This window comes from Martes martes, assembly GCF_963455335.1.
Source record: "Martes martes genome assembly, chromosome: 5".
Lineage (NCBI taxonomy): Eukaryota > Metazoa > Chordata > Mammalia > Carnivora > Mustelidae > Martes > Martes martes.
This window is the reverse complement of record NC_137892.1, coordinates 20,599,595-20,660,542: the sequence shown is the minus strand read 5'-3', so window position 1 is coordinate 20,660,542 and position 60,948 is coordinate 20,599,595. Positions and strand designations below refer to the sequence as shown.

Here is a 60,948-nt window from a genome sequence, read left to right as displayed (position 1 = left end):
TACAATGCTAAGACATGGAATCAACCTATGTCCATCGATAGACAATGGATTAAGAAGGCTCAGTCTCAGACCTCTGAGATCATGACCTGAACTGAAATCAAGAGTCAGACATTTAATGGACTGAGCCCCCCAGGAATCCCCCAGCAGGTTTTTTTTTTAATTAACAAGTTGATGCTTCATACTGAAATGCACTAGAATGGCCAAAAGAACATGGAAACAGAAAAAAAGTTTGAGGACCAACACTACCTGATTTAAAGACTTATTACAGGGGCACCTGGGTGACTCAATCAATCAAGCGTCTCTAAGTCTTGATTTCGGCTCAGGTCATGATCTCAGCATTGTGAGATCAAGCCCTGAGTCAGACTCCATGTTGGGCATAGAGCGTCCTTGGGATTCTCACTCTCCCTCTCCCTCTGCCCCTCCCCCCACTCATGCACAAGATCTCTCTCTCTCTCCCTCTCTCTCTGATAAGTAAAATCTTTAAGGGACACCTGAATGGCTCAGTTGGTGGATCGTCTGCCTTTGGCTCAGGTCATGATCTCAGGGTCCTGGGATGGAGCCCCACATCGGGCTCCCTGCTCAGCAAGGAGTCTGCTTTTCCCTCTCCCTCTGCCCTTCCCCCCACTCATGCTCTCTCTCTCTCTCTCTATCTCTCTCTCAAATAAATACATAAATAAAATCTTTTTTTAACAAAAGATTCCACATATAAGTGAAATCATATGGTATCTTTCTCTGTCTGACTTACCTCACTTAGCATAATATCCTCTAGGTCCATCTATGTTTTCACAGATTGCATTCTTTTCTTAAGGCTGAGTGATATTCACATATATATGAATATATATGAAGATAGATAGATAGATAGGTACCATTTCTTCTTTATCCATTGTCTATTGATGAACACAGGTTTCTTCCACGTCTTGGCATTGTACATAACAGTTCGATGAGTACAGAGGTACGTATATCTTTTCAAAAAAGTGTTTTCATTTTCTTTGGGCACCCAGCAATGGAATTACTGGACTGCACGGTAAGTTCTTTTTTTTTTTTTTCTTTTTGAGATTTTATTTATTTGAGAGAGAGAAAGAGAGAACATGTATGTACAAACAAAGAGAGGGGCAGAGGGAAAGGAAGAGGGACAAGGAGATTCCTGGCTGAGCAGGAAACCCAGCGCAGGCTCAATCCCAGGACCCTGGGACCATGACCTGAGCCAAATTCAGATGCTTAACCAACTGAGCCATCCAGATACCCCTGGCCTGTATGGCAGTGCTATTTTTAATTTTTTGAGGAAACTCCATACTGTTTTCCACAGTGGTGCATCAATTTACATTCCCTCCAACAGTGCACAAGAGTTCCTTTTTCTCCACATCCTCACCAACATTTGTTTTTTCTTGTCTTTTTGAATCTAGCCATTCTGACTGCTGTGAGGTGATATGTCATTGTGATTTTGTTTTGCATTTCCTAGATCTTGAGTAACGTTGAACATCTTTTCATGAGTCTGTTGCCCATCTGTATGCCTTCTTTGGAAAAATGTCTATTCAGGTTCTCTATTTTTTAATCACATTGTTTGGGGGGGTGGTTTGTTTTGTGTGGGTTTTTTGCTGTTGAATTGTATGAGTTATTCATGTATTTTGGAAATTAACCCCTTATGAGATATATCATTTGTAAATGTTTCCTCCCATTCAGTAGGTTGCCTGTGCATTTTGTTGATGGTTTCCTCTGGTGTGCAAAAAACTTTTTAGTTTGACATGGTCCCAGCAGTTGATTATTGCTTTTGTTTCCTTTACCTTCCATTCCCTTCCATAAATATGTTTCCAAGGCCAATGCCCAAGAGATTACTGCCTATATTATCCTTTAGAAATTTTATGATTTTAGGTCTTATATTTAGGTCTTTAATCCAATTTGAGTTTATTTTGTGTGTGGTGTAAGAAAATGATCCAGTTTCTTTTTTTGCCTATAGCTACCAATTATCCCAATACCATTTATTGAAAAGACTGTCTTTTCCCCATTATATATTCTTGCTCCTTTGTTGTAGATTAAATGACCATATAAGTGGGGTTTATTTCTGGGCTCTCTATCCTGTCCCATAGATTTATGTGTCTCTCTTTGTGCCATTATCATATCTTGTAACCTTTTCTGATTTAAAGTCTATTTTGTCTATTTTGTCTCTCTTCTGGTTACTGTTTGTGTGGAATAGCCTTTTCCATTCTTTCATTTGTATGTCTGGATCTAAAGCAAGTCTCCCGTATGTAGACAACATATACTTGGGTCACGGCTTTTACCAATTTTGCCAATCTTTACCTTTTCACTGGAGAGTTTAATCCATTTACATTTAATGTAATTACTGAAAAGGAGGGACTTACTTCTGTCATTTTGCTATTAGTTTTCTGTTTGCTTTATAGCTTTTTTTGTCCCTCATGTCTTGCCTTTACTGTCTTCTTGCATTTAGTTAATTTTTAGTAGTGAAACATTTAAATTCCTTTCTCCTTTCCTTTAGAATATATTTTGTGACTATTTTCTTTTTTTTAAGATTTTATTTATTCATTTGGCAGACAGGCAGGCAAAGAGAGAGGGGGAAGCAGGCTCCCTGCTGAGCAGAGAGCCCAACATGGGGCTTGATCCCAGAACCCTGAGATCATGACCTGAAGACAGACTCTTAACCCACTGAGCCACCCAGGTGCCCCCTATGGTTATTTTCTATGTGGTTACTATAGGAATGGTATCTACCATCTTACAGTTATATCACACTAATCTGAATTTATACCAGTTTACCTTCAGTAAAACCCAAAATCTCTATTCCTTTAACAGCTCAGTTGTTACCCTTTCAGTTGTGGGTATCTCAGAATTATATCTCTATATATTGTATGCAATAGTTACTCCTTACTATAAAAAGAAGCTGTGGAAACACTAAATAAATTGCATAAATATCCAGAGAATTATACTGAATGGAAAAAGCGAATCTCAAAAGGTTGCTTACTGAGTGATTACACTTATATAACATTCTTGAAATGACAAAGTTATAGAAATGGAGAGCACAGATTACTTGCTGTCTAGGGTGAAAGATGGAGTGAAGGAATGGGGAGGTAAAGTGTGGGTATAATAAGTCCACATGAGGGATCCCTGTGGTGATGGAATGTCCTGTGTCTTGACTGTATCAATGTCAATAGTTTGGTTGTGATATTGTATTATACATGGGCAAGATGTTACCATAGGGGAAACGTAATGGGTACACTGAGTCTCTCTGCATTGTTTCTTACAACTGCATGTGAATCTATAATTATCTCAACATAAAAAGTTCAATTTTAAAAATACTAGAAACTTCTATTATAAAATGTTATCATTTATTAATTCTGGAACCATTTGTTAATTCTGAATAGTGGTGACATCAGCATGTAGTTATAATAGCACTAAGAAAAACACAACCAGGGACTCCTGGGTGGCTCAGTTGGTTAAGAGTCTGCCTTCAACTTAGATCATGATCCCAGGGTCCTGGGATGGAGCCCCACATCGGGCTCGCTGCTCAGCGGGAAGCCTGCTTCTCCCTCTCCCACTCCCTCTGCTTGTATTTCCTCTCTCACTGTCTCTCTCTGTCAAATAAATAAGACCTTAAAAAAAAAAAGAAAAGAAGAGAAAAGAAAAACACAACCAGGGGTGCCTGGGTGGCTCAGTCAGTTAAGTGTCTGCCTTAGCCTCAGGTCATGATCTCAGGGTCCTGAGATGGGGTCAGGCTCTCTACATAGCAGAGTCTGCTTCTCCCTCTCACTCTCCCTCTCTCAAATAAATAAATAAAAATCTTAAAAAAAAAAAAAAAGAACAACACAACCAACAATTCACAGAAGAAATCAAATGACCAAGAAGAAACCCTCAACATCTGAGGAGATAAAAATGAAAAGGATAGGAAGGAAAGGAAATAAATGGAAAATAAAGGGAAATACAACTTTTCATCCATTTTTTAATCTTTGCAAAAGATAAACTCTTTTAAAGATTCTGTTAAAAGGTTAAATCTTTTGAAGATTTGCAAAAGACTTAATCTTTTGCAAAGATTAAAAAGGTGGAGAATATTTGACCAGAGTGTGGAAATTAAGCACTATAGTACACTGCTGGTGAAACTGTAATTCATACAAATTGTGAAAGGGGAACTTTGTGTTCTCTTATCAAAGAGTCCTACGTGTCCTACAGTAATGCGTTTTTAGAAAATGAACACAAATTGTTATTGCAGTAATATACGTAAGAGCAAATAATGAGGTGTGGGGTGCCTAGGTGGCACAGTTAAGCCACTGACTCTTGGTTTCAGCCCAGGTTGTGACGTCAGGGTATCGAGATGGAGCTCCACATTGGGCTCTGTGCTCAGCAGGGAGTCTGCTTAACCTTCTCTTCTTCCTCAGCCCCTCACCTGCCTGTGCGCACCCACGCACGCGTCTTCTCTCCCTCTCTCTCTCTTTCTCTCTCTCTCTTTCCAAAATAAACAGAAGGATCACTGAAAAAAATAATTGAGGGAAAGAAATCTTAACCATTTTCATTACAGGAATGGTTAAAAATAAGGTGCTGTGTGAACCAAGATGATGTTTTATTGTTACTGTTAGGAAAAATGAGGTAAGGACTTCCAGTGAGGGGGAGATGTCAACACATTATCATTAAACTTCACTCCCTAAGACCAAACGAAACAACAGAGAGAACCCATATTATAGAGAAAACCTCCAATTTTTTTTAACTGTGCAACTTATTTTTTCTATTTTTTATTTATTTTTTAATTTATTTATTTTAATAAACATATAATGTATTTTTATCCCCAGGGGTGCAGGTCTGTGAATCGCCAGGTTTACACATTTCACAGCACTCATCATAGCACATACCCTCCCCAATGTCCATATCCCCATCACCCTCTCCCGTCCCCCCTCCCCCCAGCAACCCTCAGTCTGTTTTTTGAGATTGAGTCTTTTATGGTTTGTCTCCCTCCCAATCCCATCTTCTTTCATTTTTTCTTTTCCTCCCCCCCCCAATCCCCGCCCCCCCCCCGACATTGCATCTCCACTTCCTCATATCAGGGAGATCATATGATAGTTGTCTTTCTCTGACTGATTTATTTCGCTAAGTATAATACCCTCTAGTTCCATCCACATCGTCACAAATGGCAAGATTTCATTTCCTTTGATGGCTGCATAGTATTCCATTGTGTATATATATACCACATCTTCTTTATCCATTCATCTGTTGATGGACAAAACCTCCAATTTTTATGAAGCCTTTAGGTGGCACATGCTAAGTTCCAAGAGCTGCCAAATACACTGGAATTTGGATAAAATCCTGGAAGGGCAGACACAGACCCTCTGTTGATCTCACACTGAGCACAGAGCCCTCCAAAACAGGCGACTGTCCCCAAGACCCCCACCAATACTCCTTTACCTGCGGACACTAGGGCACCAAACCCAGCCTGGAGAGGAGCCACCACCGCCCAGCGTCTGCAGCAAAGCCCACGTGGATGATGTCGGTGCTGATGCTGTGCGGGGATGCCTGGGACCTGATAAGACCAGATCTAGGAGTGGATGGGTTTTGGAGAGCAAAAAAAGGTAAAGGGAGTCTCCTTGGCTTTTTTTTTTCCTCCCGCCAAAGTAAGTTGGTGCACCATTTGTGTCACTTTTTCAAAGTTCAGAGGGTTTTTTGTTTTGTTTTGTTTTTTGTTTTTTCTTTTCTTTTCTTTCTTTCTTTCTTTTTTTTTTTTTTTTTAAGATTGATTTGTTTATCCTAGAAAGAGAAAGCTGGCGCGAACTTGGCGCCGGGCGGCGGGGGGCGGGCAGAGTGAGATAGAAAGGGAATCTCAAGCCGACTCCGCCTGGAACCCCTGTGGGACGGGTGCTCAATCCTATGACCCTGAGATCATGACCTCAGCAGAAATCGAGAGGGGGATGCTTAACTGAGGAAGCCATCTAGGCGCCCCTGCGTTTTGCTTTTCCAAACTCAGGACCTGGGAGATCAAAACCTGAGCTGAAATCAAGAGCCTGACGCTTAACCCACTGAGCCACTCAGACCCCTCAAAGTTCAGTTTTTTAAAATGGAAGCAAGCCCAAAGTGTAAATGCAGACACGTGGAGGAAAGTCTGGGATCCTCGGTTTCAAGCCTGTATCTGCCCATAATTCACTCTGCCACCACAAGCATACGGCATAACGTACGATACAAACATACTTCCAGCATCCGTAAAAAGCTAATCATCACTACCATTCGCCGGCCACCACGACAATCCACGGAAAGCTTTCAATTCTGGGGCCCCAACTCTATTGCGAGCGAAATCCGCCCCCTAATCAGGTACTGTTTCGCTGGAGCCCAGGGCATCTCGGGACTTGTAGTCCAGCCAGTGGAACTCGTCATCCCGGCAGGCCCTGCGGCTGCATCAAGGTCACGTGCTGCCGCCGCCTTCGGCTGTGGGGACAAATGCAGGGCGGCCGCAGAGCTGGGCTGGGAGGGGTGTTTTGCCGCCCGCGGAGGCGCGCTTTACTTCCACATCGGGGAGACCGAAAAGAAGTGCTTTATTGAGGAGATTCCGGACGAGACCATGGTTGTAGGTGCGGGTGAAAGGGGAGAGTTTGGAACAAGACCTTGGTCTTGGGGCGGGGGGCGCGGGAGCAGCGGGTCTCGCCGCGTCCTGGCGGGGCCCGACTCCACACCACCTCGCGCTCCTCTGACCTGGGTTCGCCCCACTTCCTCCAGGAAACTACCGGACGCAGCTGTATGACAAGCAGCGGGAGGAGTACCGGCCGGCCACCCCCGGCCTCGGCATGTTCGTGGAGGTGAAGGACCCAGAGGACAAGGTGAGCCGGCCCCTGAGCCCCGCCGAGCCCTCCGCTCTGCCCTTCCCCGCCAGACCCGGCAGGTGCTGGTTCTTCCCCTCCTGCTCGCCGCAGCCGCTCCACTGCTGAGCATAGCTGGGTGCTGGTGAGAAGATCCCGGATTTGCGCTCGAGGCCACAGTTGGGCTGCTGCGGGGCTGGCTAGCGGCTCCTCTCAGCTTCTTGCCGACTGCTGCCTGACTCGGCCGAGCCCCTTCCCCGCCCCGAGCCGCCGCCGCCGTTTTCCTGGCCTGCGAGATGGAAACCCCTGTCTGGTAGGCGTGGTTGGTGGATTAATTGTGGTGCTGGCCGTCAAAGAATTTCGGTCACTCTGATGCTGTGACAGCTAGACTTGAGGATTTCCCAGAACGGGCTGCTTCCCAAAACGAGTGAGCAGCTTTTAATTTCGACAAGTAAGGATATTAAAGCCAAAGGAAAACAAAAATCCTTAGTTGTCACCTTTCGTTTCAAAAAAGAACCAGACCAAAAGAGCGGAAATGGCAGGAGCTCTGGATAAAGGGCCCTTCCCAAGAGCAGTCACATGTCAGCTCCGTCTCAGACCCTTCAGCCCTGCCCGAGAAAGTTCTCAGACAGGCTTTTGGCAACTGCTGCAGAGCAGCTCTCTGGACCTTGTCATGTTGTGAGGTGCTTAGGACTCTGTTTGCCAACTTTCAGGCACTGAGAGCGTGAAGCCCTGTTTCCTTCCAGCCTCATCCCCCCTGTAACACTTGCTGAAGCCCCTTCTCCCTAGGTCATGCTGGGTGGGCAGTATGGCTCTGAAGGCAGGTTCATTTTCACCTCCTATACCCCTGGCAAATACCAGATCTGTCCTGTGGTCTCTCTTAGAGTCCAGTTTATGATAGAGTTACTTTTTTTTCGTTTCTCAAATTGCCATATTTTTTTTTTGCCTCAGGGCTTCCATATGTGCCATTCCTTCTGGCCAGAACACACTTCCCCAGCTGACTCCTCATCACAAATGCAATTCTAAAAAGCACGCTTCTCTGACCACCTAGACTAAGCCAGCGCTATATCATGTCATTTTTGGCACATAACCTTCTCATAAGCACACACCACCTTTACCTGTTGTTTGAGCCGTGCCTCATTTGGTATCAGACCATAGGCACTATGTGCGAGAATGTGCCTTTCTGGATCATTTTGCTTCTTCTATGAAAGAGAGCAGAGCACCCCCCTCCCCGACACACACACACCCCCCTTCAGATAAGGGTAATGGGCCCTAAGATCACATACTTTGGTCTGAGGTTACTCTCCAGTGGTTTCCCCCCACCCCCAGCCTTCAGTTCAGTCCACTCATACTTTTCAGAAGCCAGTCAGGACCACATCCACAGATGAGCAAATACCCGAGGCTTGCAGCATCCCTCAAGCGTATCCTAGGGGAGGATGTGTCTGTCTCAGGGGCCAAGTGCTTGGGCTTTCGCCATATCCCCCTCCTCATGGGGAGTCTCCCTTTATTGACGTCCTTAACCTTGAGGAGTTGGACTTCATTTTGTTGAGGGTCCAGCCAGTGAATTTCCTTATCACAGAAAATGTCAGATTCATATGTGAGATGACTCTCCCAACAGGGCAACCAGCAGAGTTCAGATGAGCCAGAAGCACTGGGTACCTAGATGCCTGGTTATCTACACCCGTGTGCACCTGTTGACAGTTGAGTTAACGAGATGCTGACTCTAATGTAAACAGTTACTTGAAATCCTTTTTTTTTTTTTAAAGGGAAAGAAAAGAAAGCATGTCCTGAAAAAAAATCAACCTGGGACATCATAAAGAGAGGCACAGGTTGGTTGAAGAGTAGTATGAAAACAGAGGTGCTCGTCCGACTGCCTGGAAAAAACCAGCAGAAGAGCACATGTGGGGACCAGAGCCCCACAAAGAGGCACAGGATCAGCACAAGCACTCAGGTTACCCATAAGATGGGCCCAAACTGGACTTTTCTCGAAAGGCCTCCACAGGTTGCTAAGGCTTTTGGAGAACAAGCTTTCTTCACCCCATCCATTTTGGGATCAGTCCCCACAAAATGCATGCAGAACCTTAATGTTAATGTCTGGTTAGAAACAAAACACCAGAATGAATCGCAGAGCGGGAGGCAATAAATGTTCAGGTCAGAAAGTTGGCAGTTTATAGACATTCTTAATTCTCTCCATCTTGGGACAGTACATCCGGGTTAGCCATGGGGGGTGGGGGCACCCTCCCAGTCCTCCTCAGCAGCCCAGAGCCCCAGAGAATCCTGCAGCTCCCCAGCCAAGTGGCTGGTGGGAAACCCATCCTCTCCCAAGTGCCGGCTGAGAAACCAGTTCAAAGAGGTCCTCTGTCCCCCACCCCTACCCCAACCCCCATGGGGTTGGGGGACTCAGAAGCCAGGAAGTACACCAAGCCAGGCCACTTGCCATCAGTTAAGAGAAAGGGAATGAGTTGGGGCTAGGTTTCTGGGGCCCACCTATACCAGCTTCTTGGCTTTAAAGAAACTCTTGAGGTGCCGCATCTGCCAGACACCGGTGGCAACCAGGATGAGGGTCTGCAGAATGGACCACCACAGCACCTGCTGGTTGGTGCTCTCGCTCGTCTGCCGGAAGCGCTCCTCTCGCCACTGTGGGAGGAGAGAAGGGAAAAGATGACTGTCTAGAGCACCCTCTGGGGGCAGAGCTGGAAGAGCCACTTCCCAGGAGGTCACACATCGTCCCCTATCCCAGCTGGGCCAACCCAGCCCCTCACCCTCTGGTACTCCTGCTCCTTCTGGATCAACTCCACCTGCTCCACAAGCTGCTGTAGACGCAGATGCAGTTGGGTCAGCTTGTCCTTGGCCGCAAATTCTGCGTAATCATTGGTGTGTTCGCCCAACTGCATGTCCAAGTGAATGGCCTGGAATGGGGAACCCAGGAGGGGGGAGTCAGGGAGCTCAGCTCCATGAACCTGCCGGGAATTTAGCTTCTACATCCCCGGCTGGGCCTGACACTGGGGGTTCCATTCCTTACACACTGACTTGGTGACTGGCCCTGCTCTGGGGGTCCAGACACCAGATCAGGACCTGGCTTGTGTGGAGTTCTATATTCAGAACACAAACGATGGGACAACATGTGCAGAGAAATAGAGCTGTGACTCTGAGCCAGGCAGTTTACTAGAAGTTCTGAATTGGGAGGTGACATTGGAGAGCCCGGAAGTGCTCAGATGCAGAATAGCTCTAAACCTCCTGTTACGAAGCCTGGTCTTTATCCTAGGGATGGCCTGGAGCCAAGGGAGCATTTTAAATCTTGAGTGACTCCCTCCTCAGGTCCCCTTTCATCCTCAGGACCATTTCTTGGGATGCGTACTTGAGGTAAAGTCCCAGACCTACTCAATAGGCACCACCCACCACACCCTTCTCACTCTATAGAGGCTGAGAAAGGGAACGCCTGGGGACGGTGGACCTCCTGCCGGCCACACTCACCAGCTTGCCATCATAGAAGAGGGCGAACCGGATGGACTCGAGGTGGAGGCAGATCTGGTGCTCTCCTGGAGACTGCGAGGTGAAGGTGAAGCTTCCCTGAGGGCCGTACTGCCGGGCCAGGAGGTTCTAGAGGAAGCAGCCTTCAGTGAGCACAAGTTAGCGGTGTACCTGCTTCCAGGAGATTTCAGGAGAATCCCAGGTGCAGACCCCCGCAGGCCAGGGGGGTGGGTGTAAGGGAAATGGGATCGGTTTGGCTGGAAATTCCCATATGCCAACGTCGTTAATACAGAATACAAGATCGCAAAGACCATGGCCCTCCTTGAGCTAGCCTGCCTGTTAGGAAACAGATCCTTCTGTGAGAAATGAGGGACCAGAGAAGGCCACACATTGATGCTGGGACCTTGGGGGGTGCTGCAAGGAGTAAAGGCCTGCCTCACCTTGTTCTCGGGGTCCTTCACAAACACGAACAAATTGATCCACTGTGGGGAGGGCTGGTACTTTTCCATAGCAGGGTCGTATAGCTCCGTCTTGTAGTTACCTAATGTAGAGGTAACAGAGGTGCATTCCCGACCATCGCCCTGACTCAGACATGGTGGTCCGGGGTTGGGGGTGGGGGGACAGGAAGATCTAACCCTGACCACGGCCCTCTGCCTCTCCTCCCTTCTCCAACACCACTTCTCTGCCCTCGTTAGAGTCTGCATTAGACTCGGCGCCCCCCGGCCCCCGCACAGGCAAGAGAGAGGATGCCTCGGCCAGACTGCTGTCCACCCATTACCCCCGAGCCCACGCCGGCCCCCGGCAGGGGAGGGGAGGTAGGGTCTGCGCTGGTGCCAGGGCGCCCTATTCCCCTCCCCTCTCAGGACTCTGGGTGCAGGAAGGGCAAGGCCGGAAAGGCCGGCGCGCGCACCTATGACCACGGTACCATCGGGGATCTCCTGGATGAAGCACTTCTCTTCCAGCTCGCGGACCTCGAGGTAGAAGGCGCCCCCGTGGCCCATAAGCGCCAGCAGCTGCCCTAGCAGCAGCGGCAGGCCATACCGGTTGCTCGCGCTCTGCTCCATCCCTGCCCGGGGCCAGCCCCGGGCCCAGCTCCTCGAGCCCCGCAGGCCCCCGCCACCTTCGCAGGCGAGTCCACGGGTCTCCGCGCGGAGGCTGCGGAGACTGCGAACGCGCTCGCGGACTACAACTCCCGGGAGCCGCCGCGCGGCCCCGCCCCCGGGGCGTTCCCGCCGCCCCACGCAGCGAAGGGGCCCCGCGAGCCCCCACCCAACCCAGGCCCCGCTTCACTTGCTCCGCGCAGAAACTCGGGAAGGCATAGGTGCTGTTAGCCCTTCTTCCGGTTTGAGATAACAGCCTCAGAGAGGGGAGGGGGCTTGCCCTCTACAACTTACAGGGCAGCCACCCCAGATGTGTGCGGAAAGAATGGGGATAATGGGAAGTTTATTACTTGGACTTGAACCTTGAAGAGCTTAGGATTGATTGCGGAAAGGAGGTGACATGGTGAGACGGAATGAGAAGCCCCGTGGGGTTGAGAGTCTGAAGCAGTAATTCAAGAAGGGGAGGAGGAGACGTCGCTGTTTTCATGGAAGGGGTTAGATTTGACTCAAGCCTTGAAGGTTGGTTAAAATCTCCCTGAGCAGCGGGGAACAAGAGCAATTTAGGCAGGAGGACCTAGGATTGCCTAGCAGCCAGACCAGTTAAGGGACTGGGGGAAGAAAAGTTATAGGAACGTGGAGGGAGGAGGCAATTGGACTGAATCTGAGGGCGCAGAAGGTGCCAAGCCTGCTTGAACAGGGGAGCCCTTCATCCAGCGTACTTTTCTCTGCACTGGTGAGCCTGGAGGGAAGAGAAAATGGCAAGCAAGCCACTGGAAAAGGGTAGGGGTACACAACTGAAAGGGGTGGGAGGATGAAGCCAACATTACAAAATGGGGACCCAGAAAAAGCAAATCTCGAGAAATCAAAAGTTCACAGTGCCCTGGGTAGAACAGTGTGGACCCAAACTTGTCAACAGAAAGCTGTAGCCCAACCCAGGTAATGGGATGAAGTCTTCAACCACCTAGTGCCTGGTAGTAAGAGGTGCTCATCAGTTTATTCAGCAAATATGTTATGATTATGATGATATATGTATGTGTGTGTGTGTGTGTGTGTGTGTGTGTGTGTATAATCAATACAAGGTGTTAAGATTGACAATATGGGGGTACTGGGTGTCTCAGTCAGTTAAGCGTCTGCCTTCAGCTCAGGTCATGATCCCAGGGTCCTCAGATTGAGGCCCGCATGCTCACTGGGGAACATGCTTCTCCCTCTTCCTCTGCCTTCCACTCCCCCTGCTTGTGCTCACTCTCACTCTCTCTCTGTCAAATAAATAAATAAAATCTAAAAAAAAAAAAAAAAAAGATTGACAATATGTTTTTTAGTTACCAGGAATGGTCCCCTCATTTTTTTTTTTTTAAAGATTTTATTTATTTATTTGTCAGAGAGAGAGAGAGCGCGAGCGAGCATAGGCAGACAGAGTGGCAGAGGGAGAAGCAGGCTCCCTGCGGGGCAAGGAGCCCGATGTGGGACTCGATCCCAGGACGCTGGGATCATGACCTGAGCCGAAGGCAGCTGCTTAACCAACTGAGCCACCCAGGTGTCCCTGGTCCCCTCATTTTAGTGGTGTAGTTCATTGGCAATCCTAGGGGAGCGTTTTTTATTTCTTCACTGGGAATGATCATTAAACAAAAATGACAGATTCGGATGTTAACAAAAGTCATACTTTAGAAAGGTCAAATAAAACAAGAGCTGGAAAGCATCTGTTGGATCTGAGAGCTAGTTATTCACCAGGGGAGTTAGCCAGAGCTGGGAGCAGAGGTAGAAATCAGGCTCGGGAGACGGAGGTGCTGTCCGTGGTCCTGAACCGTCATTCCTCTCCAGACCAGTACCACCACTTGTAGTAAAGCATAGGCTCTGCTTTGTTTTTAATAAAATTTGCAAACCCTCACAAGCCAATACTCCTATAAAATACAATTTTAAAAAAAAATGAAACTAATCATGTGTTTGGATATCACATCAATATTAAATTTCTGTAAGAATTCCTAAACACTTACTCAATATCTGCTCTTACCTCGTTGCAGACCTATAACAAACATGAACCAGTACCAGCACCCACACCACACTGTGAATACCACTCTTGCATGGCAGTGGTCCATTGGCCAGACTACCCACAGGAACCTCCCAAAGGGTCAAAAGTGGAAAATGCTTGCAGCTACGTGTATGTAAGGATATAGGGCACCAGTGAGATTTCAAGGCGCAGAACCCAGACATTAGGAAGGAGTTGGACATGACTGTCCAAGTAGCACAAGTGTTTCGTTAAAATAGAACAACCGGGGGTGGGGATGGGGGTGGGGCTTGGTGGCTTAGTCAGTTAAGCATCTGACTTTGGCTGGGGTCCTGGGCTCAGAGTCCTGGTATAGGGCCTCATGGAGGTGGGTGGGGAAGGGGGCTCTGCACTCAGTGGGGAGTCTGCTTTTCCCATTCCCTCTGTCCCTCCCCCACCCTCATGTTCTCAGGCATGCACACACTCTCTCTGTCTCCCCCTGAAAGGAAGGAAGGAGGGAAGGAAGGAAGGACGAACGAACGAACAACTGTTTCTGACCAATAACAAGACTAGGAACATAAGAGAAGTGAACCCACCCTTCTGGGATCCTCTCACTTGGCAAAAATCTCATTCCACAATGACTGCCAAGATCACTGAACCTGGGTGCCATTTGTGACATTCAAAGAAGACACTGGGGTGGTACATCTACTTGCTTCATCTGTGGTTCACCAAAGACCTCAGACTTAGGGTTTTTTTTAAGAAGAGATTTATTTGAAGAAATATTACAGCATATAAAATTGCATAAAGACTTAATTTCCACTCATACAGTGGTAGGTTTGATATAATTTATAATTTTAAAACTTTTTTAAGAAGTCCAGAATCAGGGACACCTGGGTGGCTCAGTCAGTTAAGTGTCTGCCTTTGGCTCAGGTCATGATCTCAGGGTCCTGGAATTGAGCACTGAATCAGGTTCCTTGCTGAGCTGGGAGCTTGCTTTTTCTTCTCCTTCTCTCTTGCCCTCTGCAGCTCCTCCTGCTGGTGTCTCTCTCTCTCTCTCTCTGTGAAATACATGAAGATTGGGGTGCCTGGGTGGCTCAGTGGGTTAAAGCCTCTGCCTTCGGCTCAGGTCACGGTCTCAGGGTCCTGGGATCGAGCCCTGCGTTGAGCTCTCTGCTTGGCAGGGAGCCTGCTTCCTTTCCTCTCTCTCTGCCTGCCTCTCCGCCTACTTGTGATCTCTGTCTGTCAAATAAATAAATAAAATATTAAAAAAAAAACCTACATTTGAGTACAGGGAAATCAGAGACATGGAAGGGGCTATGGGATGATGGGGCAGAGGGAGGGAAGGGGAAGTAAGTAGGCCGCAACTGTGTCACTGTCTGCTTTTGCCATCCTGCCCCTCTTCACTCCATGTTGGTCTCCACGTTTTGTCCCTTCCCTCCCTTTTCTCTGTTGTGGGTTTTTTTTTTTTTTTTTTCATCAGAGACAATGGATCACCTTTGAACTTTGAACCTGAAGAATGAGGCCTCCCCCATGCAGGAATGATGAAAAGGCTTCCTTCCAGGGCAGGAGCTGTTACTGGTTAGGGAACTTGACAAAGGATGGCAATAGAAGATGCTCTGAGAAATCAGGTTCATCTGTGCAACCTCAGACATGAGGAGAAAGGATCTGCCCTTGGGGGAAGCTGAACCCAGAGAAGTGTCCTGGTGCCTCAGTCAAGTCTGCATTTCTTTAACTGTCCAGAAGAGATGTTTAGAAGACAGATAACTTTGTGGAGACTGCAAACATTTTACTATGGGAAAATGTCATGGTATTTTGGCCATAGTAGAGCTGAGACTTAGGTGGGCAGGTGTTATAGCGTTTGGCCACATTTCCCCTAGAAGTCCTCTGAGTCTTGGGGTCAATTATTTCCTGACTCTCAGGGACTGAGGCACAGCCTGGCTACTCTCCTGATTTGCCCTATCCACAGGTACCCCCAAAGTATTGGGGAGCAGGAGGACACAAGCCCTCAGTTAGGGTTCAGTCAGGCACAGACCTGTAGGACGGACTGCCCAAAACCTCAGGAACAATGGATGGGACACCCAATGAGACTCCTGAGAAAACTCACCAGGAGTGGAAGGATCCTGTTAAAGGGACCACTGGAAGCCTGAGGAGGGTGGCGAAGGTCGTTCAGCAGAACATTGTGATATCCTGGAATCCAGCACCAGCGCCCTCATGTCTAGGTGTTCTAAGATAGAGAGCAAAAGGAAAAGAACTTCCTTAGGAATTTTCTTTGTAGAGATGGTCACAAGGAATGGAAGTTGTTTTTCCACAGTCCAGGGGGGGAAGATGAGTGTAGAAGGCAGTGGTTCAGAGGAAGGGGTGGCTTGGTGGTGTTCTGGGGATGGTGTGAAAATCAGCACCAAACCAAAAGAATCCACCCAACGCCAGAGCAGAAGAATTGCACAGGGCAGCTCTGATTTTATGTACAGAACCTTCCACCCTTACTATGCCCAGGTCAGGATGCCTATGGAAATAATCAGGAGGAGACATCACAAAAAAAAAAGACATAGAGTATGACCTATGTGTCATCATTACCCTTCTTCCCTCTTTCCCTCCCCTCTCCTTCCTGGCTTGCTTCCCTCTGCCTTCCTCCTTCCCTCTTCTCTCTGTCCTTCACTATTTCTTTCTTCTTCCATCTTCTCTTTCATTTTCACGTCTCTCCCTCCTTTTCCCTCCATACTCTTTCTCTCTTTTTCCTCTCTCTTCCCTTTCTCCAAGCAAACATCAACTGCATACTGAGGCTGTTGCTAGTTCTTTGCTAGGCTGTGGGGAGCACCAGAGATAAATCTGAAGCAGAAGGCCATATCTTTATCTCTTCAGGCTATCAGCCCGGGAGCACCTCGCTTGTGAATGACTATTGCAATTCAATGTAGTTAACACTGCAATGGAGGCATTGTCAAAGCACCCAGAAGAAGGAAACAAGTAAGACAATGTTGCTGAACTTGTCTTAATAGGATAAAAAGGAATTAGGCAAATGAAGAAGGAGGTAGGGATGGAGGCTCAGAGCTGAGCTCCCCCTCCCCAACTTTTGTGTGTGTTCCCTCTAAAAAATACTAATTAAGGGGGCGCCTGGGTGGCTCAGAGGGTTAAGCCTCTGCCTTCAGCTCAGGTCATGATCCCAGAGTCCTGGGATTGAGTCCCGCATCGGGATCTCTGTTCAGCAGGAAGCCTGCTTCCCCCTCTCTCTCTGCCTGCCTCTCTGCCTACTTGTGATCTCTGTCTGTCAAATAAATAAATAAAATCTTTAAAAAATGTATTAATTAAGTAATTACCAATAAGGAGGGACTTAACTTCTGTCATTTTGCTATTTCTTTTCTATTTTCTTATAGCTTTTATTTTGGTCCCTCTACTCCCTGCTACCTTCTTTTGCATTTAGTTAATTTTTTACTCTTCTTTTACTATTTACCTTTACTATCTTCTTTTGCATTTAGTTAATTTTTTAGTTGTGAAACATTTAAATTCCTTTCCCATTTCCTTTTCTGTATATTTTACAGCTATTTTCTTTGTGGTTACCATGTGAATGGCATTTAATGTTCTAAAGCTAAACATTCTAATTTGAATTTTTACCAGTTTACCTTCAATAACAGAAAAAACATCTCTGCTCCTTTAATAGCTCTATTCTCACCCCTTTCTTGTGGTTGATATTGATGAAGTTCTAGAACCTGGGTGAGGTTCGGTGGGCTGAGGTCCGGAGCCGATGACCAAGAAAGAATTCTTGAGACATCTTTGGTGCAAAATGGTGGTTTATTAAAGCACGGGGACAGGACCCGTGGGCAGGAAGAGCTGCAGCTGCCCCGGGTTGTGAGGGATGGCAGGTTATGTACCCTGCGGTTGGGGGAAGGTGAGGGAAATGGAGGTTTGAACGGAGCTTTCATATGCTAAAGGAGGCCTCCAAGGTGCAGGGAGGCTTGATCAATGTTGTCTTTTGGCAAGCCATTAACATCAAGATGGTTGGGAGATTCCTGGTGGGATGTCACAATCCTGCTATCAAGCGTCTTTGTTAGTGAGATTTAGGTATAGAAGAAACTTAACTTCCTTCTACCCCAGCCTCCTTCAGTTTTGTTTATGGAGGGGAGGGTGACATTAAGGCTTGAGGAACTGAGTCATTTGCCTCTGGAAATTGTGCTATTGGTAATGTAACTCCTGTCTTGCGGGATTGTGATCTCAACAAGTTAACTATTTGTTTTGGCAGTCAGGGGTACCTGAGGAATGCCACATACATCACCGAGGGGAGCGGATGCCAGCTTTTGCTTTGTCCTCAGCCAGCCTCCCGCTCCCTCATCAATATCAAACAAATTATGGCTGTACACATTATATGTTATGGCTACTTTTTTGCTATAATTATTGATGTAAGCAATAAGCTGATTAAATCTCCAGATAATTAACCGAGTGAAAAAAGCCAATCTCAAAAGTTCACATATTGTATGGTTTCATTTATTTAACATTCTTGAAATGACAAAATTATAGAAATGGAGAACATAGATTACTTGTCTGAGGTTAAGGAGACGGTGAAGGAATAGGGAAGTGGGTATGGCTTGAATACACAACATGAGGGATCCATGTGGTGAAGGAAATGTTCTGTGTCTTGACTGTATCAATGTCAATATCCTGGTTGTAACATTGCATTATACTTGGGCAAAATGTTACCATGGAAGAAACTGGGTAAAGGGTTCACTAAATCACTCTGCATTGTTTTTACAACTGCATGTGAATCTATAATTATCTCAATGTAAAACGTTTAATTTTAAAAAATACTAAAGGGGTGCCAGGGTGGCTCAGTGCGTTAAGCCTCTGCCTTCTGCTCAGATCGTGATTTCAGGGTCCTGGGATCGAGCCCCGCATCGGGCTCTCTGCTCAGTGGAGAGCCTGCTTACCCCCTCTCTCTGTGTCCGCCTCTCTGCCTACTTGTGATCTCTGTCTGTCAAATAAAAAAAAAAATCTTTTAAAAAAATAAAAATACTAAAAATGTCTATTATAGAATGTTATCATATGTTAATTCTGTAATCATTTGTGAATCCCGAATGGTGGTGACATCAGCACTAGTAGCATGTAGTTATAATAGCACTAAGAAATGGGTATCTGGGTGAGGCTCAGTTGTCAGGTGCTTCCTTCGGCTCAGGTCATGATCCCAGGGTCCTGGCATCAAGGCCCACATCAGGCTCCCTGCTCTGCGGGAAGCCTGTTTCTCCCTCTCTCACTCCCCCTGCTTGTATTCCCACTCTTTGTCAAATAAATAAAATATTTTTTTTAAAGAGACAGAGATTTTAAAAAATAGCACTAAGAAAAACACAAGCTGTAATTCACAGAAGAAAACAAACGACCAACAAAAAAACGCTCCATAGCCAAGGAAATAAAAATTAAGAGAATAGTGAAATACAACTTTTCATTCAATTATTTTGCAAGATTAAAAAGGTTGAGAACCTTTGTCCAGGGTGTGGGGAAGTAAGCCCCAAAACACTCTGCCTGTGAGACTGTAAATTGGTATGAAGATGGAAAGGGCAATTTATAAGAAACACACACACACACACACACACACACACACACACACAATGTCCTACAGTAATGCTTTTTAAAAAAAAACAAATGAACACAAATTTTTATTGCAGCAATATATATGACAGCAAATGATTAGGGGAAAGAAATCTTAACCACTTTCATCACAGGAATGGTTAAAAAAATAAGGTATGAAACAAGATGATGTTATATTGTTGCTTTTAAGAAAAATAAGGTAAAGAGTCCAATGAGGGGGAAATGTCAACACATCCTCATTAAATTTCCCTCCCCAAGACCAAACGAAACAACAAAGAGAACCCAAATTAGAGAGAAAACCTCCAACTTCTATGAAACCCTGAAGTAGCACAATCAGAAACTGCCAAGTCCGAAGAGCTTCCAAAATACACCGGGATATGGATAAAATACAGGAAGGACACGAAGGTCCCACCCAGACCTCTGCTGATCTCACACTGAGCGCAGAGACCTCCAAAACGCGGCGGCTCTGCCCTCAAGCCCCCCACTGATACTCCTTCACCTGCGGAACAACTGAGGCACCGAACCACGTTCCAGAGAGGAGCCATCTCGGGCGAGCTCTGCAGAAAGGCCCTGGTGGATTATGTCTGGGCTGATGCGGGGACGGAGGCGGGGCGGGGGATGGGGGGAAGGATGCCTGGGACCATACAGACCAGATCAGACCAGATCTAGGAGTGGATGAATTTGGAGGTGGCAAAGAAGTGGTAAAGGATGTCTCCCAGGTTTCTTTTATTTTTTCCCCAAAGGTAAGTTGGTGCACTTCTGGTGTCATTTTTTCAGAGTTCAGTTTTTAAAAATAGCAGTCCAGAGTGTCGCACGCAGAAATATCAAGTCAGGGATCCTCGGTTTCAATCCTGTATCTGGCCATAATTCATTCTGCGACCACAAATTGCGTTACTGGGAGCATCTGTAAACAGTTGATACACACCAGTAGCCGCCGGAGCCACCGCGATCAGCGCAAAGGAGGTTTCAATTCTGAGGGCGCAATTAGGTTGCGGGCAGAAGCGGCTCTCCAATCAGATACTGCCTCGCCGTGGCCGCGGGGCATCTCGGGACTTGTAGTCCAGCCGGTCGAACTCGCTGTCCCGGCAGGCCCCGGGGCGGCGGCGGCAGGGCTACGTGGCGCCGCCGGCTGCGCTTGCGCCGGCAGGTGGGGCAAGATGGCTGCGGAGCAGGGCGTGAGGGTCGTCGGGCCCCGGACCGGAGCGGGACTGGGCACGGTGATTCGGGCCTTCGTGTTGCTGCTGTGTTTTGCGGCCCGCGGAGGCGCGCTTTACTTCCACATCGGGGAGACTGAAAAGAAGTGCTTTATTGAGGAGATTCCGGATGAGACCATGGTTATAGGTGCGGGTGAAAGGGGAGAGTTTGGAACAAGACCTTGGTCTTGGGGCGGGGGGCGCGGGAGAGTCCACTCTGCCAGAGCGGGGAGCAGCGGGTCTCGCCGCGTCCTGGCGGGGCCCGACTCCACACCACCTCGCGCTCCTCTGACCTGGGTTCGCCCCACTTCCTCCAGGAAACTACCGGACGCAGCTGTATGACAAGCAGCGGGAGGAGTACCAGCCGGCCACCCCCGGCCTCGGCATGTTCGTGGAGGTGAAGGACCCAGAGGACAAGGTGAGCCGGCCCCTGAGCCCCGCCGAGCCCTCTGCTCTGCCCTTCCCCGCCAGACCCCGCAGGTGCTGGTTCTTCCCCTCCTGCTCGCCGCAGCCGCTCCACTGCTGAGCATAGCTGGGTGCTGGTGAGAAGATCCCGGATTTGCGCTCGAGGCCACAGTTGGGCTGCTGCGGGGCTGGCTAGCGGCTCCTCTCAGCTTCTTGCCGACTGCTGCCTGACTCGGCCGAGCCCCTTCCCCGCCCCGAGCCGCCGCCGCCGCCGTTTTCCTGGCCTGCGAGATGGAAACCCCTGTCTGGTAGGCGTGGTTGGTGGATTAATTGTGGTGCTGGCCGTCAAAGAATTTCGGTCACTCTGATGCTGTGACAGCTAGACTTGAGGATTTCCCAGAACGGGCTGCTTCCCAAAACGAGTGAGCAGCTTTTAATTTCGACAAGTAAGGATTCTTTTTTTAAGATTTTATTTATTTGACAGAGAGATCACAAGTAGGCAGAGAGGCAGGCAGAGAGGGAGGAAGGGAAGCAGGCTCCCCGCTGAGCAGAGAGCCCGATGCGGGGCTCGATCCCAGGACCCTGGGATCATGACCTGAGCCGAAGGCAGAGGCTTCAACCCACCGAGCCACCCAGGCGCCCCGACAAGTAAGGATATTAAAGCAAAAGAAAAACAAAAATCCTTAGTTGTCACCTTTCGTTTCAAAAAAGAACCAGACCAAAAGAGCGGAAATGGCAGGAGCTCTGGATAAAGGGCCCTTCCCAAGAGCAATCACATGTCAGCTCCATCTCAGACCCTTCAGCCCTGCCCGAGAAAGTTCTCAGACAGGCTTTTGGCAACTGCTGCAGAGCAGCTCTCTGGACCTTGTCATGTTGTGAGGTGCTTAGGACTCTGTTTGCCAACTTTCAGGCACTGAGAGCATGAAGCCCTGTTTCCTTCCGGCCCTATCCCGCTATAACACTCACTGAAGGCTTTTCTCTCCAGGTCATCCTGGCCAGACAGTATGGCTCTGAAGGCAGGTTCACTTTCACCTCCCATACCCCTGGCGAACACCAGATCTGTCTTCACTCCAATTCCACCAAGTTCTCTCTTTTTGCTGGAGGCATGTTGGTGAGTGGAACCACGTGGGATTTGTAGCTTTCAAGTTTTAGACCCTGCTCAGGCCTGGAGACTTGGAGGTGCTTTGGGTGTGAGATGAGTATGTCGGATTTGTGCTTCATAAAAATTCTGGGTTTCCAGTGAACATCCAGGCACAGTTGCTGAACTCCTTGTGTGTGCCTTGGTCCAAGCCTCAGCCAAGCTGATTCTTTCCTGTTTTCCCAGAGCTACATAGGGCCAGACACTGTGGAGGACCAGCTGCTCATCCCTGGCAGGACAATGGAGCAGGGCTGCCTCATTTTTTCTTTTCCTTTTCTGTCCCCAGAGAGTTCACCTGGACATCCAGGTAGGGGAACACGCCAACGACTATGCAGAAATTGCGGCCAAAGACAAGCTGAGTGAGTTGCAGCTCCGAGTGAGACAGCTGGTGGAGCAGGTAGAGCAGATCCAGAAAGAGCAGAACTACCAACGGGTATGTTGGGCAGGACCTTCTGGGTGGGCTTCATCCCAGGTGCCTTCCCCTGGCTCGTGCAGAAGTTGCATGCAGGTCAAACTTGGGTTTCATTATGAAACCCAAGGGATTCACATGTCTATGCTGCTCTGCCAAGTCTAAAAGGCAGGGTGGGTACCACTAACTCCTGTTTGTAACCAAGGAGACAGGTTCTTAAGAAGCTGTCACTGCTCTAAATCACAATGACACATGCACAGTGACAAGAGGAGGAATTGATGCTAATACCTTGGGTGTTAATTCCATGGCTCCAGGTGCTTCCAGGAGCAGCTATTTCAAACTCCATTGTGTAGGGGAGCCAGGGTGGGACCATGAGTGGCTCTGTGACCATAAGGACTGTTAACGTGTTTAAGCCTCAGGGACCTCAGTTAATTGTCAGCTGAGGGCAGCCTTGCAGATATTCTAGACCTGGGTTTCAAGAGAAGCTATGTTGATTTTTCCTGGGTTTTAAATATTTGCAAAACACACATGCGTGCCAGATGTCCTCACTGGGCCACCAGTTTGCAGCTTGTGCCCACAGTCCTCAAGGAGCAGCTGGGGAGACCCGGGCAGAGAGGTGAGAGCATGTCCACTGCTGAGTGCTAGAAGACGGCTCTCTTTGATGGGGTGATACTGCAGCTACTTTACCTCTGCCCGAGGCTCCATGAGGGGACCAGGGGAGGGCTGTTCCTGACAGAGGAGCAGACAGGCTTAAATGAGTGGGTTCCCTGAGGTCCTCTGGCAGGGGAGGAGGAACGCAGTCCCCATGTGGGGGAGGGGGTTCTCTTCAGGTGTTTGCAGGTACTTGACGGGAAGCTGAGTGGAGCTGCCTGGCCCTGGGTTCCCCTCCCAGTTACAATGGTGCCAGCTGGGGCCCAGCAACCTTAAGCCCCTCTTCCCTTCTCTCCTCCCACAGTGGCGAGAGGAGCGCTTCCGGCAAACGAGTGAGAGCACCAACCAGAGGGTGCTGTGGTGGTCCATTCTGCAGACCCTCATCCTCGTAGCCATCGGTGTCTGGCAGATGCGGCACCTCAAAAGCTTCTTTGAAGCGAAGAAGCTGGTGTAGCCATCCCTGGCCTCACAGGCCATCCTTCCTCCCAGGCTGGGGGAGAAAGGGCCTCCTGGAACTGATTTTTCTCTGGCAGGAGGACTGGTTCCGAGCCGTGGCTATCTGGAGGGGAGAGGGGCTACAGGCACCCCCCAGCATAAGCTTAGGGCAGCGGTTTGGCTGGCTGATACTGAGCAGATGGTAGGGCAGTGCCTGCCCCCTCCCCTGGGCTCTGAGCCCTTTGCAGTAATCACCCAGGGGCTGGTGAAGCCACTGGGAGCCCCACTGGCACCTCAATCACAGTGTTACTGATCAGGGACGTGAGGCTGTTGTCTGGGGTGGCTGGGGGGAGGGGAGCGGGTGGGCCAGCCAGTCTTTTCTCTGTCTTCCTTTGCTAACGTGGGATTTTTGAGCAGGTGGGGGTGTGGCTGTGATTCCCTGCCACCCTTGGGAACCTCACTGTACCCTCCTTGGGCCCAGACTGCTGATCCAGGATGTTTGTGTCAATGGAGGGCGGGGGTGAAGGGAGTTGCAGTGTGGGGAGAGTAGCCTGGAGCTTGACCTCATCTTCTCAAATTGGTTGTCCTTTTTGGGAGCTTGAGGAACTGGGGTCAGGCCAAGCAGAGGCCTTGGTGCTGGTTGGGGATGGGGCCTGCAGAGTCTTAGTTACTGATTTCATTTTCAATAAGTCTAGGTTTGTTACATTGGTTTCCCAATAAAAAAAAAAAAATTGACTTCTTGTCCAGTGTAGTTACTGCAGTGGCCATAACACGGAGGTGCTTGGGGAATGTCATTTGTTCCACTGTGCAAAGCACTTCATGTTCCAAGATGAAAATCCACCTGGGAACTTTAGTCCTTCTGTCCTCTCTCCAACTTCCTGCAGCAGGCGATAGGTAGTGGGTTTGCCCAAGACCATAAAACAAGAAACTTGGGGGCTTGGTGCTCAGATTTGCACCATTTTCCTCTGTGCCCTCTCCCTTGTAACAAAGTGCCCTCCCTGCTTTTCCAGAGCAGGTGGAAGTCACTGTCATGGTGCTGCGAGGAAGGGCCTCGTTCAGGAAGGGAATGTACATTGAACAGAAGTGCTGCAGGTTTGGGAAGGACAGAAATCCCTGGGCTGGTGGGGATGAGGATGTCGATGGTTTTAGCCAAAAGCTTGAGATTTCAGTAAGGACCTTGAAGGAGACGAAGGATTCTGATACAAGGCAAAGCTGGGGGTGTTGGACAAACTGGCGAATGGAGGTCAATGGACATGGTTCCCACTGGAGTTGAGGTAATTTGAGGAAGCTGTTTAAGGTTGGTTATAGAGTTAGAAGACATTTGTACGTTACCCAGTGTTCAACGCAGTTTTGAGTAGAAGAACCCCGTGGAGGGGCACCTGGGTGGCTCAGTGGGTTAAGCCTCTGCGTTCGGCTCAGGTCATGATCTCAGGGTCCTGGGATCGAGCCCCGCATCGGGCTCTCTGCTTGGCAGGGAGCCTGTTTCCCCCTCTCTCTCTGCCTGCCTCTCTGCCTACTTGTGATCTCTCTCTCTCTGTTAAATAAAATACAATAAAATCTTAAAAAAAAAAAAAAGAGGAAGAAGAAGAAGAAGAACCCCATGGAGATAAATAAAGCTTTTGAGAGAGAGCACAAGCAGGGAAAGTGGCAGGGAGAGGGACAAGCAGACTATGCTGAGCAGGGAGCCAGGTGCGGGCTCGATCACTCAAGACCTGAGCCGAAGGCAGACACTTAACCGATAGATCCACCCAAGGTGTTCCCCATGGAGATAAATTTGAGGAAGGTTAATCCAGAAGCGTGTGAGAAAAAGACAGGGTGGGGAGACCAGTTTGCAGACTACTTGAACTGCCAGGAGGATGTGATCTGACCTCAGATTGCCACCTAGACCTCCTCCACATTAAAAACAAAACCCTTTTTTAGAACAGCTTTGGAATTACAGAAAGATTGTGATAATAGTTCCTCCATTATTAATGTCATGCATCAGTATGGTACATTTGTTAATGAAACAGTATCAATACATTATTTCTCACTGAAGTCCATACCATATGTAGATTTTCTTAACCATTGCCTAATGCCCCCCTTTTTTTGGTTCCAGGATCCCATCCAGGGTACCACATTACATTTAGCCCCTTCTTGGCTGTGACCGTTTCTCAGACTTTCCTTGCTTTTTAGTACCTTGACGGTTTTTTTTTTTTTAATGTTTTTTTTTTTATTGAGGTTTTTTTGTTTGTTTTTTAGATTTTATTTATTTATTTGACAGAAGTAGGCAGAGAGACAAGGCAGAGAGAGAGGAGGAAGCAGGCTCCCCGCTGAGCAGAGAGCCCGATGTGGGGCTTGATCCCAGGACCTGGGATCATGACCTGAGCCGAAGGCAGAGGCTTTAACCCACTGAGCCACCCAGGCGCCCCGACGGTTTTTTTTTTTAATAGAATTTTCCTCAATTGGGATTTGTCTGCTGGTTTTATCATGATTAGACTAGAGTTCTGAGGTTTTGAAAGACCAAAAAATGGGCCATTCTCATCCATCTTATCTATGGTGCTGATTATCACCACGACTGTGGGTGTCGCTGTTTGAAATTAGTTAATTGGGATTTTTTTTTTTTTAGACTTTATTTTTATTTATTTGACAGACAGAGATCACAAGTAGGCAGAGAGGCAGGCAGAGAGAGAGGGAGGGAGGAAGCAGGCTCCCTGCTGAGCAGAGAGCCCGATGTGGGGCTTGATCCCAGGACCCCGGGATCATGACCTGAGCCGAAAGCAGAGGCTTTAACCCACTGAGCCACCCAGGTGCCCCAGTTAATTGGGATTTTTATGTGAAAACGATTTCTTGAGACAGATCAGGTCTGACGCTAGTGGGGCTTCATTCCAGTGTGACAATTAGCTGGACTGAATCACAGCTGTCCCCTTGAGCTGGGCTTGTGTTTTCAGATCACAGTCCCACCTCCCTGTTTCCGTCACTGGCCTTACCTGGACTGGTCTCTGCAGGGGATCAGCCTTGCCTGTGTCATCAGCAAACCCAGGCTGCATTTGCCAACGTTCTGTTCTAAAGTGCAGTGCAAGGCAGAGTTTAGCAGTAAGGTCACTGGTGGGTGTATGCTGGGTTTAACGGAGAAACGGGGAGGTGGTGGTGGTGGTGGTGCTTAAATTCCTCACCTACAGTAAAGTCCTTTGGAAGGAGCAACTGTGCAACCAAAGTACCATGGTTTACACCCTGAATTGCCTCTCTGTGCACCAGTTTTTCAAGTGGGCATACATGTACTTCTTGAAAGGACTGAATGAGAGAACAGGAGCAACTTAGAACCATGCCTGGCACCTACTAAGCACTCAGTAGATATTAGCTGTTTATTAGGGAACTTCACATTTGTGTGGAGATAGGGGAGATCAAGCCCCACGACTCTGCTGTCTTTTCCCAGATGGGAGGCTGGCCCAGCCAGGTAAGTTCCCACTGTGCCAGGGCAGATAGAAGAACTCCCATCTTACTCCCCCTTCAGTGCTCACCTCAACTCCACCTAGGTGCCCCCTCCTGCATAATGGCCGTCACTAACACCGCTTTGACTATGTGCCCGGCACCTACCAAGTATGTTTGCCTTTTCTCTTTTAACCCAAGCAACCATGCCAGTCGGGCTATTCATGCACGCAAGTAGGAAACAGATGCAAACAGATGGTGCCCTGTCCCTAGTGCCTGGCTCCTCGCTAGCGCTTGGGGTCTCTGCTAAGCCCGAGGCTGAGCCGCGACCCTGGCTTTGCCCCCGCCCCCGCCCCCCGGCTTGTTTGCGGAGGAACCCTGCACCCACCACCTGGGGCGGGAAGAGGACGACGGTGCGGATCATCATCCCAGAGCGCCGGTTTGGAGGTCTGGAGGCTAACTAAATCCAGCCCCGGCTCAGTGACCTGAGCCCCCTCCGGGCTCTCGGCTTCTCGGGAGAACAAGCGGCTCCCCCGCAAGGCAGTTGAACCGCCCGGTGGCGGCAGCGCTCAACCGTTCCTCACACGCGGAACCTTTCACGCGGCGGCGCGGCGAAGCCGACGGCGCGGCAGGAGCGGCGGACCCGGCGGACCCGGCGGACCGAGGGGCGGGGCGGACGCGCCGGGGCGGGGCGGGAGGCGGAGGCGCCGCGTAGGCCCGGGAGGCCGGGCCGGCCCGGCTGGGAACTCGAGTCCCATGCGCCGCCACCTCCCCCAACGATGTTCCCCTCCCGGAGGAAAGCGGCGCAGCTGCCCTGGGAGGACGGCAGGTGAGCGGCGGCGGCCGGCCCGGGCCCCGTCCTCCCGGGTGCCGATCCTTTCCGGGCCGCCCCGCGGAATCTAGGAGCCCGAGGCCGTCGCGTCCCCGTCTGCGGGGCTTCCCGAGGGTCTGTGGTTCTCCTTGTGGGTCCCTGTCTCTCTCTGGGTACGGGTCGCCCTCTCTCCGTGTGGGTCTCTGTGTCTCGCAGTCTCCGTCGCCCCGCAGGTCTCCGTCCCCCCGCGGGTCTGTATTTCTCCCATGACTTCCCCTTGTGAGTTTCAGTCCCTCTCTCGGCGGGTCTCTGTCCCTCGGTGTGGGTCTCTTTGTGTCTGTTTCTCCACTGGCGTCTGTCTGCGTGCGGGGCTCTGACTCCATGGACCTCTCCCCTCGGATCGCTGTCTGCCCCTGGCCCCTGAGGGTCTTTCTCCCTTTTCTCTGGTCTCCCGCTTCCCGCCTCACATCCCTGTAGCCTCAGACCCTACCCTCCCTCAGGCTTCCCCAGCCTTTGCTGACCGCCCAGAAGCTGTTCCGACCAGACAGAAGCTCTGTGTGCGGTGCCTGGCAGGGCCCTGCCTGGCACGTACTAGGCACTCGGCACACGTAATGCTGGTTCATTTCCGGTGCAGCTGTACGGGTCCAGACCTTAGCTAGTGATGTTTTCCACTAAAGCAAAATTGGGGTAGGGGAACCATCCAGACCCGTCTAGATTTGGGAGGACACCCACACTTCGTTGTGAAGATGTGCCCACAAAACTCTTCCCACCCAGGACCAGAACGGGGAATGACACCCCATTCCCTGTGTGTCTCTTGAGTTTGCCAGGTGCCAAAAGATTCTGGAATACAGTGGACACAACTTTTTCGTGGGGGGTATTCTGATGTGGTGTTGAAGTCGGAAGACGGATATAAGAGAAGGAAAGCCTGGACTGTGGAGTCCGCCCTGAGCCATGTGACCCAGAACAGATCCCTTCATCTTTCCAACCTCAACTTTCCCATCTCTGCAGCAGGGATCATAACATCTACTCTGCAGGGCTGTCTGAGACAGCATCTGTAAAGCTCTTGACACTGCACCTGGCACAGAGGAGGTGTCTAACGGTTCCCTTTGTAGTTGGGTGGTCCTGTAACCAGAGCAGCTGATACTCAAACCTGTATCACTAAGGTTTGTGTAAGGAAAGAGAGGAAAGGTAATGGAAGAGAAGTTCCGTTTCTTGATCCCTTTCCATAAACCTTTGGAACATACCTGTGTTCCCAGAAAAAGTTACCGATGTCAATTCCTGCTTTGGACCCAGGGGTACAAAGGTCCATGCAACAGATGCAGGCTAGTGTAGCAGTTGAGAGTGCTGGCTCTGGAGCCAGCCTGCCTGGGTTTGAATCTGCCTTTTCTAGCCTTGGGCACAGACTGATAGAGACAGCAGGGTGTGCCCCTCAGAGCAGTGTGCCCTAGGGCGGGGAGCCGCTGGTCCTGCAGACCTGGAGATCGCCACCAGGTGGCGCCAGGAGCCCTCAGTGTCCACTTGTCTTGATGATTGGAGATTTGGCTCTGAATTCAGTTGATTTGGGGTTTAGAGCCCCAAGGATAAGCTTGCCTAAGAGAACGTGGTCCTGAAAGAGAAGCTGGGCTGAAGGAACAGCCTGTGAAATTGCACAGAGTGCCCAATCCATGCCACACCCCTGGATAACAGTCACTGCTTCTTTTCCCAAAGGTGGGATGTTTCCTCATGTCCACATCCCCGGTCTCCATCCCACCTCCAGAAAGAGCCCCAAGGGCGAGAGAGAATCAGTAGAGGTTCCGGCCTTCCCAAGCCACTGGCAGGATTGAGCTCCGCTGCTCCGCAGCGGAGGAGAGTCCTTCCACAGGACAATGGGGGGTAAGTCAGAAGCCCAGGCAGAGTGTCCTACCTGGCCACCTCTCTGCCATGTGTGGGACCTGGCTAGGGCTGCTGGCTTCCAGGTTGGCGGTTGTGCTTTACGGACAGTTTGGCTCTAGTGTGTGACTTAAAGCATGCTGCGACTGCTTGAACCTTTCCTGTGACTCGCCTAGCAAGCCCTCTGCTGCCTAAACTGGGGCCGCTGGCAGGAACTGATGACCTGTGGGGAAGACGGCGAACAGAGACACCAGTGATTCCAGACCTCTCAGTGCTTCGAGGAGGGAAGGCCCAGAGGCCATGGAGGGAGCTTGGAGATCAGTTTGAGGGCACACTGAGGGGTGGGCCCTGCGGGCCCCGGCATTAGAGTTGAAGGGGAGGGACCGTGCTGGCTGTGACAGTGGAGGTTGACCCTGGAGGATGAGCAGGGGGCTTCCAGGCCGATAAAGTAAGGAAGGGCACGGCAGGCTGTGTGAGCGCTGGAGCAGGAAGGAATATGTTGAGTTGAAGCTCTGGGTTACCCCGCACGCGCCCTGCGGAGTGGTAGGGAGCAACTCGGGTCCAGTCTGTGCTGCCTGCCAGCTAACTGGTGACTCTTTAAGGCTATAAAACTGGGTGTTTTGCAGGTGGTTGCAGGGGCAGTAGATCGAGGAAGCTTTACTTTTCTTAGATTGTCCAGCTCCTTCCCATGCTCAGCAAGAAGGATCCCAGTACTCCTCAGTGTCCAGGCCATTCAGTGGCACTGGCAGCTTCTAAACCCAGCTTGGGTTCCATCTTCCTCTCCTGCCAGCATCTTCCTCTTCCTCTTCCATCTCTCATCTCTTGTGACATAGGCTGCCCCTTGGACTGAAGCTTTGAGACCTGTTCAGTGAACTGCCATTGTCTGTTTGGGCCTTGTACTGTTCTGCGGCAGATCCAATCTTCCCAGAATCAACTTAGGGCTCTTCCCTGGGACCGATGCTGGCACCGGCCCCTGCCTTGGGGGCCTTTCTGGTGTGAGAAGCAGGATGAAGTCAAGGTTTTAGCTGGGGGTGAACCGACAGGGGAGCAGGGTTTGGAAGGCAATGGGTGGGATCTCTAAGGCAGTGCTCCTGCCTGGACCTCGGGCTGTATGTCCTGGGGAGGGGGTACAAGGGACAAGGAGTCTCATCCCCGTCCAGCAGCAGCTCTTGATCTGACCTGGACTCACTCACAGAAAGTAAGGGGGTATGAAAGAGCCGGGGAAGCTCTGCCCCAGGGTCGGAGGGCTTTCTGGAGGCAGGGTGACAGAGGCTGGGCCCAGAGCAGCGAGCAGGATTCTGATGCAAGGTAGCAGCACAAACCAAAGCATTCAAGGGGCTTCTGCACTAATTCCCAGGTGCTTGGGGCAGACCGGTCCTGTGTGCCCGACTTGTGGGGGAGCCAGAGGAGGGGCCTGTCAGAGGGTCCCACCCCTGGCGCCACCGGCACTCCTGACCTTGTCTCTGCTCTTATCCCAGGTCCAGGTTGCTCCCCGGCGGCCTCCCTCGGAAGTGCTCCGTCTTCCACCTCTTCGTCGCCTGTCTCTTACTGGGCTTCCTCTCCCTGCTCTGGCTGCAGCTCAGCTGCTCCGGGGACGTGGCCCGGGCAGCCAAGGGACAAGGGCAGGAGACCCCGGGCCCACCCCGCTCCTGCCCCCCCGAGCCACCACCTGAGCACTGGGAAGAAGACGCCTCCTGGGGCCCCCACCGCCTGGCCGTGCTGGTGCCCTTCCGCGAGCGCTTTGAGGAGCTCCTGGTCTTTGTGCCCCACATGCATCGCTTCCTGAGCCGGAAAAAGATCCAGCACCATATCTATGTGCTCAACCAGGTGGACCACTTCAGGTAGGGACGGTCTCCTGAAGCGGCGGCCCCTCTCCAGGCCCTCACCCTGCCTTGACCCCTCGGACACCTCCCTTCCCCACAGGAGTCCCATGCCAGGGGGGCCTCTGGCCTGTGAAAGCACCCTCCCCTTCCCCAACACCGGGGCAGTGGCAGGAAGTGGGGGAGCAGTGGTTCCTTCTCAGTGGTGTGCTGGGAATTTGAGAGGCAGATTCGGGGTTAAAGAGTGTCCTGATCTGATAGCCGTTTTTTGTTTGTTTAAGATTTATTTATTTGAGGGACGCCTGGGTGGCTCAGTTGGTTAAGCGGCTGCCTTTGGCTCGGGTCATGATCCCAGCGTCCTGGGATCGAGCCCCACATCGGGCTCCTTGCTCCTCGGGGAGCCTGCTTCTCCCTCTGCCACTCTGTCTGCCCATGCTCTCTCTCTCTCTCTCTCTCTCTCTGACAAGTAAATAAATAAAATCTTTAAAAAAAAAAAAAAAGATTTATTTATTTGAGAGGGAGAAAGAACAAGCAGGTGGGAGGGGCAGAGGGAGAGAAAGAACCTCAAGCAGACTCCATGCTGGGCACCGAGCCGGTCGTGGTGCTTGATCTCACCACTCTGAGATCATGCCCTGAGCCAAAACCAAGAGTCAGACACTTAGCTGCCTGAGCCCCCCCCCCCGCCGGCACCCCAATATCCATTTTGAAAAGACAGCCATGGCTACTGTATGGGGAATAGGCTTTTACCTGCACAGGAGAAGGGTGCTGGGTGGTGGGAGGTGAGGGCGTCTGGGCTCTGGGGGAGCAGATGGGGAGATGGGATGGGGAGGAAGCCCACGCAGAGCTTTCTAGTAAACTGGCTGTGGGTATTTGGGGAAGGGAGGGTCAACACCACAGCTTCGAAGCTGCTCACCGTCAGGTGTTAACCCTGAGATCCTCGCCCTTTACCACACACTGCTCACCTCCATGAGCTAGTCCACACGTCTTCTCTACCTCCTCTCCCTGCGCTTCTATCCTCTGGGACCGGGTCCAAAGGCTCAGGGGCCCCACCAGGCCCTTTAGGCCCAGTTCCCCCAGTTTTCACAGCCCACCCTTTTGTCCTCACTGTCTCCTCCTAACCCCAGCTTGGAATCCAGGGTCCATCGTTAGCAGCAGTCCCTCGCCTACTTCTTGGCTCCCTGACCCACCACCACTGACGATGCCTGTCCCGCACCTGGGCAGCTGGATGTGGCTGGAGAGGGCGCTCCGCTCATCTTCCTGGCAATGGAAGGCCTGCCTGGAAGCCTTGTGCTCCTCTGGCCTGCTGCCCCGTCGCTGTCTGATGCAGCTTTGCACCCTTTCTCTGCTCCTCCCTGCTCCTCAGCCTCAGCTGATGACTTGGCTTCCTGTTTGAGAACACAGAACTGTTTGAGAAGACGCTGGAAGAGGGCATGCCCAAGTGCCCACCAGCTTCTGTGCAGGCGTGCTGGGGATGCCCTGTCCCAGCCCCTCCAGGGCCAGCTCTGCCACTCGGGCCCTGGACGGACGTAGCTCCAGCCATCAGCCCCTCTCTCCCCTGCATGAATTCCTCCCTCTGGGAGCATTTGCATCAGCACGCACACTGAAATAGCTCCCATCTAAAAAAAGAAGACAAGACCCTGTGACCTCCCATCACTCACATTTCTCTGCTTCCCTGTATAGCAGAACTCCCCTCTCTCCCATCTCGCTCTTTGGAACCTGCTCCCCTCCCAACATTTACCCCCACATCTGTGACAGGGAGGCAGCTCTCACTGATACCAGCAATGAGCCCGCCGCGGTGACCCGAAGCCCTGTTCTTAACCCGCATTGGCCAACTGGCTTACTACTTCCTTCTTAAAACACTTCCGTTTGGCTTTTGAGACAGCCTTTTGCTTCTCCTCCTTCCTTACTGCCCGCCCCCACCCGGCCGCGTCCTTCACTGGCTCTGCCTCACCTTCCTGACCTTGCGACCTTGATGCTCTTGGGGCTCAGTGCCTCTGAGTCCTCTTTGCTGTCTATAGCCACTCCCTGGGGATTTCATCCAGTCTCAGCATTAAACCCCATGCAGACCCTGCTGACCCTGAGTCTGTTCCAGCCCAGGAGCTCTCCTGACCTCCAGACCCGCACGCGCAGCCACCCGCATCACCCTCCTTCTCGGGGTCTTGGGCATCCCAAGCTTAGTGTGATCAAAACCACATTTCTGATTCCCCACCCTCCCCCCTCCCCATCTCAGGAGCTGGCTGCTCCTCGCTTCCGGTAGCTCCGGCCAAAAAGCCTCAGAGTCCTTAGCTCCTCTCTTTCTCTCACGTGGTGCATTCTGTCCCTCAGAATACATCTAGAATCTGCCCACTTCTCACCTCCCCCCTGGGCTAAATCACTGCTGTGTCCTGCCGGAATGAGTGTAGGAGCCTCCCAGCCCGACTCCCACTCCCCCCCGACCCTCCCGTCTCTTCCCCACACGCCAGCCACAGCCATCCCTACACCCGAAGTCACAGCACGGCCTGCCTCTGCTCCTGCCCCAGGCCTTGACAGTGGCTTTCCTCTCTGCTCCCTTCCAGCTCATTCCCTCAGCCCTTCACCTGCCACCCCATTACCATGGCTCCCCCTGCTACCCTCCCGTCTGAAAGAACACTGACTTGCCCCCCAGCAGCCCCCCCGCCTCCTTGCCCTGCTCTGCCTTCCTCCACTGCGCCTGCCAGGGTCTCGCTAGATACAGTTACTTACCTTCCTCTCCTCTTATCAGCATGTCCTTTCCCTGATGGCAGTGCTTTGACTTCTCCATGTGGGTACTGCGGGGATCCCGCTGGTTTCTGGCGCAGGGTGGGGGGCTCGCTTGGCATGTGTGAGCTGAGCTGGGGGCAGGCGTGCAGCCAGGCAGCCCCCCAACCCTGGGAAGACAGCATCGGGCAGGAGGGTGGCCCGGGCTGGGTGCTGTGGAGGACAGGCTCCCACTCACGGTAGGGGGGAGAGCAAGCCCACCTGCCCACCCCCCCAGCTCAGCCAGCTTGCTGCCTCCCTGTGCAGGTTCAATCGCGCAGCCCTCATCAACGTGGGCTTCCTGGAGAGCAGCAACAGCACGGACTATATCGCCATGCACGACGTGGACCTGTTGCCCCTCAACGAGGAGCTGGACTATGGCTTCCCTGAGGCCGGGCCCTTCCACGTGGCCTCCCCGGAGCTCCACCCGCTCTACCACTACAAGACCTACGTGGGCGGCATCCTGCTGCTCTCCAAGCAGCACTACCAGCTGGTGAGGCCTGGCCCGTGTGGCCCAGGGCCAGGGGGTGCTCGCCTGGGTGGGAGCGCCAGCTGGGGGTGCAGCGGTTCCGGGGGCCCAGCAGATGGAGGTGTCCTGCCCCGGGCCCGTCCTGGGAGCGCGGGAGCGGCCAGCAACACGGGACAGGAATGGAACCCAGTGGGGTCAGTTAGGGAGGATGCGGCCGCGGCAGCAGGAACCGCCGGACCCGCTGGCTTCAGAAGACTCGGGGTTCCTTGGCTGGGAAAGTGGACCCGGCTGGGTGGGGCCTGGGGAGGGTCTGGCTTCCAGGGCAGCTGGCCCGGCCTCTCAGACAGGGTCCCCGGGACACCATTTCCCCCGCCATCTCTCAGCTCGGCTTTGTCCTCGGAGTGGATTGATTTTCAGACACTGGAGGTGCGAGGTGGTTGTCGTAGGTGCGCCCGCTGCCCTGGTCCACCCAGGCTTAGGGTCAGCAGAAGCTGGAGTGCCTTCCCCAGCAGCCCAGACGGGAGTTCCAGAACTGCACCGTGCTGCCTCCTGATTGGCCTGACTTAAGTCGGGGGCCCGGCCCGAGTCAGGGGCTATGGCTGGAGGTGGAGGTGGGCAGGGGGCAAGTGTGGTGAGGGGTAGGGTGGGAAGGACCAAGTGGCTCAGACCCTGTCTCTTCAGGGTGTGGCTGAAGCCAGCTTTATGTAGATGAAGCCCCAGGCCACGTGGTGGCAAAGGTGCTGCCAGAGCCCAGCTGTCCCTCTCGCCCGGGAAGAGACCAGTGCAGAGCCTCCCTAGGAGAAACAGGGGCACGGGGCAGGCAGAAGTCAAGCAGGAGCTGGCGCTTCTGCCTATCACCAGCTCCCCAGAGAGGTGCCCTCCCCCCAACTCAGACGTTTCTTTTTTTTTTTTTAAGATTTTATTTATTTGTTTTGATAGAGATCACAAGTAGGCAGAGAGACAAGGCAGAGAGAGAGGAGGAAGCAGGCTCCCCATGGAGCAGAGAGCCCGATGTGGGGCTCGATCCCAGGACCCTGGGATCATGACCTGGGCCGAAGGCAGAGGCTTTAACCCACTGAGCCACCCAGGCACCTCCCCTCAGACCTTTCTGAGAAACCAGGCATCTCACACAAGTTCAAGGTCCCATTAGAACAGGCAAAGGGACTGGGCTGCGGTGCCAGCCCCCCCATACCTCAGCGGCTGTGGGAACTGGGTGTCCATTCAAATCTCCAGGGGACGAGGAGTAGCAGGGGTCCTTGGCCAACTCCCACGTGATAGGAGACCGGGGAATGCCCCTGGGAGGATGGGGCAAGTGACGTTGCCTGTTTCTGTGTCAGTGCAACGGGATGTCCAACCGCTTCTGGGGCTGGGGCCGTGAAGATGACGAGTTCTACCGGCGCATCAAAGGGGCCGGGCTGCAGGTAACACCCCCTCCCCGCCGAAAGGCTTCCCACCTCCTCAGTCATTGTGGCTGCCCTGGTTCCCTTCTCTGCCCTCAGATGAGGTTCCTGGGGCTTGGAGATGGCTCCCCTGCCCTGCCCCCGATGAGCACTACCCCTTCTGCTGAACAGCAGTGCAGGCCCCTGCCTGTGGCCCTTGGCAGGTGCTGGGACCCTGATAGAGTAGTGGTAAGGGCCAGAGCTCTGAGAGGCGGCCTGACCCAACTTCCTTTGGCCTTCTTAGCTTTTCCGCCCCTCGGGAATCACAACTGGGTACAAGACTTTTCGCCACCTGCATGACCCAGCCTGGCGGAAGAGGGACCAGAAGCGCATCGCTGCTCAAAAACAGGTGCTGACTGGTCCCCTGATTGGGGACGCACAGGTGGTGATGTGGAGGGTGGGCAACAGGGCCAAGCCTTACCACCGCGCTCTCCTCAGGCCCAGATGACCCTGTCCTCCGCTGCATGGCCCAGCGCGGCCCCTGAGCACTCTACTCAGGCAGTCTGCCCCGCCCTGGTGGCTGCCATGGGCACCTGGGCACCGTGGGCCGGCCCAGACCTCAGGGTCCGGGCAGGCGGGGAGCAAGCGAGGGACTCCGCTGTAGGTGCCGAATCCCAGGCAGACCTGTGACACGGGTGCCAACACCCTGCACACACCCATATGGGTCCATCGGCTCTCCTGCTTACTAGTGGGGCGCTGCTGGGGACCGCTGGCCACCACAAAGTCCTGAGTACACGCCCGCTCCCCCTTCCCTTCCCAGGAACAGTTCAAGGTGGACCGCGAGGGCGGCCTGAGCACCGTGAAGTACCGCGTGGATTCCCGCACTGCCCTGTCAGTGGGCGGGGCCCCCTGCACCGTCCTCAACATCCTGTTGGACTGTGACAAGACTGCCACCCCCTGGTGCACTTTTGGCTGAGCTGGTGGGACAATGAAGAAGCCTGTACCCGCAGGCCACACAGCTCCTCAGGCTCAGGACAAAGCCTCAGGCCCGGGCCCGTGGAGGGTCCCAAAGCAGCAGATAGCAGGCCACCTGGCTCCCCCCGGGCAGGCTGGAGCCGGGACGGGACACACCCTTGGGCGCCCGAGACGCTGCTAGCAATAAACAGTGACACAGAGAGGCTGGATGCAGCTCCTACCTGGGACCGTCCACCCCCTTCCTGCTTGCCCTGCTCCACCTGCCCTCGGGCACTCAGACCATGAGGACTTTTGGTTCCTTCCCCCTGGACCGCCTTGTGCAGAAGCCAGGCCATGGACGTGGGTGGCCAGGCCCATCCAGAGCGTTAGAACTGCAGGCACCGCTGTGCAGGTCCCACGGAAGGACACTGCAGACGCCGGCTCTGGCTGCGTGTCACCGTGCAGGAACGCAGGCCCCATGTTGCTGGATCTTCTGATTTTTTCAAAAGAAACTAGAATTCTGGATTCTTAAGTGAAATCGGTTACTTTTTAAACGCTAGCAACTCATTGAAACTTCAGAAAAGGATGCTGGGCCAAGCAAAATATGTCGTAGAGCACCGGTTTGTCGCCTGTGACCGAGCGGAGGGAGATGGGGCAAAAGATGGCACCTTTCTTAGTGACAAGCTGGCAAGGGTTTGGAACAGGGCTGGGGACCCCAAGTCCGGGGGAAGCTCAGGTGGGCGAGCAGCCGAAAGAAGGGCAAGGTTCCTGCCAGCTCCCACAGCCCTCCAGGCTTCACTGCCCTTCTGGGCAGTCTGGTCCCCCTGGGCTCTGATGGGCTCCAACTCAGGGGTTGGGGGGCTTCATCCCACCACACTGGGATGGACAGACAGAGATCCACAGGCCCAGACTCAGGGTAGGCAGAAGGTGCCGGCAAGGACCTGGTCATATAGCTTGGGGGTGGGAAGACCACGTTTCTGAGGTGGGAGGAAGAAGACAAGAAGCAGGAGAATCCTGGAGCGTTCCCACAGCATGAGGCAGATAACCGCTGGTCACATGACGTCCAGGAGAGGCGAAGGAGGGGGGCCAAGGGAGACCATGGAATTGGGAGTGACCTTGGAGGAATTCTCCGCATGGAAGCCTGGGGCCAATGAGAGCGGGAGGCGAGGGGCTCTTCAAGGCATCTGACTGCCAAAGATTTGGGCCAGCAGTCAGAGGAGTCTTGGACCAGTGATGCTTGGTTTGTTTAACAAAGAAGATACCTGAAATGCTAGAAGAAGGGATTGAAGTCCCAGAGTTCGGGAGGGTAGATTCAACAGCTGTGCTCCAAAAAGACTAGTGCACTGAGGATGATCTCAGGGCGGCCCCATGCAGTTGCTGGAGTTGTGCACCGCCTCACCTGAGCACAGTGTAATTGAATACAATGGAACTATTCAGATGTCTAACAGAGGGTCCCTGTTATCCTAAATTGACCTCTTCCAGCAATTCAGCATCACTCAGCATAGTGAGGGGCAAGCACAGGGTGATGACAGCGTAGGGGTGGGGCGGGGGGTGGAGAGGTCTTGCTCAACTTGAGGCCCAGGAGAGGGGAGTGAAGCCCTTCCCGTGGGCCAGTCTCTGTACAACCCTGGCTGCATCATCTTGGGCTTCCAGAACATGGAGGCAGAACACCAGCCTCTTTGGAGTTGGTGAGAATGGGTGTGGCATCAGAGCCCCGACCTCTGTCCTCACCCAGCATGTAGCAAGACTCACAAGGTTAGGGAGCTCTCTCCTTGCCACCTGCATGGAGGGAGTAGAATGAAGCAGGACCAGCTGCCTCCGCCCTGGGAGGCTCCCTCCCCTTCCCTCTATGCCCACTGCCAATGCCTCCTTCCAGGAGCCCATAGGCACCCCAGGCCAGGCCTGATGCAGCCGGAATGTGCAGCCCGCCTCCCTCCCCAGCCACTCCAGCAGAGGAGAGGGCGGAGCGGTAGCACTGGGAGGAAGCAGACAGCTCTGCCACTTCCTCAGCACCTTGCTTGCCTGCTCTGCGGAAGGGAGCTGACCTCCTTGTCTTGCTGGCCAGGGCAGGGAGGAAGTGGACCCAGGACTCCCCAGCAGCTGGTGCGGCATTTGACTAACTTGACTAACGGGGTGGCTAGAATAGCAACTAGTCCTCATTGGGTATTACCCACATACAGAATTCTTGCCATGGCCTTCTCTCATGAAGCCTCTCTCTACCTAAGCTAGGTCCTATTTATTCACCTGTTCTATAGAGGAGGATAAAACAGAGAGAGGTAAGTAGCTTGCCAAGGTCAGAGAACCAATACATGGTGGGGCTTAGGGTTTGGACCCCAAGACTCTGACTGAGAGCTAGATTCCTTCATCCCTGGCCTGTACGGCAGGTGCCAAGAGACAGATGTTCCTTCCCTTCCAGACCTTCCCTCCTCCTCTCCCCAGCCGGAGGGGCCTGACGGGAGGGCTGGTCAGTGCCATCTGGTGTCCCTCCCCCCGCCCCACTTGTGGGAAGCAGAGCCAGGGGGAGATCCAGAGTGTCTGCCCCTTGCCTCCTCTGCCTGGAGGAAGGTGGGGATTCTTCCCTGCTGGAGAGGTCCCCTGGGCCATTGGCAGGCTCCATAGCTTGGCACTGTGCCTGAGGAATGTACCAGGGGCTTGGGAAAGGCCTCCCCACAAAGGCAGGGTCTTGCTGGTGGAGCCACATTGCAGTCACGATGGGAAGGGTTCCAGAGGGATCAGCAAGGGCAAGGCAGGGAGACACTGGGGACAGCGTGATGGTGAAGGACCTGGAAGCAGTTCGGGGTGTCCCTGGTACCCTGATGCAGTGTAGGAGTCGGGGCAGGTGGGCAGCAGAGGGAAGGCTAAGATGACGCCTGAGGACCTGGGAAGGCCACACTGAGCAACATCTACATTATTCCATGGGCACAGGGGTTTTGAGCAGGGGAGAGTTTCTGAGCAGAGACATGATTAAGTCTGTGTTCTAGAAAGATCCTTGGGGGCTGGTTCCAGGGGGATGGAAGATGGAGTCTGGGGGAGGGACAGCTTAGGCTGAACAAGACTAATAATGAAGTGAGACTGAGGCCAAACAAGGGCATTAGGAGAACTTAAAGCCACCAGCATCTAAAGCTACAGTAACCATTAAACTGGTCCAACTCCTAACCAGACTAACATCAAACTTCACATTAAAGGTCCCTATCAGTCCCTTGACCCAATAAATCACACATTTATTTACAAGCCATGCTAAAAGGCAAGGAAAAAAACAAAACAGACTGAAGAGAGGAGCAAGAATCAGAATCAAACTCAGTTATGACACAGACCTTGGAATTACAGAGAGGAAATTTAAAATAACTATGACTCGTGTGTTAAGGGCTTGGGATATTATGATTTGTCAGAAATACACATTTGGTCTGTCAGAGGACCAAAAAGCAATTTCTTCTCACATATCTGGTCTTCATCCATGGTTCCTGGCTCCCGGCTCATAGCATTTCCTCAGCAATAAGAGCAATGGGAGCATGTTTGGTTATAATATTTGGTCTCTGGTCCTCAGTTCTGAAAACCACTTCAGAGCCATCAAGGTGAAATGGGTCTCTTGCTGTTCCCTATAAGCCCCTTTTCATTACAACTGGGCTTATGAGGGTTGGGTTTTTTTGTTTTGTTTTGTTTTGTTTTAAGATTTATGTATTTATCTGAGAGGAAGTGCACAAGCAGGGGGAGGGGCAGAAAGAGATGGAGAGGGAGACCATCTTAAGCAGACTCCATGCTGAGCCCGGGGCCTGACACAGGGCTCGATCCCATGACCCTGAGATCGTGACCTGAGCCAAGAGTTAGACGCTCAACTGACTGAGCCACAGGCACCCCTCATTTTTAGCTTGAATAATTTCTATGTGTATCCATTAAGATTTTTTATATATGTAATTATGTAATATATAAATAGAAATAGTTTTCCTTCTTTCCAATAAGGATGCCTTTAATTTCTTTTTATTGCCTAGTTGCCACAACTAGAAACTCCACTACAATGTTGAATAGAAGTGACAAGGGCAGACATCCTTGTTTTGTTCTTGATCGTAGGGGAAAGCTTTGTTTCTCAATATTAAGTATGATGTTAGCTCTGTGTATTTTGTAGCTGTCCTTTTTTTAAATTAACATATAATGTATTATTTGCCCCAGGGGTACAGGTCTGGAAATTATCAGTCTTACACAATTCACAGCACTATCCGTAGCACATACCCTCCCCAGTGTCCATCCTCCAGCCACCCTATCCCTCCCCCCACACCCCCCAGCAATGCTCAATTTGTTTCCCGAGATAGAGAGTCCGTTATGGTTTGTCTCCCTCCCCAGTCCCTCTTTGTTTCATTTTTTTCTCCTCTCTTCCCCCCATGACCCCCACCCTGCCTCTCAAATTCCCCATATTAGGAAGATCATATGATAATTGTCTTTTTCTGATTAACTTATTTCACTTAGCATAATACCCTCTAATTCTATCCACATCATTGCAAATGGCAAGACTTTGGGGTTTTTGATGGCTGCATAGTATTCCATTGTATATAGACACCATATCTTCTTTATCCATTCATCTGTTGGTGGACATCTAAGTTCTTTCCATAGTTTGGCTATTGTGGACATTGCTGCTATAAACATTCAGGTGCATGTGGCCCTTCAGATCCCTACATTTCTATGTTTAGGGTAAATACCCAGTAGTGCAATTGCTGGGTCATAGGGTAGCTCTATTTTCAGCTTTTTGAGGAACGTTCATCCTGTTTTCCAGAGTGGCTGCACCAGCTTGCATTCCCACCAACAGTGTAGGAGCGTTCCCCTCTCTCTGCATCCTCACCAACATCTGTCATTTCCTGACTGGTTCATTTTAGCCATTCTGACTGGGGTGAGATGGTATCTCATTATGGTTTTGATTTGTATTTCCCTGATGCCGAGTGATGTGGAGCACTTTTTCATGTGTTTGTTGCCCATTTGGATGTCTTCTTTGCAGAAATATCTGTTCATGTCCTCTGCCCATTTCTTGATTAGATTCTTTGTTCTTTGGGTGTTGAGTTTGAGAAGTTCTTTATAGATTTTGGATACTAGCCCTTTATCTGATATGTCATTTGTGAATATCTTCTCCCATTCTGTTGGTTGTCTTTTGGTTTTGTTGACTATTTCCTTTGATGTGCAAAAGCTTTCGATCTTTTTTTTTTTTTTAAGATTTATTTATTTATTTGACAGAAAAAGAGATCACAAGTAGGCAGAGAGGCAGGCGGGGGGAGAGGGGGTGGAAGCAGGCCCCCTGCCGAGCAGAGAGCCTGACACGGGGCTCGATCCCAGGACCCCGGGATCACGACCCCAGCCGAAGGCAGAGGCTTTAACACACTGAGCCACCCAGGCGCCCCAAAAGCTTTTGATCTTTATGGAGTCCCAATAGTTCCTTTTTGCCCTTGTTTCCCTTGCCTTTGGTGATGTTTCTAAGAAGAAATTGCTGCGGCTGAGGTCGAAGAGGTTGCTGCCTGTGTTCTCCTCAAGGATTGTGATGGATTCCTGTCTCACATTGAGGTCTTTCATCCATTTTGAGTCTAATTTTGTGCTTGGTGTAAGGAAATGGTCCAGTTTCATTCTTCTGCATGTGGCTGTCCGATTTTCCCAACACCACTTGTTGAAGAGACTTTTTTCCATTGGACATTCTTTTCTGTTTTGTCAAAGATTAATTGACCATAGAGTTGAGGGCCCATTTCTGGGCTCAGTATTCTGTTCCACTGATGTGTCGTTTTTGTGCCAGTACCATACTGTCTTAATGATTACAGCTTTGTAACAGAGCTTGAAGTCTGGAATTGTGATGCTGCCAACTTTGGTTTTCTTTGTCAACATTCCTCTGGCTATTTGGGGTCTTTTCTGGTTCCATATAAGTTTTAGGATTATTTGTTCCATTTCTTTGAAAAACAAGGATGGTATTTTGATAGGGATTGCATTAAATGTGTAGATTGCTGTAGACAGCATAGACATTTTCATTTTATTTGTTCTTCCAATCCATGAGCATGGGATGTTTTTCCATTTCTTTGTGTCTTCCTCAATTTCTTTCATGAGTACTTTATAGTTTTCTGAATACAGATTCTTTGCCTCTTTGGTTAGGTTTACTCCTAGGTATCTTATGGTTTTGGGTGCAATTGTAAATGGGGTCGACTCCTTAATTTCTCTTTCTTCTGTGTTGCTGTTGGTGTATAGAAATGTATTTGAGTTCTTTCCTATACTTTCCGCTTGTGGTTGAGTTCTAGTTTCAGAGCATTGTGGTCTGAAAATATGCAGGGAATGATCCCAATCTTCTGGTACCAGTTGAGACCCGATTTGTGACCCAATCTTCTGGTACCAGTTGAGACCCGATTTGTGACCAGGATGTGATCTATTCTGGAGAATGTTCCATGTGCACTACAAAAGAATGTGTATGCTGTTTTTTGGTATGGAATGTTCTAAATATATCTGTGATGTCCATCTGGTCCAGTGTGTCATTTAAGGCCTTTATTTCCTTGTTGATCTTTTGCTTAGATGATCTGTCCATTTCAGTGAGGGGAGTGTTAAAGTCCCCTATTATTATTGTATTATTGTTGATGTGTTTCTTTGATTTTGTTATTAATTGATTTATATAATTGGCTGCTCCAATGTTATGGGCATAGATATTTAAAATTGTTAGATCTTCGTGTTGGACAGACCCTTTAAGTAGGACATAGTGTCCTTCCTCATCTCTTATTATAGTCTTTGGCTTAAAATATAATTGATCTGATATAAGGATTGCCACCCTAGCTTTCTTTTTATGTTCATTAGCATGGTAAATTGTTTTCCACACCCTCACTTTAAATCTGGAGGTGTCTTTGGGTCTAAAATGAGTTTCTTGCAGACAGCATATAGATGGGCCTTGTTTTTCTAATCCACTCTGTTACTCTGTGTCTTTTGACTGGGGCATTTAGCCCATTTACATTCAGGGTAACTATTGAAAGATATGAATTTAGTGCCATTGTATTGCTTGTAAGGTAGCTGTTACGGGATATTGTCTCTGTTCCTTTCTGGTCTGTTACATTTAGGATCTCTCTTTGCTTAGAGGACCCCTTTCAATATTTCCTATAGGGCTGGTTTGGTGTTTGCAGAGTCTTTTAGTTTTTGTTTGTCCTGGAAGCTTTTAGTTTGGGTTTTTTTTTTGTTTGTTTGTTTGTTTTTTAGATTTTATTTATTTATTTGACAGAGAGAGAGACAGCGAGAGAGGGAACACAAATAGGAAAGTGGCAGAGGGAAAGGGAGAAGCAGGCTTCCTGCTGAGCAGGGAGCCTGATGCGGGGCTCGATCCCAGGACCCTGAGCGGAAGGCGGATGCTTAATGACTGAGCCACCCTGGCACCCCAAGTCCTGGAAGTTTTTTTTATCTCTCCTTCTATTTTCAGGGACAGCCTAGCTGGATATAGTATTCTTGGCTGCATTTTTTTCTAGTTAGTGCTCTGAATATATCATGCCAGTCCTTTCTGGCCTGCCAGGTCTCTGTGGATAGCTCTGCTTCCTATCTAATATTTCTACTGTTGTATGTTACAGACCTCCTGTCCTGAGCTGCTTTCAGGATTTTGTCTTTGTCACTGAGAGTTGTAGGTTTTACTATTAGATGATGGGATGTGGACTTATTTTTATTGATTTTTGAGGGGGTTTTCTGTGCCTCCTGGATTTTGATGCTTGTTCCCTTTGCCAAATTAAGGAAATTCTCTGCTATAATTTGCTCTAATATACCTTCTGCCCCTCTCTTTCTTCTTCTTCTGGGATCCCAATTATTCTAATATTGTTTTGTCTTATGGTATCACTTATCTCTCGAATTCTCCCCTCATGGTCCAGTAGTTGTTTGTCTCTCTTTTTCTCAGCTTCTTTATTCTCCATCACTTGGTCTTCTATATCACTAATTCTCTCTTCTGCCTCATATATCCTAGCAGTAAGAGCCTCCATTTTTTATTGTACCTCATTAATAGCTTTTTTTAAATTTCAACTTGGTTAGATTTTAGTTTTTATTTTTCCAGAAACAGCTTTTATTTCTCCAGGAAGGGATTCTCTAGCATCTTCCATGGTTTTTTCAAGCCCAGCTAGCACCTTGATAATCATCATTCTGAATTCTATTTCTGACATAATATTAATGTCCGTACTGATTAGGTCCCTAGCCATCGGTACTGCCTCTTGTTTTTTGTTTTTTGTTTTTGTTTTTGTTTTTGTTTTTGTGGTGAGTTTTTCTGCCTTGTCATTTTACCCACATAAGAATAGATGAATGAGAGATCAAAATATTAATAGGGTAGCAACAACCCCAGGAAAACATACACTAACCAAATCAGAAGAGACATGAAACTGGGGGGAGGAGAAAGGGGGGAGAAAAGAAAAATGAGAGAGAGAGAGAGAGAGAGAATAGAACAGAGCCACACACTTGATTTTGGGTTATTTTGGTCTGTTAGAAGAAACTAACTCCCAAAATTTTTAAGAAAGAAAAATTCTATATATACAAAAATAAGGATAAACATTATGAAAGGATGGAATATGACTATAAAGATGAAAATTTAAAAAGATTCTAAAAAAGGACTTGATAAGTTAGTTGAAAAAGAAATAAAAAAGAGAAGAGAATGTGATCAGGCTGGAGAGTAGAACAAAGCCATGCACTGGATTTAGGGTATATTTTTATCTGTTAGAAGAAACTGTATCCTAAAATTTTAAAGAAAGAGAAACCTATATGCATACAAAAAATAAGGTTAAATACAATGAAGGGATAGAATATGACTATAACAATGAAAAATTTAAAAAGATTTTTTTAAAGGATTTTATTTATTTATTTATTTGTTAGAGAGATAGAGAGCAGAAGTAGGCAGAGCAACAGGCAGAGGGAGAGGGAGAAGCAGGCTCTCTGCTGAGCAGAGAGCCCGATGTGGTGCTCAATCCCAGGATCCTGGGATTGTGACCTGAGCTGAAGGCAGCCGCTTAACCGACCGAGCCACCCAGGTGCCCCTAAAAATATTTTTTTAAAAAGGTATTGATAAGATAAAATAGTTTAAAAAGGTTAAAATAGGAAAGAGGAAAAACTTTTAAAAAGAGTAAGAAAAAAATAAAATTTTAAAAACTTAACTTGAAAGACTAAAAAATCATGTGAAAAAAGCCATGAATTCTATGTGTTGTGTTCCCGTATCCCTGAAGTTTTGCAGTTCTCATTGATTGGTGAACTTGGTATTGACTGGACGTTCTTGCTGATCTTCTGGGGGAGGGGCCTGTTGCTGTGATTCTCAAATGTCTTTGCCTGAGCTGGAATTGTTCTGCCCTTGCCAGGGGCCAGGCTACGTAATCTGCTTGGGTTCGCTTTTGTTCCCCGAACGCTTTCCATAGAGTTCTGGAGGACGGGAATGAAAATGGTGGCCTCCCAATCTCCAGCCCTTGGAGCCGAGAGCTCAGGGCCCCAATCCTCAGTGCGCCCTCAGAGAAAAGTGCTCAATCACTCCCGTCTCCCTGGTCTCTGGCCTCGCTCCGAGCTCACCCGGCCTGTGACCCAGCGTTTCTCTCTCTGGCACACAGCCCCATCTGGAGTTTCCAAGCCCAAAAGATTCCTGCCACAGGCTCCCGCAGCTCCTCCCAGGAGGAAGGTGAGTCTCCCCAGCTCTGCTGCTTATAGGGTCCCTGCTCGAAAAGCAGTGGCCCGACTGCTGCAGAGGTTTAATGTAACCCCGAGCTGAGAGCCCCCTCCCCCGTGGCTCTATCTTTGCTGCCGGCTTCCCCGCTCTGATATCTGGCAGCTCTGCCATACTCAGACACCCCCTTTCTGTGACCCGCATGTCCCGCGACCACACTGTCCCCAGGAGGGCTCCATCCCCGCTTAGCCTCTGGAGGACATCCCTCAGCAGAGCTGACTTCTAAAAGTTTGGATTTTATGCTCCGTTGCTTGGGAGCCCCCCCCCCCCAACGCAGTCTAGCTTTCTTCGAATTCGCTTCTCCGCACATCTTACCTTCCAGAAAGTGGTCACTCTTCTCTTCCTAGAATTGCTGCTCTTCTTCCCTTCAATCTCCTGTTGAGTCTGTAGATGTTCAGAATGGTTTGATAACTAGCTGAACTCCTGGGACCTGATGATATTTAGGTCTCCTCCTCCACCATCCTGCTCCTCTCTATCTATAGATATCCTTTATTGGGTTGAGCAAGTTCCCTAAAAATCAAATTTTTTCACTGCGTTTATGATGGAGTGTTGAATTTTTGTCGAAATTTTTTCTGCATGTGGTTTTTGTCCTCGGAGATGGTGTATTACATAAACTGATTTTCAGATGTTAAAAACCAACCTTTATTCTTTTTTAATTTCTTTTTTACGATTTTTAAGGATTTTATTTATTTATCTGACAGAGATACAGCGAGAGAGGGAACACAAGCAGGGACAGAGGGACAGGGAGAAGCAGGCTTCCCAGTGAACAGGGAACCCCACATGGGGCTTGATCCCAGGACTCTGGGACTGTGACCTGAGCCAAAAGCAGATGCTTAATGACTTACTGACCCAGGTGCCCCCCAACCTTTATTCTTGAGATGTATCCCACTTGGTTATGGTATATAATCCTGTTTTATACGTTTTTTTAAAAGATTTTATTTATTTATTTGAGGCAAAGAGAGAGAGAAAGCACAAACAGGGGCAGAGAAAGAAGCAGACTCACCAATGAGCAGGGAACCCAATGTGGGACTCGATCCTAGGACCCTAGGATCATGACCTGGGCTGAAGGCAGATGCTTAACCCACTGAGCCACCTGGGCTCCCCTCCTTTTTTATACATTACTGGATTCAGTTTCTAGTATTATGAGAATTTCTGTATATACTTTCATGGGAGATATTGAGGTCTGTGGTTTTCTTTTATTATCTTTGGTTTTGGTATCAGGGAGTACTGGCTTCAAAGAATGAGTTAGAAAGTGTTTCTTCCTCTTCCATTTTTTGGAAGAGTTTGTGAAGAAACTGCATTTGTTCATGAGGAAACTCATTCATTTTTCTTTAATTGTTCAGTAGAATTCGCGAGTGAAGCCATGTGGGCTTGGGCTGTGTGTGTGTGTGTGTGTCGAATTTTTTAATAACTAATTCAGTCTTTTTCCTTGTTGTAGGTCTGTTCCAGTTTTCTATTTCATCTTGAGTCAGTTTTGGTCATTTGTGGCTTCCTAGGAATTTATTCTTTTATCTGTTTTATTGGCATCCAGTGCATAATATTCCCTTATACTTCTTTTTATTTCTTTAAGGTTGATAGTAATATCCCCTCTTTCATTCCTGACTTTAGTAATTTGAATTCTCTCTCCTTTCTCTCTATCTCTCTCTCAATGCCCCCTCCACCACTTCCCCCCAGTCAGTCTAGGTAAAGGTTTGATAATTTTACTGGTCCTTGCAAAGAATCAAGTTTTGGCTCCACTGATTTTTCTCTATTTTTTTATTCTTTATATCTTTAATTTTTACTCTAATCTTACTTCCTTTCTTCCTTTTGCTTTGGGTTCAGTTTGCTCTCCTTTTCCAGTGTATTCATACATAAAGTTAGGTGATTGACTGAAATCGTTTCCTTTATTAATATAGTTGTTTACAGGGGTACCTGGGTGGTTCAGTGGGTTAAGCCTCTGCCTTCTGCTCAGGTCATGAACTCAGGGTCTTGGGATTGAGCCCTGGATTGGGCTCTCTGCTCAGCGGGGAGGCTGCTTCTCTCTCTGCCTGCCTCTCAGCATACTTGTGATCTCTGTCTGTCAAATAAATTTAAAAAATCTTTAAAAAATATATAGTTGTTTACAGGTATAGGTTTCCCTCAAAACTCTGTATTAGGTACAACCCCTAAATTCTGGCATGTTGTGTTTTCTCTTTCATTCATCTCAAAGTATTTTCTAATTTCTCTTGTGATTTCTTCTCTGGCTAATTGGTTATTTAGGCATGTAGGCACATGTAGGCATGTGTAGTTTAATTTCCACATATTTGTGAAATCTCCAAATTTCCTTCTGTTATTAGTTTCTAATTTCCTTCCACTGTTGTCAGAGAATGTGCTTTCCACCATTTTGATCCTTTTAAATTTACTGAGGCTTATTTTATGGCCTAGCATATGGTTCCTTCTGGAGAAGTTTCCACATGTACTTGAGAAGAATGTGTTTTCCACTACTGCTGGGTGATTCTGTACTGTTTTCATTTCTTTGACATATATATATATAATATATATATATATATACTGTTTATCCAAATTAATTTCACCCCTTCCAGATATTTACAAACTATCAGACTCACTTGTCATTCCAGGATTTATCTAAGGTGTCCAGTGAAACCAGATGAACCCTGCTCAAAAAGTCCTCTACTAACTGCAGGAATATCATTGAAAGAGCCATCTCTGACATGTAGTGGATCGCAACACAGGCTACACGCTACATGCTTTCCACTCTTGAGTGGATTGCTTAATCTTCATCTGCAGTTTCCTCGTCTCAAAAATGCAATACCTGCTTTGCAACTTTGCTCTGAGTATTAGGAACATTGCATAAAGCACCCATGTCAATGTCTGACATGTGATAATGCTCAATAAACACTAGTACTAACCACTATTAGGCTACTTATATGCACCCCATCTAGTTTAGTATGTAGAACATCATAAATTAGATAGTACTAAATTATGACATCAGGAGCACCTGGTTGGCACAGTCAGTTAAGCATCTGACTCTTGATTTCGGTTCAGGTCATGATCTCAAGGTCAGGGGATTGAGCTCCGCATCAGGCTACAGGCTCAGCCTGTTGTCTGCTTGAGATTCTCTCTCTCCTTCTCCCTCTCCTCCTCCCCCTCCCCCTGCTCACTCTCTCTCTAAATACATACATACATACATCTTTAAGAAAATAATGACATTATTTTTTAAAAGATTTTATTTATTTATTTGAGGGAGAGAGAAAAGGACCAGGGGGAGGGCGAGGGACAGAAGGAGAAGCAAGACTCCACTCCGAGCAGGGAGCCTCATGCGGGGCTTGATCCCAGGACCCTAGGATCATGACCAGAGCCAAAGTCTGATGCCCAACTGACTGAGCCACCCAGGAGCCCCCCAAAATAATGACATTATTATATCTGTATTTCCTTCCTTCATAAATTAGACATTATTGGAAAAACTGAGCAGATAGTTAAGTGATTTGCTTAAGTTACCCACACAGAGAGTAAATTCCTGAATTTCAGCTCTGGTTACTTTCATTGGAAAGTTGATTTTCCTACCACTGTTGGAAAAATCCTTTCCTGTAGCCTTTTTTTTTTTTTTTTTTTTTTTCATTTAGAGTTTAAGAACAGAAAGAAACTTGAATCAGGCTATGCTGAATTATCAGAGAACAAATAATAAGGAAGCAGAGCCCATGACATATTTTTTTAAGTTTTTATTTTACTTACTCAGTGCTCATCACAAGTGCCCTTCTTAATCCCCACCACCTATTTCCCCCTTCTCCCCACCCACCTCTCCTCCGGTGACCATCTGAGTGTGGTCTGTAGTTAAGAGTCTGTGTCTTGGATTGTTTCTCTCTCTCTCTCTTTTTTCCCTTTGCTCCTCTGTTTTGCTTCTTAAATTCTACATATGAGGGAAATCAAATGGCGTTTGTCTTGCTCCAACTGATTTATTTCGCTCAGCATTATACTCTCAAGCTTCATCCATGTTGTTCCAAGTGGCAAGATTTCATCCTTTTTTATCACTCACTAATATTCCATGATATGCAGGGACCACATCTTGTTTATCCATTCATTGATTAATGGACACTTGGTTGTTTCCCTATTTTGGCTATTGTCAATAATGCTGCTACAAACGTAGAGGGGCATGTATCCCTTTTGAATGAGCGTTCTTGTATTCTTTGGGTAAACACCCAGTAGTGTGATTGTTGGATCATAGTGTAACTCTATTTTCAACTTCTGGAGGAGCCTCCATACTGTCTTCCACAGTCACTCCAACAGTCTGCATCCCCACCAACAGTGCATGAGGGTTCCTTTTATTCCGCATCCTCTGTAACACCTGTTGTTTCTTATGTTGTTGGTTTTAGCCATCCTGACACGTGTGAGGTGGTATCTCATGCAGTTTGGGTTTGCATTTCCCTGGTGATCAGTGATGTTGAGCACCTTTTCATGTGTCTGTTGGTTATCTATAGGTCTTCTTCAGAGAAATGTCTGTCCATGTCTTCTGCCCATCTTTCAATTGGATTAATTGTTTTTTGGGTGTTGGGTTGTGTAAATTCTCTCTGTATTTTGGATACCAAGCCTTTATCAGATGCCTTTGGCTTTTCTTTTCACAACTTCTACTCCTGACTTCCCAGAAAGGACCCCTGATGGGATGTAGCATGTTCCTAACAGAGAGAAACTCCAGGGAGAGTTTATTTTCCCGGAACAAATGGAGAAAACGTCCTAGGCTCACTGGTTAAGTCTACCTACAGGTCTACCTACAAAGCCCTATAATCTGAGCTGCTGCCCAGCCCCCACCACCCCAACACCAGCCCCCCCAGCTTAACTGTGGAGAGTACAGAGCAGTTGAATGTGAGCCTATACAAGAGGAAAATGGTCTCCCTCCGACATGTAACCACAATTTCTTGTTGTTTTGGGGGGCGTCTGACTCTTGGTTTTGGCTCAGGTTGCAATCTCAGGGCTGTGGGGCAGAGCCCTGCATTGGGATCCACGCTCAGCACCGAGCCTGCTTGAGATTCTTGCTCTTGTCTCCCTCTGCCCCTTCCCTGCTCTCTCTCTCTCTCTCTAAAATGAAAAGATAAACCTTTAATAAAAAAAAGTTCTTTTGTTTTATTTATTTATTTATTAAGATTTAACTTATTTGACAGAGAAATCGAATACAAGCAGGGGAAGGAGCAGAGGGAGAGGGAGAAGCCCCACACCAGGCTCCCTGCTCAGCGGCGAATCTGCTTCTCCCTCTCCCTCTGTAATCTCTCTTAATAAATAAAATGAAATCTTAAAAAAAAAAAAAAAAAAGGATGGCACGTTACAGAATCTCTAAGTGGGGGGGCAGCAGATGTCAGACCTGCTCATGTCCTCCCCTCCCTCGATTCAGATCTTCACTGGCTTCTGATTCTCGCCTATTTTCTTTATTACCGGAAAAGGGTCACTCATGTCCCTGCAGAATTGTTCTAAGCATCTGGACCCTGGATGTCCTGTAAAGATTTGCCCTCCAGCTTTGAACACCCCCAGGAGAGCAGACTGCCCGCACCCGTGGCTCAGGAACCAATCCCGGTCACACAGGATCGCCCTAAGCTGCTCGGTCTGTCATAGCAAAGAAGGTTCGGAAACCAGCGCCTCTTCAAGGCCAGGACCACCGGGCTCTCCATTTTGCTCAAGGAGAGTAAAAACAGCAGGGAGTGGCCAGTCTTTCAATAATTACCTGTCAAACCAAGCGCGGCAGACACCCCCCCTCCCGTCCCCCCAGAGCGGGCAGCCTGAGGAGGACCTCAGACGTCACACACGTTAGCCAAGGGGATCGTGGCTACCGCAGGTAAGCGGGGGATGTATGGGAACATAAATGGGGAGCCGATCTAGTCGAGGACCCGAGAAAAGGAAGCCCTGCTCCCTGACGGTAGCTTGCCCTTTGTTGCCATTTGAAATTTCTTCATGAAGAGCAGGCGGGGAGAGGGCTTTCTCAGGCTGAATCCTGAGTCTGAAGCAAGGACCAGCTCAGGAAGTTGTATCTAAAATGGTTCAAGGTGTAGCAAAACTCACGATGGGGGGGTGATGATGGGGGGGCCCTAAGGTGGGTCCTGCCTCAGGGACCTGGGATGGGGGAAATCAGACAGCCAGGCCTGCACAAAGATCCCCCTGACCTCCCTCCCACCTTTGACAACAGCCAGCCTCTCTTTGAGGGGGCCACCCTAAAGAAAAATTAAGCTGGAATACTATGCAGCCATCAAAAAATGAACTCTTGCCATTTGCAATGGTGTGGATGGAACTGGAGGGTATTACACTAAGTGAAGTCAGTCCGTCAGAGAAAGACGATTATCCTATGATCTCACTGATATGTGGAATCTAAGAAACAAAACAGAGCATAGGGGAAGGGAAGGAAAAATAAAACAAGAAGAAACCAGAGAGGGAGACAGACCATAAGAGATTCTTAATCATAGGAAACAAACAGGACGCTGGAGGGGACGGGGGTGGAGGGATGGTGTAGCTGGGTGTTGGGCACTGCGGAGGGTATGAGTTGTAAGAAGCACTGGGTGTTATATAAGACTGGTGAATTACTGATCTCTGAAAGCAGTAATACATTAACTATATATGTTAATCAGTTGAATTTGAATTTAAAAATGGGGTTGGGGGGAAGAATCCTGGAAGCTCCTGCTTTTGATGTCTTGAAATGGCTTGGAAAAGCTCAAATTAGATTGCTGCTGGGTGAGAGGGCAGCAGCCCAGACAACCTACAGAATTCTAGGAAATAAGAAACTGTCACTTTAAAAAAATAATAAAATTAAATTAAAAATTAAAAAAATAAAATAAAGTAAGCTCTACACCCAACATGGGGCTTGAACTCACGACCCTGAGATCATGGGGGACGCGCGCCACCCACTGAGCCAGCAGGGTGCTGTGATTGTCTATTCAGATGTCTGTTTGCCGTTGACACTAGTTGTTCCTCAAGTGAAAGGTGTTTTATATAACTATATGCAACTCAACTTACGCTATCCATAACTATCCCTCCATTTTCCAGGCTTTAGGAATCATTCTTTTCTTTAAACCCCCCAGTCGCAACAGTCCAGACCCCAGGAACTCACCAGTCCCCTCGCACTCACTCTCTGTGGGTCACTTTGCCATTGTCGCCACCTACCCATCCCATGTGGCCTGAGAATGAGCAGGAGACTCTCTTCTAATTCCCCCAAATATAGATAAGAACAGGATATAATAGAAAACAAAACCTTACTGAAGACTCCAGGACAACAGAAGAGAATTTCTGTTTCAATGCAGAAAAGGTAATTTAAAAATAAGATAATAGGGATGCCTGGGTGGCTCAGTCGGTTAAGCGGCTGCCTTCCGCTCAGGTCATGGTCTCAGGGTCCTGGGATCAAGTCCCGCACTGGGCTCCCTGCTCAGTGTGCAGCCTGCTTCTCCCTCTCCTTCTGCCTCTCCCCCTGCTCCTGCTCGCTTGCGCTCTCTCTCAAATAAATAAATAAAATCTTTTTAAAAATATGTTAGGGATAGCAATTAACAAGACAGACAGAAAGTCTCTACTTTGAGGAGCTTGCCTTCCTGCCAGGGGGAGAGAGAGAACATGAACACTCTGATTTCAGGGAGTTGATGAGGGAGCAGGAGGCTGGCTGAGGACAAAGCAAAAGATGGCACCTCGCACCCCCTCTCCACCCGCTCCCCTCCCCTCGGTAGTAAATGTGACATTCCTCAGGCACCCCTGACTGCCATAAATGAGAAACAAATAGTTAACTTGCAGAGATCACAATCCTGCAAGACAGGAATCTCCCTTGGTTTACAAACGTCCTAGAGATCTACAAACAAAGAAGTTACCTTATCAATAGCACAATTTCCAGAGGCAAATAACTCAGGTCCTCAAACCCTAATGTCACCCTCCCCTCCATAAACAAAACTGAAGGAGGCTGGGGTAGAAGGAAATGTGAGTAAAGTTAAGTTTCTTCTATACCTAAATGTCACTAACAAAGATGCTTTATCCAGGATTGTGACATCCCACCAGGAATCTCCCAACTCTCTTGATGTTAACGGCTTGCCAAAAGACAACATTGATCAAGCCACAGGACCTCCGGTATCCACTATCCACGCACCTTGTAGGCCCTCTTTAGCATATGAAAGCTCCGTTGAAACCTCCCTTCCCCTCACCTACCCCCAACCGCAGGGTACATAACCTGCCATCCCTCACAACCCGGGGCAGCAGCTCTTCCTGCCCATGGGTCCTGTCCCCGTGCTTTAATAAACCACCATTTTGCACCAAAGATGTCTCAAGAATTCTTTCTTGGTCATCGGCTCCGGACCTCACCCCACCGAACCTCACCTATGTTCTAGAACTTCATCAGAGTGGTAAGAGCCAGAGAAGCCAGCTGTGATGAGCCAGGGTTGATGAAAGGGAGAATGATAAGGAAAGGGGTGCTTCTGTGAGGGTGGGAGAAAGGATCTTTGGCCAGATTTTCTCTTCAAACCAGGATTTGAGGCCAGATAGTAGTAGCTTTGAGACAGGATCATTTAAAAAAAAAATCTGTAGCACACAGTTAAACTCCTATCATGGTGGGGGGGGGTGCGGAGGGGGGCAGGAGCAAATGCTGGGGAAGAGGGGTGGGCGGGGGTGGAATTCTCAGCCCAGCTCCTGCCCAGATTGGGGGAAAGGAAGGTGTGGGCACAACTTGTTGATGAGTGTGGCACTCGGGGCCTCTTACAGACAGCTTGCCCGGGTGTGTCTGAATCATCCGTCTCGAGTCCCCTTTCCTGCAAGCTACAAAGAACACCCCCTAAAAATGCCAGCTCCTCTCCACCTCCCTGGAGAAGCCAGAGGAGGTTTCTTTGGGAGGCAACAGGAGGAACACTTGTTCTAAGTATCATCCCTATGTTAATTCCAATTCCTGTTCCCCAGGAACAGGACACAGAGGAACAGAGAATCGAGCTGGTTTGGTTCTGCTCTCTACTTATGCACAGTCCCACTGATGGCAAATTGCAATGTTTTTGCTTTTAAAAATATCTTAATGATTGATGTCTTAAAAATGATGCAGCCAAGAGTCTGCAAGCTAAAAAAGTTTCTCACACTCAAACCAATAGCTCCCTGGTGACTGTTTTTCTAGAACCTTGCATTTTAAAATATTTTTTAAAGATTTTATTTATTTATTTGACCGACAGAGATCACAAGTAGGCAGAGAGGCAGGCGGGGGTGAGAAAGAGAGGGGGATGCAGGCTCCCTGCTGAGCAGAGAGCCCAACGTGGGCTGGATCCCAGGATGCTGGGATCATGACCTGAGCTGAAAGCAGATGCTTAGTGACTGAGCCACCCAGGTGCTGCAAGTTTTTGGTGTATTATCTGGTATTTAATAAGTGCCAAATATTATGTGGCTATTAACGGGAATTTTGCTTATGCTTTCTATAAAAATAATTTTTTGTCATAAGTTTTATAGTGCTTATTGTAAATATTACTTACCTATATAGATTCAGAAAAGAGAATACCTTCCCCGAAGTCATAGCTTCTTCACATCCATTAATCTACCAACAACAGTTTGAGCCGAAGGCAGAGGCTGTAACCCACTGAGCCACCCACGTGGCCCTAGAACCTTGCATTTTAATTCTATTCCATTCCTCTTTTGGTCTCAGGCTCCTTTTGGTTAAATACCATTCTGGAAAAGAGGGTGGGCCTTTAAGATTCGGTGGTCTAGATCTTTATCCAACGAAATTATTCAGCCTCTGTGCCTTTCTAAATGAGAGGTAAAAGTACCTCTCAGAGTCTTGAGGATTAGGAAAGTCTATTAACTCTTCATGCCAACAAACCCAGAGGTTCACATTCTGTTCCACAAAAAAGGACTGAGCATAACTTTGCTCTATATACAAACCTAAGGGAAAAAAGCATTAGAGAGTTTTCCCAGGGACTTCAAATGAGGAAGGAAAAGATTCCCCAAAAAGCTAAACACAGACATTTACAACAACACGGATGGAGCTGGAGAGAATACAAGGTTAAGCAAAAAAGTAATAATAATAATAATAAAAATCAGTGGAAGAAAGACAAATACCGTATGGTTTCACTTACATGTGGAATTTAAAAAACAAACAACAACAACAACAAAAAACCAGCAAAGGGAAAAAAATAAGAGAGAGGGAGAGACAAACCAAGAAGCAGGCTCTTAACTATAGAGAACACACCAGTGGTCAGCAGAGGGGAGGTGTGGGGAGGATGGGGAAAGTAGGAGAGGGGGATTTAAGGAGGGCATTTGTTTTCTATGTAAGTGTTGAATGACTAAAATGTACACCTGAAACCAGTATTATACCATATGCTAACTAACTGGAATTTTTAAAAAATATTTAATTGAGGGGCACCTGGGTGGCTCAGTGGGTTAAAGCCTCTGCCTTCAGCTCTGGTCATGATCCCAGGGTCTTGGGATCGAGCCCCGCATCAGGTTCTCAGCTCAGCAGGGAGCCTGCTTCCCGCCACACCCCCCCCCCCCCGCGCCTGCCTCTCTGCCTACTTGTGATCTCTGTCTGTCAAATAAATAAATAAAATATTTTTAAAAGGATTTTACTTATTTGAGAGAGAGAGCAAGAAAGCACAAGCAGGGGGAGGGGCAAAGGGAGAGGGAGAAGCAGGCTCCCCACTGGGAGAGTGACGAAGCCGAAGGCAGATGCCCAACTGACTGAGCCACCCAGGCGCCCAACTAACTGGAATTTAAATAAAAGCCAAAAAAAAGCAAAAGGGGGTAAGCATAGAATTATCATATGATCCAGCAATTCCACTCCTAAATGTATGTCCCCCAAAATCAAAGACAGCCATTCAAACAGATGCTTGCCTGTCAGTGTTCTAAACAGCGCTATTCACAACGACCGGAAGGTGGAAACAACCCAGTGCCTATCAACAGCTGAGTGGATAAACAAAATGCAGCCTCTCCATGCACTGGGACATCAGTCAGCCCTAAGAAGGAGTGACGTTCTGACTGGTGCTACAACATGACATGGATGAACCTTGGAAACATTACACTAAGTGAAAGAAGCCAGGCACAAAAGGACACATGTTGTGTGATTCCACTTGTATGAAATATCTAGAAGAGACAAATTCATGGAGACAGTATATCTGAGGTCACCAGAGGCTGGGGTGTGGGGGAGAAGGAAATGAAGAATTACTGCTCTAGTGGGGTGAGGAGAAAGTTCTGGAAGCAGACAGTGGTGATGCTTACACATGCCACTGAACTGTACATTGTAAAATGGCAAGTTTTATGTTACATGTATGAAAGAAGTTGCTTAGGGGCACCTGGGTGGCTCAGTGGGTTAAGCCTCTGCCTTCAGCTTGGGTCATGATCTCGGGGTCCTGAATCAAGCCCTGCATCGGGCTCTATGCTCAGAGGGGATCCTGCTTCCCCCCCCCCACCTGCCTCTCTGCCTACTTGTGATCTCTCTCTCTGTCAAATAAATAAATAAATCTTTAAAAATAAAAAAGAAAGAAGTTGCTTAAGAAACAAAGTTAAGGGAGATAGAGCAATTAGGATAATTTAAAGTTGGGATGTGGCGCACCTGAGAGGTTCAGTTGGTTAGGTGTCTGCCTTTGGCTCAGATCATGATCTCAGGGTCCTAGGATAGAGCCCTGCATCGAGTTTCCTGCTCCGAGGGGAGTCTGCTTCTTGATCTTCCTCTGTCCCTCCCTCCAGCTCATGCTCTCTCTCCCTCTCAAATCTCACTGCAGGGACAGACCTGCCTGGGACCCTAACATGGTCTGATCCTCTGGTCTGCTTTTCCCAGATATAAGCCCCGTTCTTTAAACACCGCTTCTCTTTAAATAAGGCTCTGTAGAATGGACTGGATTTCAATACTGGTTAAACACGCAGGTCCTAAGAACATACCTGGCTTGTTTAGTTGGATGTCTGTGAATTTCCTCCGACAGATGCCTCCTGAAATGTCTTCAGTAACTATCTTCATCCTAGTGTACTGGTTCTCTTAAGATTCCGTCTCTAACCTTGGAGATCTTTTCTCAAGTTTGGAGGGTAACTTCTTTTACCTCCTTTTCTACTGACCATATTGTGTTTATGTCTCATATGCCTACTAGGCACGTAAGCTTCTGGAGGAAAGAACTGTGTGTAATCCCCTTGCTATTCAAAACTGTCTCCTTGCCGCAGATTTCCGAAATCACACCTGCATTTTAACATCTCTAGACGATTTGTGCAAACGTTTAACAGCTTTAATTCACCCAGTTAAGGTATACTATTCCGTGATTTTCAACATTTTTACAGGACTGTGCAACCACTACAAAATCCAATTTTAGGACATCTTCCTAATCCCCAAAAGAAACCCCATATCTATTAGATATCATTCCCCCCATTTTCCTACCACTGCCCTCCTCAGTCCTCAGCAACCGATAATCTATTTTCTGTCCCTCTAGATTTATCTATTCTGAATATTTTATATACATGGAATCATACCATACATGTCTTTTCTGTGACTGGCATCTTCCATTTGGCATAATGTCTTCAAGATTCATCCATGTTGTAAACTGTCAGTACTTCCTTCCTTCCTTTTTTTTTTTTTTACTTCCTTCCTTTCTATGCCTGAACAATAAATATTCTCTTGTATGGACATACCACATTTGGTTTATCCATTCATCCACTCATGGACATATGAATTCACAAAGCTATTGTAAATAGTGCTGCCATGAAACATGTATGCACATGTGTTTGAGACATCTGTGTTCAGTTTTCTTGCAGTGGGACTGCTGGACCAAATGGCAACTCTGTGTTTCACTTTTAGAGGAACTGCCGAACTGTTTTCCAAGGCAGCTGCACCATTTAAGATTTTCATCGTCAGTGCACATGGATTCCAATTTCTCCACATCTTATCCACCTTTTTGATTATAGCCATCCTAATAGGTATAAAGTGGTATCTCACCATGGTTTTAATTTGTCGTTCCCTAATGACTAATGATGCTGAACATATTTTCATGAGTTTATTGCCAGGATGCATAACCTCCTTGGAGAAATACCTACTCAGATCTTTTGTTCACTTTTAAAGTAGATTACTTACCTATTTAAATTAGGTATAGCATCTGACTGGCTCAGCTGGTAAGAGCACACAACTCTTGATCTCAGGGTGGTGAGTTCAAGCCCCAGCCTGGGCAGGGAGCCTACTTAAAAAATGAATAAATAAGTTGGGTTTTTTACCTTTTCACTGTTGAGTTCTAAGTTCTTTATCTATGTTGTATACTAGACTCTTACCAGATACAAGATTTATGAATATTTTCTGTGGGTGGTCTTTTCACTTTCTTTTTTTTAATCACATCTTCATAAATGTATGCACATGTATAAAAGATGATTCTAAGTGTGCTCATGTTTTGTTGTTCTTTTGCTTTCTTGATCTTGTACTTTGATGCACAAAGTTGTTATTTTCACAAAATTGATGAAATCCAATTCTCTATTTTTTTTATTTTGTTGTGTGCTTTTGGTGTCATGTCACAAAAACCTTTGCCTGACAAGAAGCTGCCCTTGTTTTTTTCTAAGTCTTTGACAGTTTTAGCTCTTGATTTGTGTGTATGGAGTGAGGTTGGGGTCCGACCTCATTCTTTTGCAAGTGGATATCCAGCTGTCCTAGCACTGTTTGTTGAAGAGACTGTTCTTTCCACATTTGTTAGAATAACTGTTCTGTAGCCTTAGCACATCTGTCTCAGCACCCTTGTCAAAAGTCAACTGACTACAAATGTATGAGTTAATCTGTAGATTCTTTATTTCATCGATATATATGCCTAACTTTATGTGAGTCCCACATTGTCTTTTTTTCTTCTTAGATTTTTAAAATTTTTTAAGTAATCTCTTACACCCAACATGGAGCTCAAACTCAAAACCCTGAGATTAAGAGTCATACGCTCTACTGACTGAGCCAACCAGGTGCCCCCAGGTTGTCTTGATAATTGCATTTTTGTATTAACTTTGAAATCAGGAAGTATGGGTCCTCCCAGCTTCTTTTGCAAGATGTCTTGGCCATTCTGGGTTCCTAGAATTTCCTAATGAACACCAGGATCAGCTTGCCAATTTCTGCAAGCAGGCTACATGGGATTTTGACAGGGACTGCATTGAGTCTGCAAGTCAATGTGGGAAGTATCGCCATCATAACAATTTTAAGGAATTCTAATGATCCATGAACATAGAAGGTCCTTCCATTTGTTTAGAGCTTCTTTATTTCAATAATGTTTTGTAGTTTTCAGTGTTCCAAGTCTTATACTTCTTTTGTTAAGTTTATTCCTAAGATATTATTACTTTTTGCCATTGTAAACAGAATTGTTTTCTTAATTTCATTTTTGGACTGTTCATTGCTAGTGTGTAGTAATACAACTGATTTTTCTATTTTGGTCTTGTCTCCTCTAATCTTGATACACACGTTTATTAGTTTTAATGGTATTTTAGTGGATTTCATAGGATTTTTTAATATATAAGATCATGTCTTCCACAAATAGAGACGGATTTACTTTTTCTATCTAACACAGATGGGTTTTTTTCCCTTGCCCTACTGCCATGCTAGAATGTCCAGTGCAATGCTGAACAGAAGTGCCAAGAGCAGACACCTTTGTATTGTTCCTGACTTTAAGGGAAAGCTTTTAGCCTTTCATCATTAAGTTAACTGGGGTTTCCTTGCTGATATCCTTTCTCAGACTGAGGAAGTCTCATCCTCTACCTATTTTTTTGAATGTCTTATCATGAAAGGGTGTTGGGTTTTGACAAATATTTTTGCT

General features: G+C 48.6%; 3 protein-coding genes and 1 long non-coding RNA gene across 5 annotated transcripts; 3 read left to right on the top strand and 1 right to left on the bottom strand.

Annotated features, from left to right (window-relative positions):
- The first annotated feature begins 6,397 nt into the window (after positions 1-6,397).
- On the top strand, positions 6,398-8,947 carry LOC308343670. Its single transcript, XR_013966893.1, has 3 exons — positions 6,398-6,551; positions 6,697-6,797; positions 8,543-8,947. It is a non-coding gene; the product is annotated as an uncharacterized lncRNA (long non-coding RNA).
- On the bottom strand, positions 8,925-11,428 carry LOC308343669 (transmembrane emp24 domain-containing protein 9-like). The gene is made up of 5 exons (XM_080804808.1): positions 11,158-11,428; positions 10,688-10,788; positions 10,251-10,376; positions 9,539-9,685; positions 8,925-9,413 (listed from the first exon to the last, which is right to left on the bottom strand). Exons 1-5 carry the CDS (start codon positions 11,309-11,311, stop codon positions 9,264-9,266), a joined length of 678 nt encoding a protein of 225 aa, XP_080660934.1. The 5' UTR covers positions 11,312-11,428; the 3' UTR covers positions 8,925-9,263.
- Positions 11,429-20,001: 8,573 nt separating this feature from the next.
- Positions 20,002-23,868, top strand: TMED9 (transmembrane p24 trafficking protein 9). The gene is made up of 5 exons (XM_080803668.1): positions 20,002-20,237; positions 20,407-20,507; positions 21,480-21,605; positions 21,919-22,065; positions 22,997-23,868. Exons 1-5 carry the CDS (start codon positions 20,054-20,056, stop codon positions 23,144-23,146), a joined length of 708 nt encoding a protein of 235 aa, XP_080659794.1. The 5' UTR covers positions 20,002-20,053; the 3' UTR covers positions 23,147-23,868.
- A 3,339-nt stretch (positions 23,869-27,207) lies between these two features.
- On the top strand, positions 27,208-38,032 carry B4GALT7 (beta-1,4-galactosyltransferase 7). Of its 2 annotated transcripts, XM_080803347.1 has the most exons (7): positions 27,219-27,361; positions 29,051-29,215; positions 30,691-31,053; positions 34,054-34,279; positions 35,593-35,676; positions 35,939-36,043; positions 36,455-38,032. In XM_080803347.1, exons 1-7 carry the CDS (start codon positions 27,312-27,314, stop codon positions 36,608-36,610), a joined length of 1,149 nt encoding a protein of 382 aa, XP_080659473.1. In that variant the 5' UTR covers positions 27,219-27,311; the 3' UTR covers positions 36,611-38,032. The 2 variants fall into 2 exon arrangements, with proteins under 2 accessions (XP_080659474.1, XP_080659473.1); XM_080803348.1 differs by lacking the exon at positions 29,051-29,215 and having other exon boundaries at positions 27,208-27,361.
- The last annotated feature ends 22,916 nt before the right edge of the window (positions 38,033-60,948 follow it).

Excerpts from the sequence above, each read along its gene's own strand:
- TMED9 (XM_080803668.1), top strand. The coding sequence starts at position 20,054 with ATGGCTGCGGAGCAGGGCGTGAGGGTCGTCGGGCCCCGGACCGGAGCG. Across the intron at positions 20,508-21,479 it reads TGAAGGACCCAGAGGACAAG|GTCATCCTGGCCAGACAGTA; the intron begins GTGAGCCGGCCC and ends TTTTCTCTCCAG. Across the intron at positions 22,066-22,996 it reads AAGAGCAGAACTACCAACGG|TGGCGAGAGGAGCGCTTCCG; the intron begins GTATGTTGGGCA and ends CTCCTCCCACAG.
- B4GALT7 (XM_080803347.1), top strand. The coding sequence starts at position 27,312 with ATGTTCCCCTCCCGGAGGAAAGCGGCGCAGCTGCCCTGGGAGGACGGC. Across the intron at positions 29,216-30,690 it reads CTTCCACAGGACAATGGGGG|GTCCAGGTTGCTCCCCGGCG; the intron begins GTAAGTCAGAAG and ends CTCTTATCCCAG. Across the intron at positions 36,044-36,454 it reads GCATCGCTGCTCAAAAACAG|GAACAGTTCAAGGTGGACCG; the intron begins GTGCTGACTGGT and ends TTCCCTTCCCAG.
- LOC308343669 (XM_080804808.1), bottom strand. The coding sequence starts at position 11,311 with ATGGAGCAGAGCGCGAGCAACCGGTATGGCCTGCCGCTGCTGCTAGGG. Across the intron at positions 10,377-10,687 it reads TGAAGGACCCCGAGAACAAG|AACCTCCTGGCCCGGCAGTA; the intron begins GTGAGGCAGGCC and ends TGCTTCCTCTAG. Across the intron at positions 9,686-10,250 it reads TCTTCTATGATGGCAAGCTG|GCCATTCACTTGGACATGCA; the intron begins GTGAGTGTGGCC and ends TCCCCATTCCAG.